Raw genomic sequence first — 71,315 nt, 5'->3', positions numbered from 1 at the left:
CGAAATGTTACCAGCCATTTTATTTCTATCTCGCCGTTGTTTAAGTTTCATGCGGGATCTGTAGGTGGGTTATACCGTGATTCTAAAACGTTATTTCTCATTCAGACACTCGCAACAATAAAGCCATAAATAATAATTTACAATATGGCGTATATATATGTATATAGACGAGCAGGCGTATATTTAATCCTATAAATAACGTATGACTTTCCATAAATCAAGTTAAGCGAACGATTATCGACTGCCAATTATCCTCAACGACTCTGAAGGCCATCATTACAAATGGGATGTAATAAAATGTATAAGTTATTCGAAATGGCTTTTTCTGCCATGGGATGCAAAATTCAATCCGTGTACGTGGAGAGAGAGAGAGAGAGAGAGAGAAAGTTTGTTCAGTCGCCGTGTCTACTCGATCTGCGAAGTGCACACTGCATTTCTGCTCCAGTCAGATAGCATTTCACAGTTTGGTTGTTGCGGACTGAAGACGATATATAAGGCTTCGCATTATGGCGGGGAAACAACGTTATATAAAATATCCCGCGAGCAATAAAGAAAACATAAAACTGTCATTCTATATGGACTCTCAAGAAGGGACTCTTTTTTTTTCTTTTTCACATAGACGAAACATTTTTCCTTTGGCAAGTAGTTATCTCATATAGGGAAGCGAGTCGTAAGTATAAATTGTTATTATCTGGCGAGCCTAGTAAAGAAGTGTATGTCAGTGGCGCGGCAAGATCGCAAGAGATCCGAGATTTGACGAAGTTGCAAGAAGCGAATGCAAGTGTATACACGTCTTCGCGGAGAGTGGAAAAAGAGCATCGCCTATACGATTTCAATTGCGAGTCGCGCGCGCATTAGCTCGTTAAACTGCGCGTCCGCTTGCGCAGAGGGAAAAGGAGATAATTCAATTTACGCTGGCGAACGCGCGACGACGACGGGGCGAGGGGGGAAAAAAGAAACGGAAAAAGCTCGCTCGCGCAACGAGCGCTCTCGCGCTCGTGGCATTCCTTCATACCTCGGCAAGCTGCACATGGCATTCCGCGGCGGCAAAAATGGCGGGAGCAAAGAGAGGCATCATACAAGACGTATAATATCGGTCGCACGCATCCCGCGCGGAACGAGAAAAAGAGAAGCGGCCGCGCAGCTCTCGCGAAGGAGTCGCATTGTGCAAGAATGAGCGGCAGGTCACGCGCGAGCGACGTCTTTTCCGACGATAAATCAAAAGGATCCCTCTCCCTTCCTTTTTCTTCCTGCACAGTCTGCTCCTTCGCTCTCCTTCTCTCGTCTGCATCGTCGCTTTTCCCGCGAGCGCACGGCCACGGCTCGCGTGACTCGGCTGGATTTCTATGTTCCACGCGGTCATGATTCAATATTTGCCCGCGAAAAGTGGATCATTACCGGCTCACTCCAGCCCTTCGCCCAATTGCTACCGTGGCGCTCTCCGTTAATTTTAAAACGGTAGTCAACGAGCTGCGCCTTGTTCTAGACTCTTCACAAAAGAACCGACCTCGAGCTCCTGTTTTTTCCCTCTCTGCTCGCTAGCTCTTTCTCCATAGTGCAGCAAGTATTTTCATAGCAAAAAAAAAAAAAAATTTCTTTTCGAGAATTCAAATAGAGGATTCCCTCATTTGTTCCCGTTTTCTATCTCATTTCGAGAGCTCCATCTTTTTTCTCCTTTCTCCTTCTCCCTCTTATCGCATACATCCATATAGTTTGTACAGAGTTACAAAAAGATGACACGACGAATGAAAAATTCCACGGTAGATAATACAACGAAGTACACACACTACCAGCCGGTACCCTGTGTGGCTAACCGTCGCTATGTATGTTATATTTTACCAGTTTTATTAAGATATACGAGTGCTTTCTTATCAACGACATTTTTAGGTATGGGGAAAATTCGAGAGGGTATCCTGTTGCCCAGATAACGAACCGTGCCGCCGCGCCGCCTGGACTTGTTTTACGAGAAGACAGCAAAATATCTCGTAAATGTGAAATGCAAGAAACTTGGTTCGCGCGCGTTTTACGTGTATTTTGCAATGAGTAATCGAGAAAAAAGAACGGCGCGTATTACGAGAACGCAACGTTGATTTTATCGAAACAATGTACAGCGGACAAGCATGTGAATTCGAAATTTTATTGGTGCTTCAGAAAGAGCGACAAGTGAGATTGAATTTCGCCGAATGGATAATCTCCAATCTGTCGTAATGGAAAAGTGCCGTATTGCAATAAAAAGTAAAAGGGACTCGTGCATTAGGACTCGCGCTTTTGTTCACTCTGAAAAACAAGAATTTCTAAAATCATTGATTTAATTGAACTATCAGCGAGCGCGAAGTCGACGTTTTACTGGCTCTTCAAAACCGATACGAGTTTCTGTTTCATTACTCAAATATCCGTGACTGGCCGAATGAAAAAAGTGGAGCGAATTCATCGGACGCGTCGGTCGTCGCTCCGTTCAATAAGCAACAATCAATTGAAAGCAAGCGCGAAATGGCATCGTCGCGAAGGCGATTAAAAACTGATCTCTTCGAGAAATGAAGGACGGCTTTGAGGAAGCCCGAAGCCGGCGACAAGCTGCAACGTACTCGGAACAATGACAAAGAACTCGTGCCGCAGTGGCAGCCAAGTTCAAGCTCCGTGTATACATACCTGCTGCCGTTCTTGGGCTACGCGAGGAAGAGCAGGAAAGAAAAGGCATCGGCGGGAGGGGAGGGGGGGGGGGGGTGAGGATGACTAGTCTATATACATGCCTACTTATATTTCCCGAATCCTCGGTCAGGATTAAATATTTGCCGAGAGCTCAGCCGCGGTCGTCTCTATCTCCTGGCAGCCTTTGAGAAGAGGCGGGAGGAAAAAGAGAGCGCCCCGATATTCGTTTGAACAGCCATTAGCGAGCATTTAGTCGCATGTACCTACTAATTGCTTTTGCTCTATCTGCGAGTGTGTGTGTGCTTGCGCGAGCGCATTCAAGCAGATGTAGTCCTGCTCTCGTGTGTGCAAGGATGCACCTGGCTGATGTCTCTCGCGCAGATAAATCCGGGCGCGCGTGGCGCTTGGCCGTCGCGCGCCTCGGCGCGTAGAAAGCGATACGCGCGATAGATAATCGTCGCTCTCTCTACGCGCGTATTCGCTTTGACGAGTTATTCATTCGAGCTCGATTGATTTACAGTTTAAGGGAATTTCGCGCCGAGCAGCGGCAGCATGCGATCGTAAATATGTCCGCGTACGATGCGACAGCGCGAGTCGGGGGAGAATTGACTTTTGTATATATGCTCGCGAGAGCCGAGCGTCTCAATCGATCCGTGCGCGACGCTAAATTTAAATTAATAAATTGCCCGCCGGTGAATTGCTTACGGGCTTCTATCCGGTGAGCGACGACGCGAGAACACGTTCGCAGAACTATAGGCGTGCGAGTCTTCGATGTGACTGATAAACTAGTCGCGGCAATCAATATCGAAAGACGCTTGAATTATTTGCCCGCGTTCAACGCGGTGAATCCCGAGCGTTGTTAATTATATTAAGCAGGTCAACTTGCTCGCCCCGCGCGTGCGCGCCAAATTGAAATAATTATACCGCGCAAGCACTGCCTCGCTATTATTCATCTCTCGTATCGCCCACGTGCGTTATAAACGCGCCGTTAAAATTTCAGAGCAGAGCACCGCTCCGAGCGTCGCACCACGAATATGCACCACGTGCGATTCTCGGCTTTCAAGAAGACCAGCGACACGAGACGCTCCTCAAATTCGACTTTTCCTTATTTTTTTTTACTTTTTCCCAAACGTATATAACGATCTAGCCGTCGTTCGGACGGATTAACTCGCTGTCTCGCACTTTTTTCGCTTCCGTTTGACGACAAATCTTGGGACTTGCGAGCTTAGGAGAGCGGACGTTGAAACAAAAGTCGTCGAGCAATTATTAACTCCCAACCGCGTTGAGCACACACGTCAAAGCCCGTCCGAAAACAGAGCGAGGGAGAGTACGGAGGCGCCGCCGCGAGCGAGTCGCTCTAATTTACGCGCCGGCCGGTAATTCGGCGGAATGCAGGAAAAGAAAAAAACGAAGAGAGAGAGAGAGAGAGAGAGAAAGAAAAGGCAAAAAAGACACGCCGGTAGCCAGCGACGACTCAATATTTCAAGCACGCTGAGAGAGATACGCAGGAGAGTGCGCGCGTGGACGGAGCCTCGATTATCAGATAATTATGCAAATTTTTTTTGTATATCGTCGCTGAGGAGATATTTGGCGCGTGCGCGCGCCTTTGTAAACCGGTCTTACGCGTATATATCCAGAATCGTTGAGACAAAATAAAAAGGCTCAACGTTGGTTTTATTCGACGCAAGTGTTTATGAACTTTCTTCGCTTGCTTTTGCGCGTATAAAAAAAGCGAACGATTTGTTTTCAATGTCGACGCGAAAATTGCACCTGCATTTTCCAAGAAAGAACAAAAGTTTGAATACACGGGTATTGCTTTTTCGCGTAGGCATACCTTATTTACTTCATCGCGAATCGGAGGATATGCAATACTCGTATGTATTGTACAATACGGTTGACAAAGTATTGAGTTATGCCCGAGTAATTATTAAAATAACGCTGTATGCGCTCTTGCGTGCTATTCGAGTATTATTCGTGGTTTTATTTGAATTTCCAAACGACAAGATAAACAATACGTTTAACGTCGTTTCACAATCAACGAAAGTAATGAGAAAATTTGTTTTTATTTTTTGCACATATTTTGCAAGTAACAACAAAGTGCTTATTAGGCAAACGCAAAGAATATTTGAAGACATTGCGAGGAAGGGTTACAGCTCCAGTTAATCACGATATAATTGTAAAAAGGCGGCGCGTATTTATTTATTTATGTTATTTTTTGCAGGCTCCAAATAGAGGAGCGCTTCGTTACGCATATAATGAGCAAGCGCGTTACTTTTAATGGTAGCATTAGTTAAGAAAACAAATAGCGCAGTTTAAAAAAGCTGAAGGTTTTTCAACAGTAGTCACATGTCCCTTACAGTATTTCTTCTATTTAAAAGTCATGAGAACGCCGCTGATCCTCCTAATCCTCATGGGAGCAGCTCAACAACGACTCCCAGTAGCTCACTCTCTTTCCGTGGCTTTTTCCAGCTTTTTCTATTTTGGAGACCTTCGGCCTCGACAAAAACTCGACAAAACGCTTCCATTGCTAAATCGCATTATTTATTTTCAGTCTATCCGTTGCATGCAACTGTATAACAATGTCACGGGAAAAAAAGAAAGAGATTGACTGGTTTTATTGGTCAAGCTCTATCGTTTTCCTATAAATCTGCTAGACTTATTACATCATGCAGTCTAGGCAATTATTGAATTTTTCAGAGGCTCTCTCGGGTCAAGCTTAATAATCGCCTTTTCCTACAAAACCCAGCGCCGACGCATGAATAAAAGAAACAATTAGAGAAAAAGCCTACCGAACGGGTATTTATAATCCTCGCGGTTACAATCGCCTTGCGCTCTTCTTTCCATCCGCAGCGCTAAGTGGATTACACGTGCCGCAGGCCAGACAGTGTCTCGCGTCGTACCAATTAGCGCTGATATATTCGATGCAGCGATCAATGAAAGAGTTGCGTGCTTTATCTACGACAATTTATACACTGGGCGGGTACAGTCGCGGCCGCAAAAGGCAGAGCGAGGGAGAGAAAAAATTGGGTCACGCGCGCGCACGAAACGCAGATAAGTCGACGGGGCTCGCAAATTTGGCGCGCGCTTTCGCTCTCATTACGGCGAAGCGGGAGCGGGAAGAGTCGCGCGCGAGAAGTTGGTGGGCCGTGACTGCATAAAGCTATCGCGGCTCCGGCCGGCTCGGGCCGGCTCGGGCCGGCGCGCGAGACGGTGGCGGCCGGGATTTACAGCGCCTTAAACGCTTGCGAGCGATAGCGGCGCTGCGGCGCGCGACAAAGCCGCCGGCGTAGCCTTGAGCGGCGATACGTAAATTCCCTGCTAGCCAGAGGCCGACCGACCGAGAGAGAAGGAAGGACGAGTCGGCCGCTCGTGAGAGTCTCCGCGGCTTCTCTTTCTCTCCGAGCCGACGCGACACGCGCGCGCACTCGCTGCGCAGGCCTTCTTTTTGCCTCCTCTCGAATAGCTCTTATCTGGCCGGGCGTTATGAGTTTGTTACGAGGCTGCCGCCCGTAATTATTAATGCCAGTGATTGGCTTAATTAAGAGGGATCGACCTCCGTCGCCGAGGATTTTCAGCGACGCCGTCGCGGTGCCGTTGCGTGGATCGATCATCCCCGCGGCCCTTCCCCTCGCCCGCAGCACGCGCGCCGTTGCGTAATAACGCGCAATCGTTACTCGCGCGGCCTTGTCGGCTTTCTCCGCCGGCGAGCGACGCGGCTAATCAGTCACTGCTAGGACTTTGCGGACGCGCTCGTCCGAATCCGAAAATAACGAGAAAAGGCGCTCGGCACTTTTGCCGATGCCGCTCCTGATTTTCCCCTCGGTTTTTGTTCGTGCGCGCGCATGCGATACGCGCCGGCTGCACGCTTGATTAAACGATGAATAATGCGCTGCTCGACGGGTCAATAAATACAACGCCACGCACGCTCTTCCCTCGAAAAAAAGAAGAAGAAAAAATACGAGACGCGCAGCGCTCCTGATGAGCGAATGAGTTTGAGCGATGAGCGGCGCGCAGCCATAAACTCGAGGCGGCAGAAACAAGGCCTGAAAGGCGAGACGATATATCCCCTTTTTTGGCTCTAATTTGCCCCGAGCGTCGCTTCTAATACGAGCGCGTCGAGATCTTCTTTGCGCGAAAAGGCAGTGCGCGCGCGACGCTTCCCATGTCCGCTTTTTTTCGCCTCGTCGCCTCGTCGCCTCGGCCGCTAAATTGAGATCGTGCCGCGCGCTTGTCCGTATACGGCGCGAGTGTGTGGAGAGCACTCTTGACCGAATTCTCTCTCTCTCCGTATTATGCGCAAAAGTGTCGATTTGTATATTGCCACTGGCGGCGCTATCGCCCAACGTATTTCTCCTCTATTGTGCGCCGGCCAAAGCGATTTGCCGCAGGAATCGGAGCAAACGCCAAAAGCGCTCGCCGCCCGTGTGCCTTATTTACGGCTTCCGCTCGCGCGTCTTATCTCAGCGCAATGCCAAAAATACGTAATTGTCCGCGCGCGGCGCGCTGCTATCGATCTGTTTCCCGCTCGCGCGAGTGTTTTATCGGCAATTTTTATTCGCGCCCTTGAGCGCTTCCATCGGTTTCCGGAAGCGCCGCTTGTCTCTGCGGATGCTGTGCGCGGCGCAGTCACCTCGTCCGATTACATTTTTCGTCTGGATTGAAATTAGCATTCGTTCCACGAACGCTGGCTTTGCATGTATGACTCAAGCATCGAATGTTCAACTTTAACGACGATTCATTTCCATTTCGGCATGCGGGGCGTTCAAAAAACATTTTAATCCCGCCAGTGGTGAAGTCGATAACGGATTAATCTTTTAATCCAAGTGGCGCGGAGCCGAAGAGTCTCGACAATTCCCACAAATCTCGACTATTTCCAAGAAAATTTGATTAATTACGAGAGAGAGAGAGAGTGGAGAACACAGGTCGGCAATTGTTGAGTCGGCGCGATACGACGAGAGTCGAAAAAGGCACGGCTCATATCCGCTCCATGTTCGTACGAGTTGGGAATGAAAAATCGACGCGCAAGCATCCTAATCAATACACGTCGTGTCCTCATAATACGGTCTCGCGGGCTCATATGTGCCTCTGCATCCGAATTCGCGTTATATCTTTTATTCATGAATTTTTGCGGTATTCGGCCATTAAGTATATACGAGAACGGATAGCTCCATCCCGATAATCGTCTCTAGTTTTTTCCTGGGCGCTACATGCCGCACGATGGGCTATTTGTAATCGCGATTATATACAGGCTCTGCCGTGAGTATGTGGAACAAAGAGTTCCGCTACTGTTACGCAGCACGACACTCGAGGAAACTTGCCAGTGGGCTTTGCCGTCATCGACGGAGTGACGCGGCTTTCGGTGATTTATTCAGCCAAATTGCAATCATTTTTCTCTCGTTGGCGGCTCTTATTGATAGAGACGAGGGGAGCTTAAGTAAGCATCATCTTCCGCGAAAGAGCATTAATATGCGATGGAGAAAGGCTTTCAGTGATAATTCCTAGCTGCACGCTTCTTCTTGGATTTGAAGTGCGATAGGAGTGATGGATAATGGCGATCCTTCGTGGCCGACAGCGCCAGCAACAACAAATAACGAGCGATTTTTGCACGGCAAACGAGCTTAGTTCGCTGCCAGCAGTCGCGCCAAAGAAACTTTCCAAACAACGGCCCGCAAAAATCAGCGACGCGGCACGCTTCAAACTCGCTGCGGCGGCGATTCTTTCTCTCGACGGACACGATGCGGGTTCGCAAGAAATTAGGGTCACACCGCCGAGCTTTTTCCTCCGCGTACTCGACAGCTGGTGTATCTATCTCGCATCGATTGCGCAAGCATCGCGGCCGCGCACAATGTAGGAATAAAGAGAGGCCGTGCAACCGGAGTGGCGCGACGTTCGGTTTACTTTGGAGATGCGCGGCGAGCGACTCGTCCTTTCGTTGCGACACGGCTCTTTCTTTTTCTGCGCCGCAGACAACAAACATTGTCTTATGAGCGAGACATCGCCGTGCCTTTTCCGTGACGAGTTATGCACAATATAAAGAAGAAAAAAAAAAAAGAGAGAGAGAGTACACTGGATTTCTGGGAGCGCGCGGAGAGAGAAAGGATGGATGGGCTTTTAAATGCCGCGGCTGTCGTCGCACGCGGCAAAACTTAGATCTTATCGGCCGACGAGCGCTGCGTAGGAACACATCTCGTACAACTGATTTTACACGCCGGATGACATGCTCGCCGTCGATTGCGTTTGCACGCGGCCGCAGATGTATTTATAGAACGATTCATGGGAGACGTCGTAGAGAGAAACCAAGTTGAATGATCAGCGAAAATTGTGCAAGCAAATATAATTATTATTGTGAGTGCGCTTGTGACAATGTAGCTTGATAACGAGCGCAATTTACTGTCGCTTCTATTACTTTATTTACGTAACGAACTCCCCCAAGCTAACTTGGACTGATTGTCGACGAGATTCACACGGAGGACAGTTTTCGGCGACCTTCGTCAACTGCTTGTTCCTTGCGCCTCGTTTCCTCTCTTAAAGAGCCATTGTCTTTTTTCTTATACAAACTATTGCCTAATTGCCACACGTTAGTTTTTGCCCCCGAGCACAGTGCGCGACAGTCATGCATTAGCAAATACCTGTACAGAAAGGTATTGCTTAATGGACAAACACTCGAACAAGTAAATGTGTAGCTAGCATTGCCTAATTCTTAGTTTTGCTCCTACGTTTTAACGTCAGACACGGCAACTGAAGTTGGCCAATCAAATTTAGCATCGGAGGTGCGCATCGTTGCCAACTGTACACTGTGTCAACACCGAGATACTCGTCCAGAAAACTTTGCCTTCCAATATTGATATGGAAGCTAGTTGCTGTAGATTGAATTATCATTCAGAGAGAGAGAGAGAGAGAGAGAGAGAGAGAGCGATAATATAAATGATTAAACTTATTTGTATAAGCATAATTTGATAAACAACGGGTAACGTGTACAAAGCAATACTCTCTTGATCGATACCGAACGTCGTGCTTTATGCTCTATTATTACAAATGTTTGCGTTTCCAGTTAATTACTGCACTGCTTTCCATTCATCAAGCCCAATTTGAGCTTAGCCAAAACTTTTCTTCTCGTCCCTGATTAAGTGGACGCGACGGTAATTGATTGAGTTATTCGACGTAATTGCTCGATCGGCATCATGCAATACGAAGACAAGTTTAAAAGCAAGTGTAGCAGATCGTCGTGCGTTATAATTATTCTAGCCACCCCTTGCAGTAAAAAGTTGTATACGAGCGATTTCATAAACGACCAAACGCATTTCGACAAAATTGAAATGTATTAAAAAGATTAAAAAACCCGAAAGTGAGAGGAGAAAAAGAGAAACAAACAGAATGATTAACGGTTCATTAAAGCCTATCGACAAGGCGAATGGACGGTCACGGACAAAAAAAGCGCGAGAGAGAAAGAAGCAAATTCCGCGAAAGCTCATAAATAATGTCGGCGACGAATTCGCTCGATATTCTCTTCTCAAGAATCAAGGCATTGCTGCTGTTGGGGGACTCATCGCAGCTCATCAGTCCTCGGCGGCGCGTCATCACTCACGAAGAAGCCGAACAATGCCGAAGGCGCATCATCGGTTTCCCAAGTAAATTAAGAGATGGCCACGGTCCGCGGAGGGAAGGGGCACCGAGCATATATTTGCGAGAGAGAGAGACAATTGATAGAGGCAGATTGACGAGGACCGTTAATGCCTATTGAGCAAAAGAGAGAGAAGATTGGCGCCCGACGCGCCGTGACGGTTCGCCCTTAATTGCTGCGCAGAGACGACTATCTTGGCGAGCGGCAATGACCGCTCTGGCTATTATTTTGTGCATTTCTAATCTTCACAGCCGCGCGCGCGCGCACAGAGTTTTATCGTGAAATGAACTTTTAGGCTTGTTGCTGGACTTTTTCCTTTTTTCGCAGCGGGAAAAAAGCGTCGATAGAGCTTGCCGTTTTTCATGCGAGAGGGCTCTAGCTTTACTCAGATCTAGGTCAAACAAAAGCTTTAATCGAGTATCCGAAGTGCATTGAGATGACTCATTATTTTTTTTTTTTTTTTGCCGCCGAGCTAATTGCAAGTTATTCTAAAAGAGCTGAAAAACAAATAATAATGTTGCTGCGCTTGCGTGACTGGCGCTCATATTAAACTTGATTATGATAAAAACTTAGCGCTAAAATGGAAACTCGTGAAGTAAATAGATGACCAATATTGCATTAAACGGTACTCTGCCGCGATCGATACTTTCATTGATTTAAAGTGCGCGTCTATGCGAGCTAAAAAGAGAGAGAAATAATAGCGAGTAGTAAATGCATTTTATGAACGAGCGATCTCTCTATATGACGATTGTCTCGGTTTTACAACTTCGTTATGTCGAAGTGGTACGCTTTCAGCTGCAAACAAAGCTACAGTCGCGAACATAAACACCAATATCAAACTACGTCTTGGAATTGCAAATTTATTCGCGATAAGACCTTTTGACGCACGAACGATTGTCCGTGAGAGAGAATAACTGAAAATACTCGAGTGTGTCAGGTGGCTCATAAAAATATACCCTATTTGAAAGCGGTATCTTTGGTTTTTTTCCTTTCTTTCACTAGGCGAACTACTTGCACATTTAAACGGTGTGGATGTCTAAAGTTAGCTTGCGACCGCGACTCGATTCTAAAAAAAGAAGTTACTGATTATTCATTGTGCGGCAGAGACAAAGAACGAAAGAAAGGGTGTGTAAGAGAGAGAGAGAGGAAGTGCATTTTTTATCATCATTTATTTGCGGAAAATGAAGTCGCACTGTTCAACATTGTCTGCATTATCATCGAGTGCAAGATGAATCATATTTCCATTGTTGCCAGCTGCCGTGCGGATACTTGATATCGATTAGTTTTTATTTGCGCGTAACATAATGCATTGTTTATAATGGTGACTGGCTACCGACGACGACACCATTATCTCGTTGATGAAATTAATGAGTTCGCTCGCTCGTAGACTCTGCAATAATATCCAATGCACATATAATTAGCTCATAGTGCATCGCTGTTACAATTACTCGTCTACTACCACTCTAATAGATATGTATAGGCGTGTATACGAGCAATTACGTCGCATCGCAGCGAGCCGTGTTAGCTTAAGCCATCGGAAAATTAATCGAAAGTTCAATCTTGCTTCCGAAATAATAATGACAAAGACACAAGTCAGTGTGGACGCGGCCGCGATCGCTTGGTACGCACGCAAAGCTCTCTGCTTCATTTTTTATTTTTACTCTCGAATGGCAGGTCCATCCGATGTTGATAAAGTCGCCATAAAGCGGCGAATAGTGGCATTTCTGCACTATAATCGTGGACGCGAGTACCGAGAATGCTGCTTTATCAGTCGTCACAATGCTGCGATTTGAAAGCTCTCCATTTATCGGCGCATTATTGTACCGTTTTAACGTTTACTTGCGCACTGTATTTTTCTCTGAACTCCCTATGCCCATTATTATTCGAACAAATGGCTTTCCGATCAGTAACTATACCATCCACCATCAACTCTTTGGCATCATTACCGATTGGCTACCAGTATTGAATGTTTCATAATTCAGACTCTCAGTGTACCAATCACTAATCGATAGACATTGCGTAAGTCCGTTAAAAGCTGTTGAATAATTGCCATCATCGGCAGACTTACATATCAGTTTCCTTTTTCTTCGTCTCTCTTTTTTTCCTATCGAAAAATTTAAGAGCGTATTATTATTCTCTTCCGTTCACTGCACGACTGCACTGTGATCGTTTAGTAATGGCGTGCATTAAATTAATTATATATAGAATGAACGTACGTTTTTCTCTCCCGAACGTTACGTTGCGACAACACAATACTTTGGTTTACTCGTGTTAAAGGACTATTATTCGTTGATCGAAAACAGCCAAGTAAAAGTAAAAGAAAAATAAAGTTTCGCAAACCATCGTCCGCGCAAGATGATTATTTTATGATGGCTCCTATGGCGAAAATGCCTGCAAGACCAAGTGGATCTAGGCCGCGAGTAAGAATATAGTTTTCTCTGGCGGAAATTCCGCACCAGTGCGGCAATCAAAAAATAAGCGAGAGGCAATCTTTGGAAAGAGCAACTGCCTCGTGAAAATGGTTGTGTCGGTGCTTCTAGCATTGAAAACATGAAAACATTCCAGGCTGCTCCGCTGCCGCTCGGAATTGATTCGCGGCGGTAGCCTCTGCGGCGAAACAAAAGCCTTCATCGACGAGCAGAGGAAAGATCGGCGTTGGCTCGTAAATCCCAAAGAGCGTGCGGCGGTAATCTGCGCGCAGCCTATTCTCGTTGCGCGCGTTGCATCGCCCCCGAAAAGCAATTAAAGTGGCGAAATTCAATCAGCCGCTCCTCTCGGCGATCGTTTCCCGTTGCCTTCCTGTCGCTAGCTGCCTAATTGCTGATAAATAAATAGGCCGAGCTTTAATTGTTGGCTCGCTCTCTCGGCGGCCAATGTAACGAGAGTGGGTGCAGTTTTCTTTCTCCTGCGGCGCGCGCGGAATATAACGAGCTCCGCGCGCAAGTATATATCCGCACGGGCTCGTCCTCGTGAATTGCGTATTATATATTGTGTTGCGAGAAGAAAGACGGGCGTTGCACGATTAACGCTTGCCAGCTAAATAGTCAGTGCCACTATATAACCGGACGCCCCCCCCCCACCCCTCCCACTCTCTCTCTCTCTCTCCGCGGGGTCAGTGTATCCTTGCTATGCTTGGGAGCCTCTTGAAGAGTGCGAGCCAATGTAGATAGGCAGTTTCCGATAAGCGCAATCCGACGAGCTACCTATCGATTGACTGATTGATTGATTGATTTTATTATTAATGCCAGTGTTAGACCACTTTTGTTGCTCGGACGCCGCCACACAGAGCCGCGCGTCGATTGATAACGCGCGAACGCGATTCGCCTCGAGACTATATAACTGTACCGCTATTTTCGGTTATTGCGCTTTACGCGTGCCACGCCTCGCGCGAGCGCTCCGCTTTACACGCTTTAATCCGACAGCTGATGAAACAGCGCGCCGTACGATCAATCCTAATGAATTGATAAATAGCCTACGCGATCTCTATACGCGCAGTACTCTAAGCCGCAAAGATTAACTGTTCTCTCTTGCCTCCAGCGAACGCACCGATGTTTTTTTTTCGGTTTCGTTCGATAATTTTCTTTATCAATACTTGCTGCTCATTATTTCTGCGAGTGCTTGTCGTTCAATCCACTTTTCACGGAAAAATTCTGCATCTGAAAATTCTTTTCGTTGGAGATGACTTTATTGATTTTTTACAATTAAACATTGAGCCTCATAAATTACGCGAGGGCAGTGCGCGTATTGTGCTCCAACAAGCGCAGTTTCACAATGCAACCGCAAAAAAAGAAAAGAGAAAAGAACAATCGAAGGGATTCCACAGTGCGAAGATTAATTTATTATTCGCGTGCGGTATGCGAGATGTATAGCTGTAGATAATTACGGCCTCGAAACATTGTAATTCGTAGCGTCAAAACTTGTTACGGCAGCGCATATCAAACACCTCCGCGAAGCTACAAATAAGCAAGTGCACGCGAGTCTCGCTTCTTTGTTTGTTACAGCGGCAAAATTCAACACCTATCAGATCCCCTTTAACAAGTTTCAATCTCGCACTTTTAAAGCGTGCATCGAGTCCCTCGGTTGCGCGCGAACTAAAAATCAAGGCGTCGGTTTGACTTTATTTATTTTCGTTGTTGACGAAGCGAGAGCAGTGCGACGTAGCGTGCCTATCGACGCGCCATCGGCGTCTGTCCCTGATAGCTTATTTTTCGTTCTGCTCCTTTCTTCCCGCTGATTCGTCCTCGGCGCTGCGGCGGCTCCGGGACAACAACAGCTCCGTCTCGATCGGGCCCGATCTAGATTATTATATTACGACGCGCCGGCGGTGGCGAGAGCGATGAGACTGCGAGAAACAAACGCGCGTATCCCATTAACGCTCGCGCTCGATGACTGTACGAAAGTGCTGCCGATGGTGCGCTCGTTAGAAAGCGTTGATTTAATCGAATAGATTTGGCGCCGCGTATATGTGTGTGCGTCGGTCTCTCTCTCTCTCTCTTCGCAGCCTCGCGCTCCGTCCCTCTGCACGTGTGTGCCGGGCACCGATAATAACGTGAAATAAGAGAACTCCGCCGATTCCATTCCGCGAGCTCTGTTTATCGAACAAACTATTTGCCGCGAGCGAACGTGCGCGGCTAGATTCGAGAATGCTCAGCGCGCGGCCGGCCGGGGGATTACGCGGACCGACGGGAATTCGCTCTTTTTTTTCAGCTGTTTGCTCGGCCATTATCTCCGCTGCGACGGTTTGTTTTACATCCGTCCGCCTTGAGTCTGCGTCGCTCTCCATTTTTTTTTCTCTCTTCCATCGATTTCGCATTAATGCCGAATGACAATGCGTTCCCGTGGCTAATTTCAGTAGGCTTTATCGTGTCAGCCACTCAATTTACCGTACGATTCAAACGTCGAGGTCTCTGTCACTGGCGCTTTCGTCATTATAGAGCGCTCGGGAGCCGCGGTAAATTGATGACGCTCGTGCTACGCGGTCGCACTTTCACGGGCGATCGATCGCCACGGAAGCCGAATCAATAAGCCTATGGCTTTGATTCACGAGATCGCGCGGGTATGCGTGGCTCGTAGCTGGCGATGCCGCGCAGCCAGCCGGAAATTCCGTTAATCCGCGCTGGCGCGACAGGCCGCGTTTTTCTCGCGCCCGAAAGCCTCCGCGCCGCGGCGATTTCGACAGCGGATAGTATTAACGAGCTGCCGTGGCCAAGAAGATGTAGAGGCGACGATCGAGCCAAGCAAGTGGCTTCCACTGACCGCGCGCGAGCATTGCGTAACGTCGACTCGCGTACGCAAATGGCCGAGTTGTAGAGCCGAGTTGCGGAGCGGTGCGCGCTGATAAGCGAGTAGACGAATACTCCCCCTTCCCCCTTATTAAATTGCGCGCACGCTCAGCGCTTATCACGCCCTCGAACCGCCTGTCTTCGTGTGTCGAGTAGGAAATATCATGCGAGCTTGTTGAAGCTTTCTTTCTCCTCTGGAGTGCCCCGTTGCTCAAGTGCGCTTTTTGCCGAGCATTCATGCAATGATCCTTCCAAATAGAGCCCTTTTTGCCGAGGGAATCAGGTCGTGTGTATATACATACATATGTGCATAAGGTTATTGACTCCGAAGGAACATGTGCATGAATTTTTTATCTCGACAATGAAAGGAAATACGTGTAACGTGCAGGCGATATACAGGCATACTTTGTGCGCTATAAGTTTTATCAAATATGCACGAGGTGCAGAACAAAGAAAGCACAGGGCGTGCTGGCGCGACGTGTATCGCGTTCAAGCTCTATTTTTAAATAAAAATTACTTTTCTCGTCCGCAGCTTTTAGCTAGCAGAGCCGCTCGCGCCTGCCACTAACCATTGACCTCCCGAACATTCTTTTCAGAATGAACATCAACGAGGAAGAAGGAAAAAACATCCTCGAGTGCGCACTTAAAGTTTCGCCGACTCTCGAAATAAAGAGAATTTCAGCGAGGCGGGGGGGGGGGGCGCAGAGCGAGGGCAAAAACTGGGGCTAATTAAGAACAAAGTATAAAGTAACGATTCTTCGTCGGCCCAGAGAAAAAACAAATCCCGGCCCCGCGGTCGGAATAAGTTTGCCGTGCGCGCGGCGATCTCAATAGCGGATTCGTCAAATGCAACTGCGTCGGGGAGGGGAAAACTTTCTGCCCCTCGTCGGGATATTCGCGTCAATGTCGAGAAGATCGGCGAAAGTAGGAAATAAGGCTCGACTCGCGCGGGCGACCGGCTGCTCGCGAACTTGCAGCCCCGCCGCAGGAACAAACTTTATTCGACTGCGAGAGAGACCGAAACAATCCTCGGGTAAAGTTTGCGCCTTTCTATATATATATATATATATATATATATATATATATATATATATATATTCTTAGCGCACGAATCAGAGGGAGGTAGATTGCTCAAGGAAATAAGCCTTGGTCAGAGGGAATCTGGACTTTAAAACTGCTGATATAGGGGTGGTGGCTCCGAACCGTACGCGGGAATTTCTGCGAGCTGTGCGCGGCTTTCGATTAATTTGGCGAGTTCGACAAAGGCACACGAACGCTGCATGTAGCTGCCGAAGAAAAGCCAGCGAGTAAAGAAACTTTTCTCTCCCCTTGGATTTCCGACTACGAGGGAATAATTGACTCTGGCTGTGCTCCTGCTACTCCTACTCCCTCTCCTTCCCTCACTTTTCAACAATTAATTTTTCTTCCAGACTACTTTTTTCCATTGCCTGCGTGACTGCTCCAACTCTACGTACCACGTAAGTATCCATCTTCTTTTTACCTTTTTAATGGCATTTGTCTATCCCTCGTCGATCGAGTTTGCTAGAGCAATCAAATCAGTGCCGCTAATCGATTGCTGGCTTTAGTAACGTACTCTAGATTTTCTATTTATTCGTTCTAACCTGCTGTGAAATACTTTGTAACGACGAAACGCAATCGAACAAAGTAAAAAAAAAACTCTATCCTCTGTTTGTAAAGAGACTTTAATTTTAAATACACCCATACAACGTGGTTCAACATCGAAGCAACTATCTTTTCTCCAAATTCTCTTTTTTAAGCGAAAGCAAACATTCCTAATTACGCACTTCTCGTTCAGATTTCCCCAACTAATTTGGTGTTTAAAAAAAAAATTTCCTTCTCTGCTCGGGAGTTTCAATTAAAAAACCTTCATTTAAAGACTTCTTTTCACTCAATCCCGAATGACCAGATGTATTTAAATCGAAAATTTTGCTCCACTTTCAGAATGCAAACAAAATGCATTATGCATATGAAATATACTGACAGAAGTTTGTATAAATTACATATATTTTTTAATTTTGGGACACGTACATAATTTTGATTTCAACATCGAGCAGACAACTCCTTTATTTTGTTTTATTTTATTTTTTCGTAGCGAAAGTTTAAGCTTAAATTGTTGCGTCACTGTCATTGCAGAGACAGAAAACAAATACGCGCGTAACATAACGTGCGTGCTCGGTATGTAATATAGCACACAGATAATATATAAAGCGGACTGACAAGGATAATGGAAAGAGAAAGGAAGTCAAAAAGTTCAGTAAAGAGTCGTCTTTTTTAATATAACAAATTGCTTTTATTCATTCAGTGACTCGCTGACACATTGGACAGCCAAGAAAATTGTAGTTTGAATTTATAATAATTAATATATTACAACACAGATCATTCACAGTCGCACGCTTTGATCGGCAGTGTGTTTATTTACAAAAGATTTTGAATAATCGAACGTAATTTGCATTCGTCGCTTGCAATTTATCGAACGAAATATAAAATGAAAATGCGGTATTAATTACCATCGAGTTGGCGCAGCTCTTTGTTTTACCTAACTATGTATAATATATATATATATAGAATTAACGTAAAAAGTCGCCGAATCCTCGAAATCGGGAGGAACGCACGTCTAGTTTGTCAATTAGAATTCGTATTTACAATAGTCAATATACTGATTTCTTGCTTTAAATATAATATAATACAGTATACATTATTTACAGAGAACGGAATGATGACTTACGGGTCTAGTAAGCGTGAAGTAACGAGCGCCTCTAGAGATAAAGGACTCTGGTCGATCGTGGTCGACCGGATGGTGTTTGTATAGCATGTGTGGAACTGTGTGTGCTTGTGCGCGCGTGAGAGATACACGGACACGCTGGGCGCTACACGATAGTCTTAGGAACGAGAGATCTCGCGCTTGATTCGCCGCTTTAATGATTATTCGATCTTGATTTGGCGCGACATTAAAAGTGAGAGAATAAAAAAAAAGACAGAATTATAGGATTACGCTGGCGCGAGGCTGTGTTCGCTTACGGGAGCAAACAACAAGAAGAAAAAAATGGGGCGACGAGCAAGCGACGAGAGGACGAAACAAAAATAGCGTTACACGGCCCTTGTGCCTGCAGGCTCCGGAGAGTAACACACAGTCTTGTTTCTACAATGATATGCGAGAACCCGAGGAATGCATTCGAGCAGCGCGTCACGTTTAATAGTATCAACGAGAGAGCGATGATGACTCGACAAAACGACGTGAAAGTTCGTAACGAGAGGATCCACCTCTCTCTCTCTCTCTTCCTCCTTCGCCTCGTACGTTTAAACGCTTATGGTTCTGATTTTCGAGGAGCCTGCTCTCGTGGAAATGGCACGGTTCTCGCCTTCGAGAATAAAAAGAAGACTTTTAGACAGAAACAAAAAAGTGTAGAACGGCGCAATCCTTCGCGAAGTAATAAATACATAATCGTCGATGCCTATATGAAACTTCACAACTTTCTTCGTTCAATCGCGTTTCGTTATCTATATATTTACAAAGTCCTTCTCTTAATTTCTTTCGCAACAACAGTCTTAAAAAAGAGTTCGTAGTTCCGAGGGCCCCGCGAACGACCTACCGCAAAACGTTTGCGACTTGCGTATCGCCGACACACTTTCTCTCTGCCTAGATCGCGTTTTAATCGTTAAGCTGGCAATTATAAATAAATAAGGAGTCGCGCACGCGGAAAAAAACAATCACTGGCGTTGCCTAAACGAAATAAGTACGCGGACCCATGGGCATTTGATGGGCATTGCCGTAGGGACTAGTCTGCACGATTTCCGGGATGGTGCTGTAGAGGTGACTGCTTCTGGACGTGACGCTGGGGGGCCGCTGGCTGGTAGCCGAGGCAAGCTCGGGATGCAGCGCGCTGTATCCGGCAGTCTGGTGGTGCTCCAGCTGCATGGCGAGCTGCTGATTGTGCAGCTGCAGTTGCTGCTGCTGCTGCTGTTGCTGCTGCTGCATGTGGTGGTGGTGGTGATGGTGGTGGTGATGGTGCTGCTCGTGGCCGCTGTCCTCGTCCTCGGTGCGGCTCGACGCCGAGCTCACGTAAGTGGACTGCGTCGGTGTCGGCGTCGGCGCGTGCAAGGGCGCGACGAGGACGCTGCTGGCGGCGGCGCTGCTGCAGCCGCTGCTGCTCTGCACTACCGTCGAGGGCGGGGCGGGAATGGTGGCCGGCGGCGCGACCGGCGGCTTGCTCGACCAGGCGTCGACGACGACCGACGGCGCCGCCGAGTACCTCGCCGGGATGGCGCTGCTGGCGTGGCCGGCGCTCTTACCCGGCCGCTTGCCGCTATCCGCCGAGTCGGGCATGTGGAAGCGCAGCTTCTCCCAGAAGCGCTTGTCGCCCCACACGATGACCGTGCAGGTCTGCAGCAGCAGCTGCAGCTCGGGATCCGGGGCTGGGATCTCGGTGGCCAGCAGAACGATGACTCGGCGCCTGCGCGAGGCCGGGCGGATGGTGTCGAGGGCGGCGCGCAGCGCCGCCCTGAACTCCGGCTGCTGCCACTCGTTGGCGAGGAACAGCGGCGACAGGGCGATGACGATGCGCCTGGCGGCCGAGGCCGCGGGCAGCAGCGAGTCCTGCGACCTGGTGGGTGGCAAGTCCCGCCAGTGTAGACACAAGGCCAGGCCCGACTGCTCGAGCTCCGGCGCGAGGTAGCGCGAGATGAACTCGTCGTCGCGCTCGTGGTAGACGAAGTAGCCGTCGTAGAGCCGGTCGCGCTCCTCCTCCGGCGGGCTGGAGGACATCTTGCCGAGGCGAAGCCCGTAGCGAGCGTGCGCCCACAGCCGCACGTCCTGGCGGAAGGCGAAGCCCAGCGCGATCACCAGGCAGACGGCGATGACGACGACGAGGGCGGCGGCGAGGAGCGGCACGAAGTTGCCGCCGATGATGGCCGGATTGTGGATGCCGATGCTGACGGCCTCGGTCGACGGGTCGCCGCAGCGCTCGATCGCCTGGGCGATGGTCTCCACGCCGCCGTGGCAGTACATGCGGTCGGCCGCGTCGGCCAGGTGCTCGGACAGCCAGGCGCGTAGCCGAGCGGCGTTGCTGCAGTCGCAGCTCCAGGAGTTGCCCTCGAGGGAGACGCTCGCCTCGCGACTGGCCACCGCTTCCCACGGCTTGAAGTCGACGATGCGGTTGTTGTCGAGCCGCAGCACCTCCAGGCTCTTCATTTTGCGGAACGTCGTGTTGGCCACCGCGGCGATCGCGTTGTGGTCGAGGTAGAGCTCGCGCAGCTGCTCCAGCTGGTCGAACTCGAAGCCCTTGAGCTCGCGCAGAGCGTTCTGCTCGAGATGCAGCACCCTGAGCGACTCGGCGCCGTTGAAGGTGCGGTTGTGCAGGCCCGAGATGCCGCTGTTGTTGAGGAACAGCACCTCGAGCTTGCGCTTGCCGATGAAGACGTGGCTGCCGAGGTCGCCGAGGTCGTTGCCGTCGAGATATATCTCCGTGGCGTCCATCGGGATGCGCTCGGGCACGAATCGATAGCCGGCGTTGGAGCAGTCGACGACGTTGCTCGACCAGCTGTGGTCGTGGTAGCACGAGCAGTTGTCCGGGCAGGTCATCTCGCAGTCGCAGGCGTCGAAGTCGCAGCAGTGACAGATGGCGAAGCAGTGGCTCTGGTAGCGGCACGCGAAGTCCTTGGACTTCAAGGAGAGCAGCGGACGCTTGGGCGCCGCCCTCGCGTGCACCATGTCGCAGGTCACGGCGTCGAGGTCCATCACTCGCGGATGCTGGCGCATGCGCGAGAGCTCGTTTATCCGCGGCAGCCACTCCATCGTGCAGTCGCACAGAATCGGGTTGTTGCCGATGTAGAACATCGGCAGATCGCGGTCGCTCGGCACCGGCTGCAGCTCGACGGCCGCCACGTCCAGGTGCTGCATGTCGTTCCCGTACAGCACGACCTTCTTCAGGGCGGTCTTACGCATAAAGGTACCTGGCGCGATCGTGCGAATGCGATTGTTGTTCAGGTAGAGCTTCTCCACGCTGTTGGGCACGGAGCTCTCGGAGATCTCCTCGATGCGATTGAAGCTCGCGTCCAGCTTCTTGATGCGCAGCTCCTCGCGGCCGTCGCCGGAGAAGTCGCTGCCTAGGTCGCTGATCTGATTGGAGTGCATGTCCAGCCACTCGAGGCTCTGCGGCAGGTCGCCGTAATTGAACCACAGCAGCTTGTTGTCCGAGATGTTGAGCATGAGCAGCGAGGGCAGGTTGCGGAACACCCCGTGAATCTCGGTCAGCTGGTTGCCGTCCAGCCTGATGGCGATGAGCAAGTTGTTCTTGAAGAAGGCGCCCTGCTCCACGTGCCTGATGGCGTTGCTGGCCAGGTTGAGGATCTGCAGCGCGGGCATGTTGGAGAAGGCCTTGCGCGAGATGTTCTCGAGCTTGTTGTCGACCAGCCGCAGCCCCGACAGCTTGTCGAGCCCGGCGAAGCTCTCGTGATTGACGTTGGCGATCTTGTTGTTGCCGAGGTCGAGGGTCTTGAGGTTGCGCAGGGCGCGCACCGCCGTCGGCACCTCGCTCAGCCCGTTGCCGCTCAGCCGCAGGTCCTGCAGCCCGGTCAGGTTGGCGAACGCGTCCGCGTGGACGTACTGCAGCCGGTTCTCGTCGAGGAAGAACTGGTCGAGCAGAGCGAGGCCGACGCTGTGCGCCGCCTCGAAGCGCGCGATCCGGTTGTGCGAGAGCGCGAGCGAGCGCAGGTTGCCGAGGGCGCCGAAGCACTCGTCGGCCAGCGTGTCGATCTGGTTGTGCTCGAGGTTGAGCAGCTGCAGCTGCGCGAGTCCGCGGAACACGTGCGCGTCGACCTTGGTCAGCGCGTTGAACGACAGGTCCAGGAGCACCAGCCGCGCGAGCTTGGCGAAGGTGTCGCGGTTCACCCAGCGGCTCGTCAGCTCGTTCCTGCTCAGGTCCAGCGACTGCAGCTGGTCCAGGCCGTCCAGCAGGCCGGGCGCCAGCACCGACAGCGAGTTGTTGCTGAGGACCAGCTCGCGCAGCTCGCGGGTCTTGGCGAAGAGCTCGGGCGGCAGGGCGACCAGCCGGTTGCTCGACACGTTCAGCGAGCGCAGGCTGGCCAGCCCGCCGAGCGCGTGGTCGCCCACCGCGGCGATCGCGTTGTCCTGCAGCCGCAGCACGCCCAGGCCGCGCAGGGCGCTCAGCCCGTGGTCGGGCAGGGCGCTGAGGTCGTTGCCGCTCAGGTCCAGGCTCTCGAGGCCCTGCGCGCACGCGGTCGCCAGGTCGACGAAGCCGAGCGACGCCACGTCTTGTAACCTGTTGCTCGTGAGGTTGAGCGTCGCCAGGCCGGGCGACGGGCAGAGGAACTCGCCCGGCAGGCTCCACACGTTGTTGTCGCCCAGGTCGAGCTCCCTCAGCTCTGACAGGCCGCGCAGCGCGTCGCGGTGCAGCTCCATGGCGATGGACGTCCAGTCGCCGTTGTGCGAGCGCAGCGACAGCCGGCGCAGCTCCGGCGCGGCGGCGAACGCGCCGGCCGGCAGATTGCGGATCTTGCAGTGCTCGATGCGCAGCCGCTCCAGGCGCGGCAGTCCGCCGAGGAAGCTGCCGCCGGTGACCGTGCCGCTGCTGGCGTTCAGCGAGTCCTGCAGCTGGCTCTCGTAGAAGAGCGCCTCGTTGCACTCGAGGCTCAGCGCGCTGACGCTGTCGGCCTGCAAGCTCGACAGGTTGCCGAGGATGCTGACCGCAGTCGACATCGTTCGTAGCCGGCACACGAGGGTCTGCGCGTCCTCGTCCTCGTGGCGCCATGTGCAGCCGCGTGGCGCCTCCAGACTGCTGATACTGCGCGCTTCGCTGTTCGCGTTGCAGCAGCAGAGGAGTACGAGCGCCGCGACCCGCAGCAGCCAGCTTCTTCGTCTTCTCTTTAGCTCCATTGTGGCGAGAGATTCCGCGGCGCACCGCGAGTGAAGGGCCCTTCTCTCACTCTCTCTCTCTCTCACTCTGTGCACGATCGTCACGATCTCATCGTCACTCCTGCACGTGTTTCTCTCTCTCTCTCTTCTCCTTATTCTCGGAGCTTCGGTCCTTTGTAGTTTACCAGCTCACTCGCTAACACTCGCTTGGAAGCATTGAATCGGCGACGGCACTCGCGCACTGTTCCTTGCGTGAAAAGCCGATCTGTCGCGAGATCGGTGCTTATTCGTATCGAGTCACTCGCGCGTGCACTTCTCTTTTTTTGCAAAAACAATTCACAGTCTTGGGAAGGGCTGTCGAACGAGCGAAATCGAGAAAAGTCAGCGTGCGTGCTTGCGTGATAGGCAGCGTCGGGCTAGCAAGCGCGAGGTCGAGCGCACGTCTGTTCGGGACGAGCGTCGGCGTGCAACTGACTGTAGAGTCGCGCAAGTGAACCGAAGCCAGCTCCGAATTCACACTGCTATACGGAGTGGCGGCAGCAGCGGCGGCGACGGCGGCGGCGGCGGCGGCGGCAACGGTGGCGGCATGGGTTCTCTCTTTTCCCCACTTTCTCCGAACGGCAGCCTCCCCTTCGCAGCTAGTCAACGCTCTCCGTGTGTTGTGTGCTGTGCGCGCGCGCTCCTTGAATGCTAGGCTCTCTCTCTCTCTCTTCTGTCTGTTAGTTGCGTCTTCGCCGTATATCCGTCTCTGGTATAGTCTCGACCACCGCAAATTATCATCCCGCCACTGACCGCGCGCGAGCCGAGCCAGCGAAAGCCAGTCTTTTTCCCACTATACGCCCACGAATACCTGCCTGGCTGGCTGCCTGCCTGGCTTGCTGAACGCCAGCTATGACGATACAATAAACGAAGGGCTAGGAGAAGAATATCTTTCTAGCCTGCTCTCGTGGTTCAAAGTAAACTTTGCGCGCGGAGCTCAACTTCCGCTTCATTTGAATGCGCGCACAGTGCGTCGAGAGAGAGAGAGAGAGAGAGAGAGAGAGAGAGAGAGAGAGAGAGAGAGAGAGAGAGAGAGCCGCTACTCTCTTGTGCATTGTGCGCACCTTCCTCTTTGCTTCTTTTTTCTTCTCTGCTCGCGGAGTTAAGTGGAGTCAGTCGTGTATTAATGAGGATCGACAGGCTCGCGGAGATCGATTTTTTTTCGCTCGTTCCCTTTTCAACGCTACTCGGCCGAGCGAAACAATGGCTTTGTGCCTGCTTTAAATCAAATTATCATCGAGAGTTTTCTTTTGTGCGTATCGCGCATATGCGCGTCGAAGTCGATTTAGCGCGAGGGCTTTCTCAAAAAGAAAGAAAAGAAAGAAAGCTGTTTCCCGGGAAAATCCGCGTGTGGTCCCAGCGATCGACGAATCGAGCGGGCGCATGTACTCGGCAGTTCTCTCTCTAGTCGGGCAAAGACAAACGAAGAAACGAGTTGGAGCCAAGTTTGAGCGCCTTCTAGGCGAAACAAGATAAAGAATGAAAATTTTCGCTGTCTATGTTAAACACTGCCGCGAGAGTAGGTTGAGTACGTACATAGACGCTTACAAGCGCATATAGAAGCAAAGTTAATTTAAGTTTGCTCGAGATTATTATAAGCTTGCGAGTTGGCTGGCTAGCATTCTTTCGGCGCGCAGAACGCCAAATTGCTTCTAATTTTAATGAAAAGATAACAAACTAAAAATTTTACCGGCCCGCGCCGCGCTTGCCACATCGGTCATTCCAGCGTGCCGGTTAATGAGATTATATTGTGTTCGTAGGGACGGCATAGCTGATCCAGTTTTTTTCAATGCGCGAAAGTGAAAGCGACCTCGCGCGAGAGCGTCGCGCGTGCCTATTAGTCCCTGATAAATCGATTTTTAAATCATCTCTGTTGATCCTCCTCCTCTTGTAAGAAATGTTTAAAGATGTCGGTCCATTGTAATGGTTGTGTCGTAATCAATCGTAGATTTATAATCGGACGTGGTCTCCGCTTCGCCCTTTCTTTTTTTGCTCGGCAAGATAACTCCATAATGGGCCAATAAAGAATTATTATTTACTGCACTGGTTACGCAAGTGCATTGTATTCTACCAATTGTAAAAATTGTTATTAACTTGTAACTTTTATCGTCGCGATACTTTCGCTTTCAGTTATTTCTTTTCCTCTCTTAGATATATAAAACCGCGCGCACAGGCATAAATCGATGGAAAACCAACTATAAGCGTTGTAAAAATTTAGTGTTAATTTATACTTGCAGTAGCGTGAACAGCGTCCATTGGGTAACCAATGCGGATATTTTTATATTTGCGATTATCTCGTTATAGAATGGCATGCTCCCGCCATTGCTGTTCAACAGCGGTAACAGTCAAGTGCCAGTGTAAATCGCTTTTGTTCTAAATATTTTAATGGAAAACGATGATTTCCTTTTTTTACGTCATTGTCGACGAAAGAGAGAAAAAGCGGTGTAACAATGCAGCATCGCCGTCGCTGTCTCTGAAATAGAAATGATATTTATGCAACATCCTAATGGCGTGACATTTATTCAGACAATAGATATTGAAACGACGCAACGGCTGATGGATGCATTTGTGACATTGGATGATACAAAACGAACGCGAGTAATTCTTTTTTCCGTCGCTTCATAATAAATCCATTGGCGGCGAAAGAATGCACAATGGGCATTAATAATCTTTTGCACGAAAAAAAGCAATTTGGCAACGCTGTACACGAGAACAATCGGGAAATAAAAAGAAAAAAAGAAAAAAACTAGTGCAATAATGCTAAACTCAGCGACCTCTATCATAACTGCTATAATCGAAAATCCGAACATCAGCGGTAGCAGCAGCAGTAGACTGTACGGAGAGGACGGAGAGTATCCTACATGGCGGTGGGCCGTTCGCCGAACTCATGTTTATTTACCGGCAAAAACAGGGGCGCTTGGTTTTATTTGGCGAAGAGAGAGAGAGAGAGAGAGAGAGTCATATCCCCGAAGCTTGAACAAAAGGCACTACAAGAGAACTTGTGAATTTTTAAAGACACATACGCGGGGCAGCCATACAACGTCTGCGTGTGCGCGCGCGTTGCGGGCTGTCATCGAGCGCGCGGGAAAAAAGGCGGGGCGTGCGCGCAAGACCGCCCTGCCCAGCGCGTACGCGGCACGCACAACGGAGCGAGAGAGAGAGAGAGAGAGAGAGAGAGAGAGAGAGAGAGAGAGAGAGAGCGAAACGGCGAGAAAAGGGCAAGTATAGCGTGACTCGCGCACGGCTACCCCGTGGTAGTCGCGGCAACGAGCGAGGCTCATTTGAGTGCGCGCGCGTGAGCAGCTGGACTTTCTCTGCCTAAGCTCGGCTGGTCGCTGCGCGAGGCGTGAGAGATCGGTTTTTAAGAGGCTGTCGTTAATTGAGCGCGCCGAGCGTGATTCATGCTTTACGAGCATCCGAGAGCGCGACCTTACCAAATTGCTCCCCTATCTAGCCTTCACTTTTCATTACCGTTTATTTAAATTAACCTGCATTTTCAGTGGTCGCGCCTTCGAGTAGTTTAATTCGCTTTGTTTTATCGATCGACAGTGGCTGCTGCTGTTGCTGCTGCCGCCGCCACCGCCGCCGAGAGATTCCGAGAAATTATTGCTCGTTGTTCTCCCCCCTTTTTTTCAAGGTAAACGTTTGTCGCATGCGAGAGAACGCATTTAAGAATAATTTCTTCATTATCAGCGTTCTCGGTAAACGCAGAAAGGAACCCGATTATGCCGTGAGCTTATTAGCATATTCAATCTTGATCTTAAAAAAGGAAAATTACTTAGAGAGTTAATTAATGCTTGGCGAGCCTTTGAAAAAGTGCTTTGGAGAGTGCATTGGCTGACCCACACGGCAACGCACGTTTTCCGATAAACAACGCGCTTTTCGCGTGCCAATTACGCGGTATACATCGGCGAGTTATGCCCGTGCCGACTTTGAGGCGGAAGAGCGCGAGGCGAGCCCAACTGTCGAGAGGTTGGTGCTCGCTCTTCTTCTGCTCACACGGTTAACGCTGAAAATTTGCCCATAATTTTGAGAGGCTCTCGCTTTATGCATGTATACAAAACGCTGCTGCAGCCGGAGCCGCGCGATCGCGGCGCAGTCACGAGAGATGTTATTTATTTATGCATGCCGCTCCGCCGCACTCTATTGCGGTTTTTCAAACTTTGATTTCTCGCGGTTCGCAGTCCTGCCGCTGCCAGAACGAATCCTCGGGCACCGTGGGAATGCCATACTACCTTTACCAGCGCGCCTCTGCTAATTAATCGCCGCCGATTTCCTCTTTTTCAACGATCGAAATACTTTTTAACGGCCTACTCAAATTTCGTACGGCAGTCCAGCAAAGCATTTTCAAGGCATGCAGCATTGATTAATTACGCGATCACTACGAGTAGTGGGTATCCGTTTCCATTGAAAAATTACATGGGTCTAGCTATTCTAATTCCTCCCACCGGAAAAATACTAGTAGTTAACGACGCATCTCGTTATCCTGTAACGTTCCATATGAGTAACATTCGCGTTTCATCGTATCGTTTGAAAGTACATTGAAAGCGGACCAAGCATAAAAAGAAACGACGAGAAGGCAAGCTCGTTATTCTAATTTTCAGCTGAACGACCGTTGCCCTTGTGACGCAGGCGCGCGTTTGGGCGCGATTATGCAACGCTAAACGGCGCATACGAAGAGCCAACAGTTTTTCACTTGTCAGCAACGTGTAATATTCTGGCCGCTCGAGCATCATCAGTATAAGAGCCGTTGCATCAAAGAGAGAGAGGGAATATATAATTTACGTGGTGAAAAATGAAAATCGAAATCTCGCCGCGAGATCTCTCTCTACAAACACGCCTGCTTATCGAGGACGATTCAGCGCCTTCAATAGACAGTGGTTGCACCGTGATGTTTACGGAGATCGTCAGCGTATAAAAATGAATGTAAAGAAGCGCAGATGGATGACTCTCTCGCATATTCAATTTTATTTATTTTAGGAATACCAAAGATGACTCTTCACTCGTCTATACGAGAATGATTTACAGTTGGAGAGAAAGAGAGAGAGAGAGAGAGAGAGAGAGAGAGAGGCAAAAAAGAAAAAACAATGGGGCATTAATCAATCGCGCCGAGGTTGGTTTTCGTCAGGTGTCTGATTGCCACGAGCGTGAGCTTGGTGATTTTTGAATATTCATTGCTCGGCGGAAAATGCAGAGAGGAGCATCCGTTGTCCGGTGAGTAACCGGGGGGAGAGAAACAACTGAAATAAAGGAGCCGTCGCCGATAAATCGGCACACCGCAAGAATAGAGTCCCTGTCAGCGAGGTCAATGTTACCGGGCTAACTGTATACTTCTCTCCGTTCTCGGCTGCTGTCTCTTCTTTTTCCGCTGCTGCTGCACGGCGTCGTTGTCTCTTGGCTCGCAATAGAGAGAGAGAGAGAGAGAGAGAGAGATGTTTTTGTTTCAAGCTTTATTTGCAGCGAAGGCTGTGTTCGCGCGCGCGTGTGTGTGTGCGGGTGATGGAAAGATATATTGGCGAGGCACAATTAGCTGGAAATGCGAATTGTTGACTCGACAACGACGACGAAAAGGACGACGACGTTAGAGCTATTCAAGTGAAATGCTTTAACGAGGTTTTAGCGTAATTACCTGTCTCACCTGCTCGCTCTTTCTCCCCTTCCTTTTTTTCGTGTGCTCCAGTCTCTATATTGTTATCGTATGTGTGCCGTATGTGCGTTACAGTTTTATCTTGATGTCGTGACCGCACATATCGTTTCTAGGCCAACCCTGTCAAGAGACTCTCTCTCTCTCTCTCTCGCTCCGTAGTTATTAAGATATTATAGCAACGGGTCTAATTCTGTCAGTTTATTAAAGTGCCAAGCAGTTTTACTTGTCGCTCGAAAAACCCAGCTTATCTCTCCCGTTGTTTTTTCTGCATCTCTAGAGAACAGTTTGCCGATAACGCAAAGTTGCCCGTTTCTAATAAACGACGTTCAAATCTTGGATATCATCTCGAGCGAGAAATTGATATAAAATACGGTCGTTAGCTAAATTGTCGTGCAGGAATTCGGAAAGTAGCCCCGTCGATAAATTAATTATTGTCATTAGCGAGGTAATCGAGTGCCATCAATATAAGCCGGCCGTGCCTACGCGCGAACATGGCGGAAGGTATACGAGCGACGTGAAATAAATTTCGGCCGTCATAGACAAGAATCTCATTGTCCCTTGACAAATAAAAAAAAAGTAGCGTCGGCTTAGACGCTCGCGGAAATGTATTTGGCGCGCGCCTGGCTCGCGTGGCCGCGAGAGCGTCCGCTGTGCGTTGTGTGATTGATTGAGTCGTAACAGGCAGGCTAAATGATCTGTAAAATCAACGGCATTAAAAGGGGGCAAGAAGAGAGAAAAAAAAAAGTGTAACCGCGCGCGCGATCTATTTTCGTTCATTTCTCTTTTGCCGCGCGGTGCTCATACGTATAAAATGAGAGGCCCCCGCGCTCTTCCTTTTGGTCCGTCGCGCCGTGTCCGCGCGTTATTTACAGCTCCGCGAGCGAGCCAAGGATGAGCGAATCCCTTTCTTGCGACGCGCTTCGCGCCGCGGCTCCGGAGAAAACGAATGCGAACAGTGCCGTCTAACAAGCTCCTCGGTCCTGTAGCCGCGCGCCACATGACCCCCTTGCTCTCCCGCGGAAAATCCCTTATCTCCGTCGCAAGCCTCTTTCGTCCGGCTCTCTCGCGCGCTGCACTATCTGTGTTTAGCGTCTTAGCTTTTGCGCTGCTGCTGGTTCTTGGCGTGTTTTCGACGACCAGCGCCAGGCACGAGGAAGAAGGAGAAAAAACGAAATAGCCGGCTTTCCTCGTAGACGTCGGCGCTGCTCAGGGCTGCGAGTTTCGAGGAAGGCGCTCGCGCAGTCGGAAAATCGTCTCTACGATAACGCTGCATTTCGCTCGGAATTTATCGACAGGAAGATACGCTTCGTACGCGAGCGAGCCGAGGCTATTCGCGTCTTCGGCTGGATCATGCTTCGGTTATCCGGTCAGATACATGCTGCGAGAGAGGAATTTTTGAATTCACCCTCTTATCCTTGAAAACATCTCTTATTTCAATAAGACGTAAAAGGCAGGAAGTATATTGGACCGATCATTGAACGGGCTAAAACTTTGACTCGTTAACTTCCGACTCGGCCGCTTTTTTCGCTTTTTTCTTGCCCTTTGCAATCGTAAAGTTAAGGTTGCTTGTTTTAAAAAGACGCAGACTAACGAGCCTCCGGGACGCTCTTTAAAAGATTCCTCAAAGTTTTACGCTTGTTCCGGCATCTTTGGCCAAGTATTTACATGTCATAAAAAAACCTTGAACAGTTAAGGGCTAACTGAAAAGCGCGGATAATTTACGAGCAATTTCAACGACGATGGTCTCTGTAGCGGTCCGGCAGACAAGTCAGTTATGTCCTGTCAAGTCCAAGGATTATGACCTGCCAAAATTGCGTCTTTGAGAAACACATCCTTGGCAGAGTGGAACTAAGACGTCGTTTAGTCGCGGAAAAAACAATGCATGGAAAAGCGAGAAAAGCGACTAACCTTAGGCGCTAATGGCATTCTTCTTCGCTCTACCCCCTGGTAGCAGTCGTCTTCTTCGTCTCTTTTTTCCACGAAAAACCAAGTCGGCCTGTGCATTGCACCACCCGTTAGTCATTGCCACGGCTGTCCAGCCGCCGCAGGAGCTGCTTTTCCCGCCCCACTCGTCCGATCCCCTAATTTTTTGCGGTCACCGCTGTGCCAGACGAGAAAAAAGAAGCCACGCTGCACGAGCGTCCCTCGTAGAGAAGCGCAGTTAAATATATTGACCATGGCGGACTATGAAAGAGCCGTTGAGCGCGTTGTCGTGTATAGCGGAAAGAGCACGCGGAAGTAAAGAGCCGCTGCGGAATTTCGCCGCGATTAAAAACTTGGCTCGCCTCTCCGTGGCGCACGCATTCTTCGACTGGGCTCCAGAAAAACCTTTACAAGCGAATGCTTTACTTTGCGGAAATTAAAATTAAAAATTTCGAGTTAACATCGCGTGCGAGCAACTTTTAGAAAGATCGCTTTTCTATTAGGTTTCCGCATTCTCGCCCGCGAATTCTTCGCATTTTCAATTTCAAGAACTTTTTAATTGAACTTGCGAACTGCTCGCACTTGGCACGGCGGCGATCTTTTTAAACGAGTTAATTATCTAATTTTCCTCTTGCTTACACTCGATGTTCTTTTCTTCTCTTCTCGTCGAGGAAGACGATTAATCTCGCGACTTTCAGGGCAACAAGCTTTTGTAATTAACTATCTGTATCTTTCTTTGGGTGAAGTTGAATTTTTTATAAGCCGAAGCGGGCTTTCCCATGTGAAAGAGAGAGAGAGAGAGAGAGAGAGAGAGAGAGAGAGAGAGAGCTGCGAGGTCTTCAATTAAAAGGCAATAACAATGAGAACGCGCGCACGCTCGTGGTATAAACATAGTAAATGCTGTACAATAAAAGGGGATGATGGAAAAGGAGTATAAAGTCTTTACGAGTCGTAAAGACTCTAGAAGTCAGAGCAGACTTTATAGGCTTCTATATAGCTGTCTCTCGCGGTTCTTCATGCTTGTGTGTATGTGTGTGTATGTGTGGAGAGTCTAACATGCATCTAATGTGTAGTTCAGCATTATTGTTTAAAAACCCATCGGTTTTCCTTAGTTCCGGGCCACCTCGCACACTGTTGCTGTTTGTGAAAAGTCAAAGACCCTTTATACGACGGTTCGAGGCTTTTTAACTTTCTAAAACGATTCGGCAGTTTGGACCCACACACGAGCATGCTGAACGTCCTTGTACCGCGACCAGGTGACAACGAGGTTTCTCTCTCTCTCTCTCTCTCTCTCTCTCTAGCAGCTACAGTACATAACGCCTTATGCTGTACCAGGAAAAGGAAGAAAAGAGAAACGCCCTGGCGACGACGCTGAAAAACTTTTGTTTTTGACACCCCGCCGCGAGCGAGACTAAACTCCCTGCGGACACAACGGGCAACGTGTCAAAATAGCTAGCTAGACCCTTCTCATACCTCGTACCTGCGGGGCTTCGATTTCTTCGCCCGCAAACGCGAGCCGATCCCGATTAGCACCATCTTTTTTTTTTTCATTTTTTTTTCGAGATGATGCTACTCACGGGGCCGAGGCGCGATAATGCAGTTAGGTGCGAAAGGATTTTTCAAAAAAATTTTACACCGACGAACGGCTACCGCTGCGGCCCTATGATCGGGTGTGATGCAGCGGAATGTTGCCCGACGAAATTAACCAGATAGAACTATCGCGCGCACGAGCGTGATCAGGCTGATTTATATTTGGCTTATGCTAATGAGCTGATGATTTTTTCGACGAGCCTCGATCGGAACTCCATTATTCTTTTAATGATTAGAGAATTAACTCGGCGTCTTTCCGACACTTGAATTGATTGAAATATTCTTTGTTCGTCGTTACGTAAGGAACTTTATGTGATTGAAAGGAGTAGATACCCATGTAATTTTACTATGCTCAAATATACTTCACAGGATATGAATAGTCTAGGTCAATGTTTAACAATAGTATCATACATTACCATGATTATTAAATGTCCCTTTTCTATTTATGACTGACATGTCATCGATGCGTTTTTCACGCTCAACGAGTAAATCGTGTTGTGACTCGGTCTGGGCTTTCTCTTACGCAACGACTTCAAAACACCCAAACAATACCCTGTGCTCGCTCATTCATGAAGATTTAACAAGATTATCTGAAAATGGCAAAAGTACGTTTTCAAAATCTGTTTGTATTGACCAGTTGGTATTTACATAGCATCATCGATTATACTTTTTACACATCCAACGATTTGTGTTCAAGTTTGTGTTGACGAGAGAAAAGTTGAAACCGACACCACCGATTTACTGTTTCAGCTTTCGATCCCTCCCCACATTTTTTCGAAACCTCACAATATAGAGAAGAAAAAAAAACCACAACTCTTGTGGAAAAAGATTGAAGGGAGGGAAGGCGCATCGAAAGCCCGTGGCTTTAGCCATTTTCACTCTGTCTCTCACGATCCAAAAGTAATTTTTCACCCGACAGCTCTCCTCTCCGACTAAACGCCCAGCTGACACCCGGTGTGTCCCTTTGGTTAGCCGCCGCTCTAAGCCACAAGTTGAAAAGGCAATGCACACCTCGTGCTCAATGACTCCGCCTAATCTGCGTGGAGCCCAACATTGCCTAATCACCTTTCGAAGAGGCTTCTTTGCATAATTCATTCGCTCGCGGGATTTCCGCCACTTTTCTCGAACGCATCCCTGCTATTTTTTTTTTTTTTTTTTTCGTTTTTACGGCGCTTCGTAAATTTGTCGAGCAATTTTAAAGCAATCAGTGCGCTGAGGCAGGGAAAACTCGCTCTCTGTGTATTTTACGAGCAGTCACTGAGACAACTGGGGAAAACATTTTTTGTCCGCGATGCTAATTAAGACCTAAACTATGCAGGGAGGAAAAATACATTTTTCGTTCTCGAAAGAAAGCGTAATTGTCGGATTTGTAAGAGTCAACGCTTGTGTAGCTATTGAATGTATATTTTTAAAAACGATGAGTGTGCGAGTTTGAGAGTTTATAAAAGTGCGCGCGTTGTGCACGCGAGGAATTCTGAATACAGCGCGCGCCGATGGCAAAGACTTTCCTTTTTCTTTTTTTATCGAATATATGGCGCATTATGCAATATCGACGCTTGTGATTTATGAACAAGTAATGTGACGAGTGCTTGGCGGCGCGCGGGATCTTTTCTTGTTAAAGATGGGTGTCACTTTTTTTCACGAAGAATGCCGCGCGACTGACTTTTGAGGAAGCCTAAACGTAATGACGACACGGGAACGGTCTCGTATATTTTGACTGTATAAATAAGTCCATAGTCATTCTATTAAAATTAATTTTCACTATGACTCACAGCAAAATTCTCTCGATATGGTCCATTGTACCCACATCTTGTTCATAAAAAAATATTATTCTTACATCCCTTTTGATAGTCGATCGAAACCCTCGTACTCATCTTCACACGTACGAGAATGTAATATAATAATATAGCTTGGACGAATGAATAAATTCATCATCACCGAAAGAACTGTTGAGTGCTATATCGTGAAATAAAATCCGCCATAAATAAGCCTCAATGCAAACAAATTAATGTTGAATAGGCGCACTAAAGGCACGGATAATTAACTTTTTTAAAGGTTAATTAGCGCCTCACGCTCCTCAAAGCAGTTGAACGAGAAACACAGTCCAAATGACGGGCAATGAAGTTGAGCACTGAAGAGGCAGTTTATAACGAGCGTAAAATAATCTGGCGAAACATTGATTCAGGCGAGCAAGAGAATCGTCGATAAATCGCGAAATATCAAAGGCAGTTGTCTTTGTTAAAGCGCGGCCGAGGGTTGGGCACGAGGGTAATTAATCGTCACTCTTTATAAATCCTTCGAGCAGCGACAGCTAATTTCCTCTGCCTCGCGAGTGAAAACAAAATGGACAATTGCAAACGTACCGAACGCGTAAATAACACTTTGTATTGCGCAGCGCCACACCAGATAAATCAGCGCGCGCGCGACACTGTCGGCTCGGCCGGAAAAAGCCCATTACCGATATTCATACCGAAGAATGAACGGCGAGTGACGCGCGGCGGCCCGTTCGATAAATCTGTCGGCGAGCTTCCGAGCGAGTCGCGCGCGGTCGGCCGACGCGCGGTTTGCCCGTGAATTCAGAAAATCCACAAGTTCCCCAGGCGCGGGGGCGCGAACAACGGGGATGCGCTCGTTTGCGGAAAAGCGCGCGCGTCGACAGGTATACGAGACGATTAGGCCGCAGGTTCTCGAGCAGACCTCTCGCGCCGCCTCGCAGCGAAAGAGATACTTTAACCGGCACGTTGTAAATTTTAACTCTCAGCACGCGCGTCGTTCTGCAGTAAGACGCTAGGACGCTAGCCTCATACGGACGTCACGCTCGACCGCGTTGCCGAAGAGTCGCGTGGCGCTCGAGCGCGTTGCCGAAAAACGCGCGAGGTTTCACCAGAGACGAGAAGATCGCCAAGCCGAATATCTTTCTTCTTCTTTGTCCGGAGGCACACGCCCTCGGGATCGTAAATTATTGGACGCCAGCTAGACAATCTTGGCCTGCGAATCGGCTGCGTCTAAGCGCGCTGACAGTTCACCAAATTTCTCGGGATTCTTCGCCAGATACACTCGTAAGCGATTTATTATGCATTCGGGAACCGGCTGCCTCGCATATATTCTCAATAGGGCAGGTGCCTATGATGGTCTTTTGCTATGCGCCACATAAATAACTGCAACGCACCTGGGGGGTGGGGAGATGGCCGAACAACAAGCAAGCATATTGGTTGTCCATTTTTCCCAAAATATTAAAACGCTCTCTGTCATTGTGCGCCTGATTGGCTTTTATTTTTCATCTTCGGTCTTCTTTTTCACATTACGTGGACTCGATCTCGCGCGATGGGAGCGGCCCACTTTCACACCCACGAGACGACGAACATTTGACTCGGTTTTATCCGAGCAGAGCGATCATCGCGCCTCCTATCGATCGACGGCCAGCTGACGATGATCGAGAATGAATTTTGAGGCGGCGTTTGTGTGATTTAGACTTTCTCAATCGAACATTTTTCGGAACGTACGCCCATCGCCTTGTTTTCTTTTCTCTTCCACGAGAAGTCCTGAACTTTCTTTCCAAGTATTTTTCATCGAGCGCTTATCGAGCCAGATAATTTAAATCAATTGCGATCTAGCAGCGACGATCAATCTTTGCTGTTAATTGTTGATAATCGATCGACTGCTTACTGGTATAGATGCTTTTCAATAAACTCGACATTCTTTCTGTGCGCCGAATGCCAGACGGCAATTTGTACCGCGCGAGGGAACTCTGACAAGTGGCAAACGATTAATGTTGTCAAAACGACTATATGCACAACATGCTGTGCGAGAGTGAGAGGCCCTATTCTCGGGGAAAACGCAGTGATTAATAACAGTCGGTGAATAGCGCTGCACCTTCTCGAGAAAAAAAGTTTCTTTGAATATATTATTGCAAACCGAGGGACGTGCGATCGATGACAGAATGCAAGCATTCTCTAAAGATCGTAAACGAGCATAATCTTATCGAGATCGTAAACAATAGATGTTTTTATTCGATCTTAAACCTCCGATGGTTTCTTATAAAACGAGAAAAAGTGATTCCACCACTGCAACATAAATAACGAAAAATTCGAGAGACTGCATTTCGGTTTCCTATTGTTGGCTTATAAATAGATTCCCCAAAAACTCAAATAGTTTCCCATTCAAGCTGATTCCTTCTATCTAAAGGAGAAAAAAAGAAACCCACAGTCTCGCGGCCACGGCTAGCACGCCAGTATAGTGTTCCCCACTGAGCCGAACGAGAGAAAAAATAACCCTGTATCTTGAAATAGTCCAATGTGTGTGCTCCTCTCTCCGCGTACGACCAATTCTAAACTACGATCAGTGCTTTTGGGAAATAGTCTACTCTCTCTCTCTCTCTCTCTCTTTGCTTTCAGTCGAGTACCTTGTAAACAACGGAATCAATAAATACATTTCGGTACATGTAATTATCATCGGCCGCCGCGCAATCGTAACCCACTTTATATTTATGGCGCCGGCATAAATTACCCATCGTTCAATTATTAATCACATTCGAATGGATACGCATCAATCAAATTGGCTGTGTAAACGAGTTCCAGGGCAGGCTACATCGTTACGCAACGCGTTCATTCCCGGAAGAACCGTATAAATCGAGGCAGCAAAAGAAGGAAGACAATCACCGATGGACCTGTGTGTTCTCTATTAAATATTGGTTTTCGTAATATGCGTCCTCCAAGCAGCTAATAAGCAGTTTGCGTTGTTTTAAAAGTTCCTCTTTAAAAAAAAAAGAAAAAGAAAGAAATATACGCATTAAACTCAGAGGAATTCTTCCCCTAATTAACATGGCGGTCCGCTAGACACGCACGCACGCAGCGCGCATACGGAAAAAAAAAAAATATATATATAAAGAAAAAAACACCAAGATTCATCGATCGGTAGAAAAATGTGTACCCTCTGGTAAAGATAGATAGAGAGTACTAAAAACTAGTCGTCGTCGTCGTATTCGTCTGGAGAAAAAGTGAGATCGTTGCTCGCGATTAAAACACACGCTGCAGACCCGAAAATTTCGACGAAAATATTAACGCCGAGGGCTTATCGTGGGCCGATCGCACACGCTGCCGCGGCTCGTCGTTCGACTTTCACTATCAGCGATTGTCCGGCGTGTAGTACCTCGACGCGATATCATTAATCACGGGCGGTGCTGTGCGTGCACGAAACGGCGCATTATGCAAGTCATCGCGGCGTGAAGTGAGCCCGGTTAAACGTCCGATTGAGGCATATCTCTCTCACTCTAGCCTTCGCGCGAGCGAGGGCAAAAGCGCACGCGTCACCTGGGTGACAGCTCCTCTGGCGTTCCGTTCGTTATTATGCGAGGGAGGCGTGATCTGTGCCCGGCCGCGCTCGCGTCTTCTCGCGCGCCGTGTCGTGCCGCCTTGGCAACGCTTATTTTGACAGTTTTACGCGAGCAAATATTTTATTCCGGTCCCCGCGCCACCCGGAATGTTCAACTAAGAAAACGCCCCGCGGAACGAGACGGACGGACTTTAATGGTTTCGAAACGTCGATGAACCGCGCGTCAAGGTGTCGGCCGATCTCCTTTTTTTCTTCCTCACGCGTGTCCGTGAAAAACAAACAAGCAATCGTCGCGGCACTCGTGCTTTGTGTTTTACGACTGCGCCTGGAACGAATATTTCCAGAGGAATAAATTGTCGGATTGAAGTTCGCCTGTTATTTTTTCATTCTACTTCGCTCGCGGACGCATCCCCCTCACGATTGCTATCAAAATAATGGCACGTTGCAATAATAAAACGTTATCTCAATCGTGCGGCAAGCAAACATTTTGGCTTTACGCGCGACCAGTGGCCCTGAGCAAAGGTAACTGGCTGAGTCGAGAGCGATACATAAAATTCAATCATCGCCTCTCGCAGCGTGAGAGAGCCTGTTAATTCGAATAGCGCGAGCGATTCCTCCTCTCCTCTCTTCATCATCTGTCTGGGTCCGCGATCGAGCTTGCCTCGGCGATTGCACGATGATTTACGGGCTACAAACTATCCGTCTATCGGGACAGAGGAGCCTGTTAGTTTTCGTTCCTCGAGCAGCTAACGATGATTTCGCAATTGCGTACCCGTGTGCGTAAGTGTGAAACGAGAATGGGATGTTCGGTTGACGAGCGTGTCCGCAGTACTTGTCACTTGTTTCTTTTCGTACGGTGGAACGATAATATCGTAGAGGTATATAAACAGCCTTTCGTTTGTGCGTTGAGCCGTGCGACGATAGGCCCGCGTACTTATAGACAATATTTTATCCGGAGTTTCACATGTGAATTTAAAGAGCAATTTATTAATTAATTAAGCGCACTCGGTCAAATTCATATAATTTGTATAACAGCTGGAAAAATCATCCGGAAGTATGTTCCTGACGATGTGACAAAAAGCCATTTCCAAATCAAACGGCGCGACATTTTTCAAACGTACGAGGACACGAAGATAGGAAAAAGAGTCGCGACTATCGTCGAATCACGTCAACGAAACGTTGCATTGACCAGCGGCCGCTGAGGCATTAACAATGTATCTCCGATATCCGTACGTATCGATTATCCGTCGAGAGTACTGATTTAATTACAACATTTATGCGGTTTCATAACGGGAGGCGTTTCAACGCGAAATCCGGCTAAGTGAGCGAGCGGCGAGTGCTGAAATACGAGCGCGTTAATTTCCGGCGGGCGGCCAGCGGTGCGCGCCGCTAATGCAGATGCGCGCGCGTCGCTTCGTTTTTCGGCATTTTCGCGCGTTGGCAGATCGAAAGCTAAATGGTTATGGCTCGAGGGGCGGGGGGGGGGGGGGTCGCATTAACGCAGCCTAATAGGTGCCCCGACGGGCCACTTTTGAGCCCCCTCTGTACATACGAGCGCTCGCACAGCCTATACACGCGTGTGGTAACATTTGTGGCCCAAATAGCGTGCCATATGCGAACAGGAGCGACGCGAGCCACAACATTACCATTTGTCTTCTTCGCTCGCCGGATACTTTCGACAATTCGACGCGTTGTACAGCCGGAGTAGAGTGCGTTATAGAGCCCTCGGCTTTGCCGTCGTTGCTTCCGCCCATTTAACCTTCGTTTATATGAATTTTAATTTATTGCTTGCGTTGCACGGGGCGGGGGGTGTTTGGCCTAAACGTAGGCCTACGCTTACAATCCCGGCCTCGGTATAACGTACGCTGTATATGGTTGCTAGCGCTCGCGATGCCTATAAAAAATAATTAAATTTGCTTATTTATAGCCGAGTGCTTACGCGGTGTTCACGGTACTAGCCACTTTGTTCTTCTTTGTGCGTTACTTCTGCCTTTTTTTTCGCCGTACGAAGGGATGCACTCGAGTGTAAATTTGCCGATTTTATTGATCCGCGCGGACAATTAATTCGAGAGTAAATACAGTGTATTAGATGGGAAAAATGTGCAAAAAGAGTGCACTCGGTGGTTATTATACGTTGTTCAATTTATTAGGGGTTGAAATTACTCGCACGTGGAATATTCCATTATAGCATATTGAGTATGGAGAAAAGGTAATATAAATTGACGATAATAAATGGTAAATCGCACGAACATGTTTCTGACTACAGCAGAAACTTTATTGACGAAATATTTCTGAATTATTTTGTTGAAAGAACAATATTTCAGGCTGGAGGAAATACTGTAAAATCAGGCATTTGCATTGCATTTTCTCGGAAATAGAATTTTCAATTGTTGAAGAAGAAGGAGGAAGAAGACGAGAGCGAGCGTGTTTAAAAATTAAAATGCAGTTGAAAATCGTAGCCAGCAACACCCTCGCGCGCTCGCGCGCGCTGCTCACACCTCGTCGAGCTGGTGCATCTGCATATTATGCTCGGGGCGTAGACTCTTGTTCGAGATCGAACAAAAAGATGTGGGCAGGTAGATAAGTAGACTCTCTGTCTTGCGAGCTCTTTCTCTCCCGTGAAGGGCCCTCTTTAACACTCGGAGAAGCGGAAAAGCCAAATCTCTTCCTCGCATTGAAAACGCCTCTCTCTCTCTCTCTCTTGCTCTCGCACGCGTGAATTCCGTGGCGCGCGACTGAACCCCGCTGCACCCCACGGCGGTCGCAGCCGCCGCCGCTCAATCATAATCATCCAGCGCGTCGGCTGTGACACTCGACTCGCATATCAAGCCGATCTTCCACTCGACGAGCCATCTTGGAGCCTCCTCGCACCTTCGCCTGGCGTAAATGTTGTGACACAACACACGAGCCTCGCACCTTTTGTGCGCCTCGTAACGAGGCGCTGGTCCTAAAGCGCGCGTGCCCCCACGGGCGCTATGCGTGCGCCGCGTTCGCTTCCGGCCGCAGCGGATAACAATGCTGCAGTCGGTGGTCTCGCTGTCTGCGCTCGTGAATCTTCCATTAAGGAGGCGCAGCCCGTTGACTGCAAATATTTTCATGGCGCGCGGAGCGACCGCTGTGCGAACGACCTATTTGCTTTGGCCAGGTGATCGACTGCGTGTGGCTGCCTGCACTTTCACCCGCCCTCAGCGCCTTTATGGCGCGGTTTTCACTTAAATGCTATTTCACTGCCGTTTAAACGCACCATTATTGCCCCAGCTACGGGATCTTCTTCCTTCGGCCTTCTTTAAGGCGTTTTCTACGGAAAAGCTGTCTTTCACACTGACCGAACTATTGTGGCATTGCTTTTGTATTTTATGATAAATATTGTGTTGAGGAAACAATCAAGTGTCGCTGAAGAATAACAAGCAAGCCGTTTCAAAGTTCATTCGTTCTTGGTTTTTCTTTCAAATTTACGAACGCAAATAATAGGTGAGCAAAATAAACATTTGCCCGTTAAATTTCGTTGAGTGGTTCGCATGCCAGCGGAGTGCCGCATTACGCTAATCCTACTCTCATTCTTTCCGAATGAATTTCAAAAGGGCCATAAAGGAGCGTACGATTCCCTTTATTAAAAATTGGCGAAAAACAAATAATCGCAATGACTCGAGGGAGGCAAAAAGAGCGTACGGTGAAAAAAGGCTCTCCCACGAGGCAAGCTCTTATGGGAACGCGTTACACGCACCAGTTTATCATTTTCGTTTGATCTAGCAGCGACACTCGAATATGCATACTCGTAACCAACTGAACAAACGTAATAGACACCTCGTAATATTTCTCACGCGGAGTGTGAAGCCTCCTCGCGTGTAAAAGCCCCATCGCTTGGCGCGCGCAGACCTTCGTGAAAAACAAAAGTCCATAGCTAATGCCATTGAAGAGCGGCGCATAGCGCAGTAGGGCCGATCGTCGGCTGAGAAGTCTGTCGCCCGTGACGCGCGAGTAGGAAAGAGAAAAAAACCAGCATCGCAGCAGCATTATTTCCAAGCTCGTTACGCATTGCCGTTCCTTTATCTGCGCTCGCAGTTCAGTTCGTCGGGGGCTGCTGGCGGCAATTACGCGCGCCTCTGCCCTTTGTCTTGCCACTTTCGCACACGCGTACTACTCTTTCTGGCGGGTGCACTGCACGCCGACTTTCCACTTTTAATCCTGTAATCCTAGCGCCGCAACGACAGCCGGCTATCTCTCCCTCTCTCTCTCTCTCTCTCTCTCTCTCTCTCTCTCTCTCTCCTTTGTAGCGTCGCAATTTGAATATTTTAGGGTTAGCGCAGGGGCAAGGTTGTACAAGGGGGGTCTGGTCTGCCTGCATCGCGCGCGGACAGATGTTGAGTCGCTATACTATATACCGTGTCCGTCTCCGTAGGTAAGTGCACGGGCTCGCTGTAGCTTTTATTTGACCGCGAGCGTGACCGAGTTCACGATCCTCGGCTATAAATAAATTATATTTGTTATCTTCCCCGTGAAAGAGTCCACCGCTGCTCTGCGTGTGGCAGTCGCGCCGAAATTTATATGGAAATGATGTTGTGCGTATGATTGGGTTCGTACGCACGGGCCAGATTGGACAAATATCGATGGTCTATTGTTGGCCGCACGCACATGTTGTCACAGGCTTTTAATGCTGTTTTCTGATTTCGGTGATTTGTAGAAATTAATCGAATGAATTATAAGCCCAGGCCGCACACGTACAGTAATCGCTGCGACATTTCAGCCGTACAGGCAAGTGCGCTACTCGCGGTGATAAATAACCTACTGGCTATAGAAATCACGCGCGACCCATATTTAACCGGTTAAACCTCTGCAGCACCTGTCGCGCGGGCGAGCACTGCTTTTTCAGGTCCGCTGCCACCGCCGCCGCCGCCGCGCCAACTTTTGTTTGTGCTATTTATTTTGTTTGCTCGTCCGCGCGCGGCTCTGCCAGTTTTCGTTGGCATTGTTGTTTGATAAGTGTCCCCCGCTCGCATTGATAATTCTCATCTCGTGACACCGCGCGCCAAACTTTGCTGTAGCATTATTCGTCCATCGCATTCACATCGATTTCTTTTTCATTTCGGAGTCGCTGTAATCGATTGGCATCTCGTCTATTTAAGGGCCCCGCAGTTAGCCAACCACTCGGTCATATACAATACCACGAAAAAATTTCACAAGACAGTGCGCATTGCAGTTGATACACTCGAAGTCTGTGCTAACCAACACCCGCAACCACAGAAAACGAGTAAAAGTGAACATGAGAAAAAAAAATTATGCCAGTCTGACGTGAGAAAAACATTAAACGTCTCACACACACACTCCTTTGAAACGTATATAATTTGAGCCGGTGCACAGTAATACAGCTAAAGAGAAGAAAGAAGCGACCGCAAGCGAGTCGTCGTCGAACGCACGTGCGCGAGCACGCGTTAGGGAAAATAATGTGCAATCAACCACAGCGCATATACGTGTACCGCGTACATACAGACTGGCTCGCCGATCGTTTAACGCTGCGCTCGCACTCTCTCGTCCAACGAGGTGTGAAGGGCTTATCTGAAATTTCAAACCTCCTCGGCTCGGCCGAGAGGAAGCCAATGACACGACTATAAGGTATAAGTGAAGCGCGTCATCGCGAGCAGCGCGCGCGCGCGCGCGCAAGCCACGCACTTCCATCCGCATTAGAGGGTCGTCTCCCTTTATAGCGCCCGAGCCTGGACACGGAGATCCCGCTGAATTCGCGCTAAAGCCCCGTCACGAATTGACTTTCCTTTCCGTGTCAATAGCCCGAGAGCTTTGCCGGCTTACGAGCGCGGCCGACAGAGGCAATGAGATTTTCAGTTGAAACGCAAATACACCAGGGCGCACGCACCGCAACTCGCGGCATTCCTTTCAATTTGGGAATGGCGTCCGTGGCTCGTGCCGTCGACAGGAAGGCAGAGGCGCGCCCTGTTATCGGAGAGCAGCTGCCAGACGCGAGGATCAGCCCGCTGAGCTCGTGAGATGGGTCATTCTCGAGAGATACGCTCGCGTTTTATTTTTTGACGCACGCGAATACGCGAATGCCCGAGACGAGAGACCATAGCGAGAGCTGAATTGCCGCTGCTCGGACCTCTTTTGTGTGTAGTCTAATGCGGCTTCAATTCAGATCATTTGAATTACAGATACATCTGATATGCCACGCTCGCTTAAATCTTGCAAAGGAACGTCCGTATAAATGCATCGGGATTTTCATTTGGATATTCTTTCGTGTACGATGCACGTCTTGTGTAAGTGCTAGCCACACTGAAGCAAATGTATACGAAATTGAAAGTCTTTGGAGTAGAAACGATGAAAGCTTTCATCCAACAGTGACGCTTAATATATAACACCAAGGTAGATTGTTGAAATGATCGAGCAAATTTTCACGTTAATAACGCACTTGAAAAAATAGAAGAGTGACTTTCCTCCTACACAACAGAGGCATTGCGTCACACTATATTTAAATAGGGACAATGAAATTCAAGTCATGGAGTTTTTAAAGAAAACCGAAAAGAAAGAGTAAAATCAAGGAATAAACGGTGAAACGTCGTAGCATTCAAAGTGCAACGAACATATCCAGTTGTTTGTGGTTCCAGAGACGTGCGCGAGCAAAGTACACAAAAGAGATCGAAAGAGGACGCCATACGGGTGTATAATCGTAAAGAAAGGGTTGAGAAACAAAAGAGTGTTGCACGCGCGCAGCGCGAGGCGGCACCGAACAAAGTCCGATTCTCCAAGGAGTATGTCGCATCCAGAAGCAGTGTCTTCGTCATCACAGGTGTTCAACATTATATAACAAACGCAGCGCATGCTATACATCACAATAGGCTCGAGAGAGTGTGAGCAATTAGTCACGGACCCTTCCTCGCGCACCCTATTGACAAAATTCAATTGCCCCCCTTGCGTTGCGTGAACGCGTGCGTGAAACTACTATATGGCGCTCGAACGAAGCCTCCCACGATGGGAGAGTTAAAGGGATTTTTTTTTTCACGTTGAAAAGTTAAAAATCTCCTCTCGTTGCTTGGATGATTCATCGCGTGCGCGCGAGTGTCGGAATATCGGCTGCGAGGAATACATATAGTTGTATATACGGGCTGTGCTCATGAAAGTCAAAAGAGCGAGAGGCCTTTTTTCCGGTTCCTTGGAATTATTGAGGGGATGATTTCTAGGCCGTGTGTACACGGTTTAAGGGGTGTCAAGGGTCCATTGTCTGTTCGCGTCAAGTTGATTGTAGCACTTGTCTTGATATGTACCGCGATAAGGAGTGCAGCGCTTTCACGAATGTTTATGTGGCTTCCGCACCACCTCTTGAGTGTTCCTTCTGTACTCTACATATATATATTGTCTGCTGTAAGAAAAATATTTAATTTTTTGGATTAGACTTGACGAATAAGATTAACGGTTTCATTTTCTAAATTGAACTTGGTCGTTTCTCACGCAGCAAACATTTATTTGGTCTTTCAAAATATTCCCACTTATAGAATACTTTTTTTGAGTGACTTGTTTATTCAAATTTATGTAATACCCTTTTATAGTCACGACAATCTTCAAATTTTTATTTCCACTCTGTTTTATTAAAATTTAAAAGCGTAAAAGTTTCTATTCAGAATTATGAATTCTTTTTTACGATTACTCAAATGCTTAGCTTCCTCATAGAGAAATTGAATGTCAGTTGGAAATTCACAAGTCTGAATCCAACGTAATGTATAAATCTCTAGGAAAGCAGTATTCTACGAAGAATATTAACATTACAAAGTGCTTTCGAATTTCAAGAAAAAGCTTAACGACAAGTAGGGGAAAATTTATGAAAAATCAGTCCGAATGAACTGTATGTTTTTTAAAGCTCGTCCGACACATTGGCTATTGTGAAAGTAGCAAAAAACTAACCATCGTTAATTTATCAAACGTCAAATTTCGCATGCTCCATTCTCAATCTAGATAATAGCAGGGTAAATTATAGCTCTCCCTCAAAAAACCGCAAAATTACGGAGAAACGAAGAGCAAGCAAAGCGAAAGAGACAAAAAAAAAAAAAAAAACCCGGCATCGTCTATTCCGTGTCCTTTTGGTTCTTCATTGTGATGGGGCACAAGCGGAACACGAAAAGCGTGCGCGATTTGTAGCCTATTTGAAGAGCAGATGTCTCATCCATCGGTTAGATTACACGAAAACACACAGTTGTCTAACGCGACACACAATGGGATGTTCGTTAAAAAAAGAAATGAAGAAAGGATCCTACGGCCGGGTCTCGCCCTATAAACGATTGATTATATAAAAAAACCGAGAGGACGGACGAGCGAGCGGAGGAAAACATAGGAAACGACAAATCACTCTCGCACGCGCGCAGCGTGGGCCGATAAATTTGCGGATAAAAAAAACATGGCTATTGGAAAAGCGACCAGTCACGCATCCGAAGCTCGACGATATTGTTTAACGATTATCTTTTTTTTTCTTTAACCAAGTGAAGCGCTCGGATACGTTTTGTGTGTATTATATTATCGTCTTTCAGTGCGCACGGAGCTTCCCGTCGCAGGTGGCCTGACGGACGAGAGGAAGCACTTACGTGGCGGCGGTGTGCTGATACTCATTGATTCTCCTTCTTTCTTGATTTTTTGTGGCTTTCACTTAGGTCAGTTTTTTTCTGTTTTTTTTTTCAGAGACCGATCGATTCTTTTTTGCCAGTTTGGGTCACTTACCACGCAAACTCCGATCGACTGTTCCGCGCGTCAACGCCGCCCGTAAGCGAATAATTATTCGACCAACGTAATTTCTTTCTCTCCTCACCGACAAATCACAACGTAACGGGAGAGCGCGCATTTCCCATCTGTTCCTCCCTAATGACTGTCGATTCATAGAAAACTTTGACGCTCGATCAAGCTTGTCAATCGCACTCCTCCCCGTTCGCGCGCACGGCAGGAAACTCAAATGGCCGTGCAGCCAAGACACTTCCTCGTGCGTGTAGGAATATAAATAGCGGAGCAGCGCGCACGCATCAGTCATTTGGCGGTCGACGCGCATAACGGGGAAAACGTAGAAATTTGAAAGCGGGAGGGAGAGAGAGAGAGAAAGAGAGCGAGAGGAAATGGCGAAGAAGCCGCAGAAGACACGCGACATGATGTGTGGGCGACTCGCAGAGAAGGTCCTCGACAGCGGAGGCAACGCGCGCTCGGGAGTGTCGGGCGAGAAGAGGGGGGGGGGGGGGGGCTGCAAGCCGCAAGCTGTCGCGCGGAGTGCGCGTACACGCAGGAGCCCGTGATCGCGCCGCAACGTTTTGACAGACTCTAAAAAATGAAAGAAGGGTAGGGGCGCGGTCGATCGCCGCGAGCGCTCGCGCTCGAGAGATCACTCGAATGAGCGACGAAGCGCGAGGTTGTTTTTGTGGGTCCCCCGTAGGTATTGTGCCGAATCGGTCCCAAGGCGCATCTACGACCAGCCAATAGAATGTGTCTCCGCGAGCGCTTCTTCTTTTGCAGGACGCGAGCTGTGTATAACCAGCCGCCGGAGCGAGAGAGAGAGAGAGAGTGAGCCTCCCCCTGGCCTAGCCACAATGGCTTGTTGGCATTGTTTACGTAATCCTATTATTCCGCATTGTGCCGACCTCAAGAAAGGAGCTGCAGCGGCAGCAGCAGGCGACCCGATGGTTCTCAATCGCGGAAGCCGCCCTTCTGTGCGCCGGCTAATGCGGCCTGTATAGCGGTGAAAGCGCCAGTTGAGAACTGCCAGCAGGTATGTTGGGAAAATAGTGCGCCACAAAAACAGATCGCGCGCGACTACTGGAAGACGACACGACGACGACGACGACGACGACGACGAGGAGGAGAGAGGACATATATAATCGTGAAATGAAAGAGCCGTGCGGGTCGCCAGCGGGCTATTGTTGCCGATTCCCTCTGTGTGTGCGCGCGCGTGTGTGCGTGCGCGTGTGTCGCAAGAGCAAAGAAGAACGGACGGGAAAAAGAGACGCTCCTTGCGCGGCCACCGTAGCGTGCCAGCGCCCTCCTAGCTGGAAAATTCGAGATCGGCCGAAAATCTAGAGCAGCCGTCAATTGGACTTGTTGGAATCGGGATATACGAATATCCGATGAGGGAAGCGAAACGCTTTGTCGACAGTAGTATGCGTTTTCTCTGTGATTCCGCCAGAAACTCCAACTTTTCAATGGGCTAAGGATTATTATTTTCTTCAAATCTATCCTACTTCTTTGCTCTGCGGTGCGAGTTAATAAGGCTTTTGCTGTTGCTCTGTTCAAGCTCCGCGGGTATCGAGAAGTTATTACAATTATAATGATATTAGATACGAAGTATACGAGCCGCGGAATGTTATTGGCTTTTTTTGCGGAATAAACATTCAAACGGTAATTGTATACATCGAATGAAATCGAACCACAAGTATACCTATGTTGGATCAAATTCCATTTTCAGACCTATTAGCCCTGAAAACCGTTGCAGCCCATTGAAATCCAATATTTCCATAAATCCAGCTCTTATTTTCGTCGCGCGTCTCAATAAACTTTCGGTATCCACTGGAACCTGTAAAATTTATCCCACGCAAGCCACATTTGAGAAAGAACTCGACGTTAAATTAGCGTCGTGTCGAGCACCGTCGCGTAATATTATTATCCTTTAGGAAATACATCTCTATGTACGTACAAGAGCGCAACATGTTGGCCAAGATACAATGCAGCTCCGCCCGCGGAGGTTTCGCCGACGAGAAGTCGCTCGAGGCTGCTTGTTCTCTTCCCCCCCCCCCCCCCCCCCACGTCGTACTCCCTCTCTCTCTTTCTCTCACTCGGCGGTGCAGCTTGCCCTGGCCGTGTTGTACTCACTCGCGGCGCGTACGATAGGATTATAGATTATATAGATGCGTCTCGCATGGCCTCGGGCCTATGTAGCTGGTAGACCGCGGCCGGAGACGAAAATTCAGCAGCAGGGGCCGCGCGACATGGCGTCGCAGAACGAGAGAGCGGATGCATATCTGCGAGCATGATCGCTCGTGCGTGGCTTCCTCTTTTGGATTTTCGGCCGGGCCTGCGTTTCCGTCCTCCTTTGCCGTACGCCAGCTGTCGACCGACTTATATGTGCTGCTAGAAAACTCGCCTCCTCCGTTTTTTTTTTTATTCGTCCTCGCGTCTCTTTCTTCCTTCGCGTTGTCTCTCGACGGTCCGCGTGTATGTTTACGGCCGGCGACGTGTTTTACTTTATTTTCTCTCGCTCTGCGCGCAGGAATGCTCAGGTGGCTGCGGTCTTCTCCCACTGCCCGCGCGACGCGATACGGCTACGTACGAAAAATCGAATTTCTAATTTCGGCTTCCTCTTCTCTCCGTTCGTTGTGTGTGTGCGTGTGTGTGTGCGTGCGTGTGTGTCTCGTCCTTGCTCCATTCTTTCTTCTCCTTATCCTCCTACTTTCTTCTTTTCTCTCTCCCTTCGTCCATTCTTCCACCAAAGTGGATTAGTATTCAGGCACATTTTTCTATTTCTTCCTTGCGGCTTAAGGAGTATCTAATTTTTTTTTCTTCTTTCCCTTCTTCCTCGCTCTTTTCGAGCTACTTTGCTTCGCTATTTGTGTGCCGAAAGCTGCAACGTTTGACTGGCAGTTCGCATTGTAACGAAAGCTTCTTATTGGGAAAGAGAGAGAAAGAGAAAAGTATAGAAACTGTATTTTTGTACGTCTCTTATGCTGCTGCAATTTTGACCAATTCCTTTCGCAATGCACAAGTAAGAGCCACTTTTCGAAGTCTTTTGTTATGGGAATTGGTGGTTCTGATTGTGTACTATTCTTGACCATCTCTCTATGTAATATTTACGTTCACGCGTACGTTGTGCCATTGTCAACGTTATTTTGTGAAATCGCCATTTATGCAAATTTGTGTTTCGCTGGCTCTTTGGGCTACATTAGTAATAACTGAATACTGAACTAATATAAAATTTAATTACAAAACTCGTGAAACATTCAAATTTACATTGTCGTGAAGCAAATGAACATCGTGAGCTTCCGTTATTATTGTTACGTACTTGGTACGCTTTCTTTCGCTATTCGAAAGTGTAACAATTATGATGAATCGACGTTAATTCCGTTTTCATTTTCGTACCGTAGGTATGAAAATATATAGTACGCACCAATTTTCAATCGCAAAATTAATCTTGCTACTTATGACAAGATAGAAAACTCAGTAAGAAGTGCCAAACAAGATAATAAACAAGCGCAGCCATTCAATCAGATTAATAATTCGCAGTGTTTCGTTCCGTGAGAATTAGGATCATCTTAGCGCAGTCTGTGTTTCGGGTAGGGTAATCCAACTTCATTATTAACTTGGAGGACGCGAAAGAGCCAAGTCTTGCACTAAATTACAAAGTATGCAGGCCATTCGACCCTCCAACTTATTCGATTGCGGGCAAACTAATACCGCGCAGTGGCGCTAATTAATTTGATTAAAACGCCATCCGCGCAAAGGTAAACTTGGCGTCGCGAATAATTCCGCGGTGATTGATGCGATGTGAAACTTTGTTTTTTGTTTCGACGAGTCGCGGCGAGTTTGAAACCGAAGAAAGCTAATTGTAAAAGTTGATCCTCGAAGGGAAATGGCCAATCGCAGTTTCCTTTCTTTTCCAAAGTCATCCTCCATCGCGCGCTCTTGACTCGTTAGAGCACGGGGGGTCGCTCGGTTACTCTCCCTCGCGGTCTGCGGGCCAAAGTCCTGGAAAATGCATGAGCAAGCCAGAGGAGTTCGCTAGCTCCCGCGGGCATGATGCTCAATTAATAATGTACAAATACTCGCACAGTGTGGAGCAGAGCAGCCCGTCGACGGTGCTCAAGTGCGCGCAAGCTCACGAATTAGTATGTGACTTGAGGCCATTCCCCTTCTCTCCCTACCTACTCATTGTATCGAAATTGTAAAAGCAGCGTTAATTTTGCAGGTCTCGGCAATCAACGTCTCTCTCTCTCTCTCTCTCTCTCTCCTCTTTATTCTTCTTCCGCGAGCGCAAAATTCTTGCTGACGCGTTAATCATTCAAGAACCGCGGGAGGAAGAAAGCCAAAGGTTCGTAGATCGGTTCTGTAACGAAGATAAGTGGGATTTTTATTGGCTGGGGACAGCGGATAAATTCTAATAAAAGCCAACCGGACCGCGAGCTCGCAAGCGGAGTGGCAGATGTCGAAATGCCGGTATTTACCTTCGTTTCGCTCGGCCGCAGCCACTATACGCCCAGTGTAAATGTTTTTACAGGACGCGAGCGCGATTCGATCGGGCTATTTACCGAAATCAATTGATCGGACCTGAGTGTGATTCACTGCGGCTTCTTCCCTTTCTTTGTCCGCTACGGTTTTTTTCATTGTGCTTTCACTTTCATATCGTCGCTCTTTATTTCGACTTCGAGTACGCGAGCCGCGGCTTGTTTTAATAGCCAATCGCTCGAGGCGCGCGCGCGCGCGCGCGCGCAGACGCTTCTTCTTTTATCGCGTATTTCGTGTATTTCATTCGTACGACGGGTTCACGCGTCGTTCACTTTTTTCCTCTAATTGAGTAGGCGAACGAAGCGAACGCTCTTGGCAATTTAAATCGCGCTTGCTTCCCAATGAAGCTGGCATTGTTGCCGAGAGACCCGATAAACGACCATTCAGAAACTCGGCGAACGTTCGACACTTTGCTCGTACGCAAGATCCTCAGACTTTTCACGCGATTGAGCGATTGGCGTTCATCGTTTATTCGAACGAGATGGTCCATATCGCGCGCGAGTCCATTATTAAAATATTCATCGACCAATCAAGCTCCCATCGCAGTAGTATCCATTTGTTATTTGGCCGCGTACACAGCAGTGGTCCAGCAGGACTCGCGACCGCGCGCGCATCGTTTATTAATGGAATCATTCCTTTCCATAAGGTCGAGTGCGCGCGCGTATATCCCCCCCCCCCCCCCTCCCTTGGCGTAAATATTAAGCGGAATGAAAAGCCACTTGATAATAGAACGACGCGAGAACAAAGCCACACTGACACGACGTATAAATAGCACGGGCAGGCAGGCAGGCAGGCAGGCAGGCAGGCAGGCAGGCAGGCAGGCAGACAGACAAACACCTAATAAAAGTCAGTGCGCACGGTAGTTCATTAACCCTCGCGATCCACATGGCGAATGACGATGGCGCTCTATAGCTTACATACGTAATGCTTGTGGAACGCGTGCGCGCAAAGTCCGATTCATTATGCAGCAGTATAGAGACGCACGCACGTACGGAGAGCTAACCGATCCAATACTGAAATTAGTACCCGCATTACGCCCTACACTCCCGTACTCCCGCAGAGAGCATACGCCGCGTGCACCAGACAAAGTGCCTCGGCTCTTATCTCGTCGCCCCCATATAAATAAGCAAACGCCCGTGCACCGTGGGTGTGATTCGTGCGAGGATTATTCGCGCAACCCCCCTGGTTCGCCGTTCGATACCCCGGATCCCCCTGCGTCGCGCGAAAGCCCCGCCAAGGGCTGGGCTCGCTCTCTTTTTGCCCGGCAGCGACGCGACGCCGTGGAATGCGAAGAAAGAGAAGCCAAGCACGAGGGGGCCATTATATTAAAAAGTGAGAGAGCGAGGGCGCGAGTTACGAGTGGGCCGCACTAACGGAGAACATGCTGTCGAAATTTGCCGAGGTTTATTATTGGGGACGTGAGCTTTTCTCTACACGACACGGGCTGTGTGTATTATTTGTTGCGCTCTTTGCCTCCTGCACGTATTGTGCTCGCTAGTAAGTAATGAGCTTGAAAGGGTGCTACTGAATTTCTGATCGCACTGCACGTGTTTACGCAAGATAAAGCTTTAATTCCGTCCTTATGCTGTGGTTAAATTTTTCCAGTGAATCATTCAGTAACGCTTTTTAGCAATGAGCAAACATCGCTGCGCATTGGCTTTTTCTCAGCGAATGATTTATATGCCGATCCGACGGTCTAATAAATTTAGCTGCAATTTATACAAATAAATCACGTTCCCGAAAAAGCATGTCGTGTGCGAGTCTCGTACCAATTTGTGTGGAAACTTCAATATTAAAACTGAAAGAAACTAGAAATTCAACAACTTTGAAAAAAGTTTTGGGAAGGACCACACCCGAAAGCCGACAAGCTCGGTTAATAAAAAAACTAAAGAAATATCGTCGAAAAAAATTTCTTTTCTTTTCTATCGGTAATACCCCGGCAAAAAGAACAGTACGTATTGCCCCTCGATCGGCATTTAAAACTCGCCTAATGCCAAAAGTCAAAGCAATACTTAAACTGAGCCCCTGCTATAACAAAGTGTAACCGGAGTGAGAGAAAGTACAGGGGGATACATTGCACTGACTCCGGGTTTACATACTTTCTTAATGGTTCGATTTCGGGGAGCTTACAATTTGGCGGCCCCTTTAACTGCGCGAGAGATAGTCGACCCTTGATGACGCGCGAGTAGCCGCGCAGCTTCTGAGATTACAAAATAGGCGCGCGCGGATTCGCACTCACACCCCTGTTTACACGCGGATATCCCGACGTAGAGTCACGAAATTGGACGCTGAGTAATGGAGGGGAGGAAAAAAAGAAGTGGACTTATCGCGGGGCGCGAGGCTAAACAGTGTGTTCGAGGGGTGCCAAATGATTTATCGCGCGCGATGAGCTCTCTCCTCCTTTGGAAACCGATACGCGTGTGCGCACTCGATGCGTCAGACGCCAAACGCGGGGAGAGATTAAATTTTTCCGAGAATGCGGAAAGTCGAAGGCAGTATTTGACCTTTTTTTTTTCGTACAAAATCCGATTGTATTAACGTCCTAATAAGAGCACCGATCTCTTTCTTTCTCCACCCCAAAAGGGCAGTAAACAATGCTTAATGCGCTCAAAATGTCACTGACACTCATTGGACTGTATAGATAGAAGCCATTCTTTTTTATACTGTCAATATAAAATCGTAATAAGATACGAATTGGGACTTTCTTTTTCTTCCGTCGGATGTTGGAGAAATGTTTACGTATATTTGATGATCGAGCGAAAGGAAAACTATTCGATCGATGAATATCATTAAAATCAACGGGTCCTTGCTGCAACGTTAACAAACCATTTTCGATTTAAAGCGAAAGAGGCAGCTCACGTGAAATTGGAAACGCAAGAAGCAATTTTCCAAGAAACTCATCAACTAAATGCTTCTTTAAAGGAGCCAATATTTCAATCAAAGTGCGCAGCAGCAGCACCGTTTGTATATACCACAAAGGAGACATAGGCGCAGTCGTTATATACCAAGCGGGTCAATTCAATTTACTGAATGTTCGACAATAAAAATGCCATTTCGATAATTGACGCTTCTGCCGAATTACAATAAAAAGAGAGGAAGGGAGAGAAAAATAGAAAAAGAAACAAGGTGAAGCGAGGAAATTTACAAAATGGGGCGATGAGTACTTTGCGCAGTTAAGGTCCATCAGCGCTGAAAAATTTCAGAAAAGAAAAAAGTTGGCCTACCGATTGATTGGGTCTGGCAGTAGCTCTCTTTTTACTCTTTTAATTAGGCGGAAAGATATATTTAGTTTTATAATTCGCGGAGTAAGGAGCGCGTCTCTTTCGTTGCCGCTTCAAAATGAAAATTTAAAAGTTTCCGTGGTCGGGTCATCGCCGCTGCCCTCAAAGTTGAGCGTCGATAATAAAATTCCGATGTTTTTAGCAAGTCGTCGGATGGCTGAAAAGCTCGATATCTTTGAATGCATTGCAAAGAGCGTGATGGCGCGCACAGCTGTATCAAAGGCCACTCTTGTAGCCAATTCTTTTCGGCTCGCGTATATATACGTACGTATATATAAAGCCACTCTTTCCACCCCTGTATAACTCACGGCCGACGGCTCCTTCCAATATATATTTTAAAAATTTCAAATTCAATTCTACTGCAATCCGCCAGCCAATATCTTCTGTCGAATTGTCACACCTATACAATCGTGAAATAACGCCCGCTATATATTCTCTCTCGCTGTCTCCCGAATTTTGTCTTTGTCAATTAATGCCCATGGGAAAAACAAAGTTGTAGAATATACGTAAACGCGTAATTGCAAACTCCGATAAGATGTTTGTCGCAAAGAGAAAAAAGTGTGACAATTAGATTTATCATCTCATTTTCATCGCAGCTCCCTCGTGCCGTGATTATACGTAATCGACCAGTGAGTGACGAGTCAATGAAGGCGCTGTCATCGTGTGACTAACTGCATTTACTCTCGTTATAAACATTGCATGTGCTGACTGCAATAAAGAAATTGTTTACAATACCGCTGTGTATTTATCGAGGAACGCCTGTCAAATAAAATGTTATTCTACAGAGGTGAAAAAAAAACGAAAAACCAGCATAACTTCTTGATTGTTGGGCATTTATTTGACAGTCGGTAAGAAATCCGCGGGCAAAACTTTTCTCGAAAAAATAAAAACCAAGCCACAAAGCATGCGTGCGGATACAGCGAAAAAAAAAAAAAAAAAAAAAACGAGGGGCAAACACCAGAGCGTAGCCGCGTACGTTGATGAACGAAGTGCAATATCGTCGGAGTTGCGCACTCTCGCTTGGCAAAAACAAATCTGGCCTGGCGATGTAGCTCGAATCGATTTATGAGTAATCGGTTTGGTTCGCGCTCGTAAAGCATCTTCCTCTCTGTGGGTCGTTGCATTGCTCGCGTGGAAAGAAAGTAATACGTACTGCTCTCTCTCTCTCTCACTCTTCGACACAGCAATTCTCGCTGCGTGCACACGCACCGCAGGTTACACGAGCGCGGGAGTTATGGCAGCGATCGATCATCCAAGCTCGCGCGGGCTCTTCTCCTTCTGGCTGGCGCGCGACCTGCTAAGAGAATTGCGGCGCGCGCTCGTGGCTGTACTCTCGCCGGCGTTTTCTTATCCTGAGCGTAATCAGCCTAACGGTAAGCCGTGCTACTCTCTGGGAATGCTGCTGAGGCTGCTGGCTTGTGGCTAAAGGTCGCGAGCGCGACCGACCGACACCGACGGCTTTCATATGTGTGTCTAGACCTCGAATTGTTGTTGCGGGAATTCTCGCGCGCAGCCATATAATGTAACTGGCCAACGTCGCCTCTATCCACTCGTCGACGTCGTCGTCGCGAGCGTTGTACTCTTTGCCCATTCTTTCGTTTCTTTTCCCGCAACCGGGAAGACGACTGCTTCTGCATCGAGGCCGCACGTATGCGGGTGGACGTAGCAGGCACACATCGTTATCATTGTTAAATAGACTTGGAGCTGATTGGCATTGTGTTTATTAAAAAAACCTTACAGTTGTTTATATACTTGGACCGTCAAACATTTCTCTCGAACACGCACGACTGTAGGCAAGATTGTCTTCTGCTGAGAGTATGTAATGAGAGTTGATTAATCGACCAATCCAATTCGAGTGGAATATTTTCGATTTCAATCATATGCTGATCGATTGTCTATATGGCTTCGGAATGCCCTTTCACGCGTTCGCTCTCCCCTATCGCAGTTCACTTTCATAATCTAAAATTGCTTCACGCAAATATTCATTCCAATGTTTTTCTTAATCATTTACTCACACGTCGCAAAGGCACTAGTAGACGCATTTTGTTTTATTTTCATAACTGATTACTAATAATATCATGATATCATAGCCTGTCCAACAGTTACTCAAACTGAAAATTACTTTTCAATAATCTCACATTTCTATTGGCAAAACTGTTGAATATTATTGCATCGTTGTTTAGAATAAATAGATACTAAATATCGAGTGTGGTATCTTAAATTTATGCGTAAGTACAACTTGTATAAAAGTATAACAAACAGCAGTCATCATTGTCATTGCACATATAAAATATAACTATAAAAAATATATGTTACGTCATAATTAAGATTATTTATATCAGTTGTATAAAAATCATTTTGTCAAAAATTTAACATTATCTAACGTAATGATATATTTTGAACGATATCACTTTTTCACGAATATCAAAAAATATAGCCAATATTATCACATGAATAAATGGTGGCATTATAGACTAAATGGTGATCTAATCCCAGAGTAGACTGACGGCACACATATAAAAAACCTAGAACTAAATGCAGGTTATCGGTAAAAAACTATATCTGATCTCATCGCAACGAACGCGATAAAGTTATCGTGGTTTTAGCAGACTTGTCGTTGTTTTCTTTTTTTTTTTTCGTTGGTCAATCCGTAAACATTTTTGTACGCCAAAAAAGAGAGCAAAAAGGGAAAAACGGTAACGTGCTGCGCGCGATCTCGTAATTTTCCCACGTCGTCTATCTCTCTTTTCTCGTTCTCTCCCAAGAATCTTCTGCATCCCGTGAAAGTAAAATCCCGCTCTTCTCTCGTAAAAAGCGGGAGCGTTGAGAATCTGCGTGCTGCTGCTGTGGCGCCAGACCTATACCAAGAAAAAATTGTTTGGGCAATGCAACGTGATATTTCCGCTGCTATGATGCATTGTACTTTATTTTCACGATTTTCCATCGTACGCAATGTAAAATTCTTGTAGTTTTCGATAATAAATAAATGCTGCCCCCTTTCCGATTTTTCTTTTTACTGTCAAGTTGTAACCGAACGTGACCGTGAAGAAAAGCGAAATCCAAAATATAGAGGAACGTACAAATATTTTTCCTCGATTATTATATTAATTAAAGCGCAAGCACCTCCGGATGCTATTCGAGTATTCTAGATTTAGGAGAAGATTGACGAACCTACATTTCGAAGGTTAATTTTTGAAACTACGGAAGTGTCCGTGTGCGCGCGACGACTGGCGGCTGACATCGACAAACAATTTACGTTTGGAAAGTTGACTGCGCGTAAAAATCTCTCCGTGTGGTGCATTCTGTTTACGAGAACGACGTCTGTTCGATCTTTCGGGAAAACTACAAGAGGCGGAAATATCAGACACAACAGATTTTAGAAAGTGCATGCTAGCCATACCGTCAGAGCATTTGGGTGTCCTCGTCAACACGTGGTTTTAGCGGTAGTGTTCAAACGGTTTCAGCAAGACTTTGTGCCTCTTTGAGGTCCATCGGTTCAGCAGGAGGTGCTGTCAGCTGTTCAGTTGCTACGGACATGAGCGGCACTTCGACCGCTGGCAGCTTGTTATCGGCCATGTCATCATGCTGGTCGCGAGCTTTAGCTGGGACGAGATGCTTATTGACCAACGGTAGCCAGACCATGCAGACGATGAGGGTGAGTCCAGTGATACCGAAAGTCCAATAGGTACCGAGGCGAGTGTAGATGAGGCTTACGAATACGGGGCCCATGACGCGCGAGGCGCAACCTGCACCGGTCATCAGGCCCATCCATACACCTTGTGGACGTGGGCCCAGCACTTTGCTGAAGATCGTTTGGATAAGGGTGACACCGACCGGATAACCGATAGTCGTGAATCCGTAGCCGATCACGAATTGTAATACTGTCATCCTTGGCGTATAGTAGCACCATTCGTGCTTGCTCGGGCAGCCCAACTTGTCCTTGCCCGTTAGCGGATCCACTGTCTCGTTAAAGTATGCTGTGCGCAAAGATGTATCAGTTTGATAAGCGTGCATATAAAAAAAGAGCAAATTACTAATGCACTTTGAATACACTGCAAAAGATCCACTTGTGTGATGTTACGAGATCGATTTGTTAACTTTTGTGCAACTGTATCTTTCATCGGGCATTCAAATGAAAGGTTCAAAGAAATTATATTAGCATAGTGACGTAATCGAATCTAAACGAAAGGATACGGAAATGACGCAATCGGAAGGCGATCAAAATCAAATCAAATCGAGCGTGGAAGTAGAATAAAAATTGTTTCTATAATGAAATTCTTTTACCTCGAAACGAAGAAAACGATCGAGCAAGGATTTAATTATAATCGAGATGTTGCAGTCAATGGCGTATTCTTTCCGGTTGAGAGCGCTTGCGCGAAAGAAAATCCAAAGAAATAAATATAAAGAAGAGGAAGAAATTCCAGCATAGAAAATGCTGAATATTTATCGCGAAGGCAGCAGCGATGGAAACTTGATGCTTTGTGCGTCCCTTTAAACGGAGAAATTTATTTCGGGAGAAAAAGTTTAATACCCATCTTAAATTACCATAAACGACGCTTCTCACGGGCAAACGTATAAATCCGACGAAACTGATCGGATTGGTTTAATTGACGCCACGCTATTCCCCTCATTCGAAATTTGGGATTCCAGGTACGAGAAGGCGCATCGGATCGCGAGCACATGCCAAGGGAAAGAGTTGACCTTGCAGAGCGAGCTTCTGACACGGCGCGCTCCGGCGATCTTATCGATGTCAAGTCCAGTTCCGAGAGGCCCATTGGCTATCCATATTCATGGATAACTCGGCTATCGTACGCTTTTGAATATTAATCGCGAGCAATAGAAACACGCGACGCGAGCGTCATAATCGCGGCTAAAATCAAGCTACCGAAACCCATAGACCGGACTGCTCGCTGCTTTTTTTATGCGCTTTTAATTCGTTGGAAAAGTTCTTGCTATCGATAAATCTACATGATGTAAGAGGCGAGAGAGCATCTATAAATTAAACGTTGACCAGCACCCATTGATAATCCATCGTCGCCAATTAAATTATGATTGACGAAACCATCTTATCGTTCGATATCGGATTATTTATTGTTAGAAAAGACTGCTGATGAAGTTCGGAAGCCGCCTATTAACACGATTGATGAATTTATGAAGAATGAATGAGACAACATAACTATAGAGTTTACACTACGCATGGGCGCTAAAACTTGGCAGTAATTAAGAACGTTATGATGACGTCACTTTCTTGTTCAAGTGCTTGCGGTAAATTTCACATACGGGCATTCATCATAAACGATTCGGAAAATATTTATCGTGCATTCTTGTGCGCATTTTCAGCTGAACAGAGGCGCGCAATCGGAAAGTAACGTTAACGCAGCGATTTGTTGTAGTAGGCATTGAAAATAGACTGAAATTCAGAGAAAATCAACGAGTGCGTAGCAGTGCACGGCAGCAATTCCCCGTTACCGAATCAAAGACAGAGTAGCCTTGCAAATAAGTGCATCAGAGAGAGAGAGAGAGAGAGGGGGGGGGAGACGAGGGGGACGCGCGCGTACGTGCAAGCGTAGCGTACGTTCGTTAAAAATGAATTAACGCGAGGTGCGGTGAGCGCACGGTCGCACGAAATTGCAAATATAATCGGGCGATTTGCTCGCGACTTACGTCCAAGATCGGCGATGATCGGTGGCTCGGGACCCCAAGGAATGCAAATGACACGGCCTACCACCATGAAGAAGAAGCCACCCCAGAGCATAACGCGTCGCTCGTCAAACCTGCGAAACAGCAGACACAGCGGGCACAATGTAGATCCGGAGACGCTGCGCGATACGCTATGTGTATCGACGGGTTACGCGGGTAATCACCTCTGGCAGAGCGGCTTTATCAGGACGAACGTGGCACAAGCGACCACAGCGCCGACACTCATTAGGAGGCCCATGTAGAACACCGACTCCTCGTTGTCCCAGGCGAATTGATCCATCGTCAGCACGGTACCCAGTCTGCGCACAGAATTTCGACGCTGCCACACAAGCGCTGCTCCGGCAAAGCGAGAGGCAGAAAGACGCGAGCGCGCCACGTCTTTTTTCGCCTTGAGCGGGCGACTCGTTAGCGCGCGAGCGCGCGTCCTCGTCGCCGCGGGGAGAGCGATGACAATAAAATATCAGCCCGTTTTAATTACACCGAATGAAGCTATAACCGCGGGATTTGCATGAATTCTCGTTCTCCTCGGAATGAAATGTTGGCGCGCCGCTTCGTAAAAAGTGAAATTTTGCGCGCGGGAGGCGCCGACAAGCGTTTGTTTTTTCGGCGCGCACGCGGCGACGCGGCGAGCGGGAAAGAGAAGGTACGCACGGCGAAAACTTGTTTGTCGATCGCAGCGTACGCGCGGGAAGAGCAGACCGCGGCCGATGGAAATTTGCAAATAAAGTGTACGATAATTCATACTTTCCCAGGGGCGCGCGCACTCGCGCGCATGCGTACGGCGGAATAATTAATTTTAAAATTACATTATCCGCTCGCGAATAAATTTATACTAAATCACGGCGATCCGTGTAATTATATCGTTATCGAGCCATTATACACGGTAATAAGTACACAAGCATGAATAATTCGCGGAAAGAAAAAGACGAGGATGAAGCGATCTGTGTTGTAAAGCACAAAGAAAAGGGAACATGGTTCCGTCTATTTACGTTTCTAGTAGCACGAAGTTGAAAACTAAGATAAAGAAGGCCCATATCAAGGTCCAGGCAGCTAAGTAATCCGGTTTCATGGATTTCCAAGTCTCCTTCTCTGAAAGCATACAACAAGTAGGTGGGCCGAGGATTCGCACACTCGTAAAATATGAGCGGGGCGCGCTTTGTTTACAGCGCAACGCGTGCCGCAGGCAATGCTGAATTAATGATTGCCAGTAGCTCATTATACCGGATGCTTTTCCTTGCTCCCGCATGGCCTCCCTTGCGGCGATCTTGCGCTCCTTAAAGCTGCCGGGCAGAAAAAGAGCGAAATTCAGCATTCCCATAAGTACGTTGATCCAACCGGCCGCTGTGTACATATTCATAGGCAGACCCATTATGCTTGTGCCGCGGTCTCCTAAAGGAGTCACCGCCATTTGCAACGCCGGGCCTACAACGAAACCGAGCACCTGAAAAGTCGTTTCGTAACCTTTAGTCGACCAAGGAGAAACATTAAGCAAGGAAAGTGGCAGGTACCCGGTTAGGTACTTCGGTTAGGGTCAGACCGCTGCGCCAAGAGAGAATGCTCGAACGTATTTTTTTTTTCTATCTTGTGGGCTTCCGTAGACGACCAGTCTATTACCGAGGCTGCGCCGAATTAGCCAGCTCTGCTCGCGTTTCACTGGCGACATTATGCTTACTTGACGAAGAGCGCGCTTATTAAGCACGCCACTTCCAATTAATGAACCGAAAGAAATAGACAACCGGTACAATTTTTCCTTTGAAAATCTACATTTTGATGGAGAGCTCAGCAGCGAGCAGTTATAGCTAGAACTTGGCGATGTAAAAAATTTAATTTCGGACAAAAGCCGCGAGCTCTTATGCTCTGAAAAATTATTTAATTTCATCTGCTAGCCACGAAAACAATAATTGCGCGCGAAGCTCAAATGTCCGCGGTAGCTCTCACGGTGTACGAGAGAAAGAGAGAGAGCACGCGCAATTTAAATATTTGAATATTATCTGGTGAAATCGTGCAGCGCGCTGCTCTGTGGGCGCAAGAGAGGCAAAATAAAAGAAGAAGCGCGCAACAGCCAGAAAACAGAAAAGACAGGGTAAGATAAAGACTCGGGGAGGAATGTCTCGCAGTGACAGAAAGTACGAATTACCTGTGCAAGGGAGACGAGGGAGACAGCCTGAGTCCTCTCGGAGAGTCTGGTAGCAGCAGACAGATAAGAGCGCGCCACCGCGATGTTCGCTGCGAAAAGTAACACATACACTCGCAAACAAAACACACGAGGGAATATAAGTAGAGTCGCGCGCGAGGCAGAAGCGAGAGTCGTTCTCAGATCGCGGAAAAAGAGAAACAGCGTTACAGCATCGAGGCAGGTCGAGGAGAGCGATAGGGGGCGATATAAAGCTCGCCCCGGCACCCGAGGGGCTCACCGGCGCGCGCACGCACACAATCTCTCCGCGCTTAACGCTTTTTGTTGTTCTTCCTTCGCTCGGCTGCACCGAGATTGCGCGGGCAAAGCTTCCGAGGCCCCTTTGCAATTTTTAAATGTGTCGGGAATTAGGAGCGCGACCGACGCAGAGCTCATTCGGTACCGGCTCTCGGCCGACCTGAATAACTCATAATCACGCTCCGAGATTGTGTGCTCGAGATTTCTTCGTCTATTTCGTCGCTTCTTTTTGCGTCTCGCTTCCCTTTTTTTTTCTTTTTTCTCTTTTTTTTTTCGCTCTCTCGCGCGGCTCTCACGTGCATTAACTCTAAGTAACTTTGCATTGAATTCTTGATGGCCTCGTGATTTTAAGCTTTCAACTCGTTAAATATTGGCCAGCATGAAGAGCTTGACGATTTAGCGAGTGTAGAATATATCCTCAATTTCGCGGTTACTCTTATAGCTGGTCTTTCAAGAACGACTCTGCTGACTACTCGTATTTTTTTTATTTTGCACTGTCAGCGCTAATTTAGTTGTAGAAATATCATTTCTCTTTTGTTGCGCGGGGAGGGACTGTATCATGTGCCTATTTTTGCGAATTCATATACTTGAGACTTTTATTCCAAATTAAGCAATGATTTTATTAGTAGGAAACATTAAAAATCAATAAAACGATCTGACAAATAAAATGGCCATAGGGACCAACCTCTTAACTAAGATTGGAAAATTCATTTGTACATTAACTATTGTACTAGACAGAATGAACGACTTGTTTTGTGCGTAAAACGGCACCCCAATGTATCAACAAACGTTTAATTAAAGTCTCATTAGTAAAAAGTAAAAACTCACCCGAGCTGACGCCGACGAGGAACCTTGAGGCAGTCATGAAAAACTTCTGATCGCCAGGCATAATTTGAAGGACACTGTAGAGGCTTGACGCAAAAGTGAATAATGCGAGGGTGACAAGCATGGGGAATCTGATGGAGTCACGCCGATTACCCCACCAACCAACCAACGGCGAGAAGATCATCTGAGCAAGAGGATTCGCTGCTACGACGTAGCCCATATACGACATGCTCACCAATGGATCCAACTGTTGGCAAGCCAAATATTTCTGGAGAAACGCGACTTAATATTTCAAGTTCGATCCTCGTAAATTCACCGACTATCCGCTTATAGTCTCTTTCGGCTTTGTTTACGATCGCTCCCTCTTCTTTTTCTTCTTCTTCTTCTTCTTTTTCTTCTTTTTTTTATTTTATTTTATTCATTTCTTTTTTTTGGCGGACGCGCGTTCGCCGCGCGAACAAATCGGGGGATGTTGCGCGCGCGGTAGATTCCAGACCTTCTTCCTCTGTCTTTTTTGCCTTTGAGCGACTGGGGAATCTCGTCACTCGCTTAGGAATCGCTTCTTCTTCATTTTCTTCTCCTCTGCGACAAAGCGCGAGTATTCCCCAGTTGGGAATTTCGGGCGATTTTTCGGATCGCTACGTATTCCAAATGGCTGGCGCGGCTCGAGAATTTTAATTCAATACATTAGAGGCGCAAAAAGACGCGGCTCGATCGCTGAATTTATTGCGAGGCTGCTTCGCTTTTTCCCCAATTGGCCGATCGCATAAGGCATTATACCACGCTCGAATTGATCTTTTGAAAAGGCCAGCGTAAGATGAGAAAAACAAAACGCACGTAACGGCTTTAATCACTTTACCCATAAAAGCAGGTTGAAAAACGCTTCGGCAAAAACCAGCGGTACGTCTAAGTAGTGTGTATGGAGAGGGCGCCCATTATACGGTGAGCGAAAAGGTTTGCGTTTCTTTAAATGAGAGCGGTAATCGTGGCGCAATTATAAGTTGCTGCTGTCGTAAATCAGCGATGCCCGAAACTTCATCTTACAAATCGCGAACGAGGTTTTACGTTGGTGTTCCTCGTAAAAGAGTGGGGGGGGCGGCAGGGGAGGAGCAAACAAAAGTAAAACCCTACGAGCTTCAAGATCGGACTGGCTGGCGAAATTTAGTTCGAGAAGTACGTGCGAGTGAGCGGGAGATTACCTTGTGTAAATATGGCCAGACACCAGACAGCACGATACTGAAGCCCAAAGACATGAGGAACATCGTGAAATAGATGACAAAGAGGCTCTTGTGACGCTCTTTGCGTTCTTCCACCGTCTCTAACTCGTCGTCTACCAAGCTGCAGCCTGCCCTGTATCAATAAATAATAACATCTCGTTATATCTAACAATATATTATGTGAATTTTTATGCGACTTTACTAGAAGAGACGTGAATCAGAAAATTCACTGTCACTAAGCATGACGTTTACTAGTTATAGATATCTGGTAAGAAGTAGAAAATAATTAACCATTCGAATTGTAAAGAATTCGTTTATCATTCACTAACGAAAAACCGCCAGAGTCAAGCTATACTCGAATAATCATCGGTTATTTCATGCTGGCAAGGGCCAAGCAAGCACGTGCGTCAACATCATGCAACGTACATTTGCATGCACGCAGCCAGTACGTTGCCAAGAATCAACATCGGGCAATAGTGTATGGACATAGGCGCACGGGATTAAAGTTCTTTGATAAAGAGATAAAAAAGTACTTTCGCGAACTCCATAATAATAACGTAACTGCTTTGAAAGACAGAAAAACATTGACGATTGCAGTTTGAAGTACGAACGAAGGAAATGAGGCCTTTAAACGGCCATCAAAGTGTGCGCTTGGCTTTTTTTCATCCTCTGGCGAAAACCCGACGACGGAGAGTCAAGCAAAACATACACACACACACACACACAGTGTAACATGTCAATGCGACTTCTCTCTCCCTCGGCAATTTGCCGAAGTCAAACAAGTCAGGCATTTACTTAAATTAAAATAATTACGTCGATTCACGATATCCGTTTAGAGTTTCACAACATTTTTTTACCAAGCGAGCCTATTGTCATTATGTCACGGACGACGTCGTAATTTCTTGAGGCATCGTTGCGCTGCTTACTTATCTTACACGCAATGCCGATGAATTTCAGAGACTACGATAAAAGCAAAAGAAGGAAGGAAGGCAAACCCAGGGCTGTATACGAAGCTGGTCATAAAGCGATTCAGTATCCGCGTGTGCAACTTTGAATCAGCGTGTACAAACTGCTCTTGCCTCGGTAGAACACTGCAATGTCGCCAACGCGTAAAAGGAACTCGTAAAAAACTCCCCCCCCCCCCCCCCCTTCGCGGCCGATCCGCGCGCGCACTCGTATGTGTAATCATCACAAGGATAAAAGAAGTCGAGATTTGCCTGTATGACACTTTATCCTGTTCATTTTGTGCGTTGCATTAAAAGCACGAAACAAGCTTCAATTGTTTTTGGTTATCGATGGGACGCGCGAGCGACAAAATAGCATCAAGTAACCGTTTATTGTAACAGCACCATGATAAATACGTCGAGGTTGTTGTACGAATAAGTTGTTTGAAGCACGAGTTGACGAATCATTCTTACGTATCGCACGCGCGTTGCAATCAAGTGCTTTGTTTAGCGAAAAAATCAACAGCTGTTAGTCATCGATGCACAATGAAATTTGGTCAAGTTTAATTAGAAATTCTCGACAGCCTATGATTAAGATTTGAAACGTTGTTATTACCGATTTGATTATATTGATAGTTGATCAAAGAGCTGTTGCAACTATTTTAATTAGTAATAAAAGGATAAGATCTGGCTGTCGATAGCAAATCTGCAATTTCACACTTCAATGTTCCGATGTAAATCATTCTCGCTGGCGTTTGCCTTCCATTCGGTTCCCATGAAATTTGAAATTGATCAAAACCGAGAGAGAATAGATAGATAGATAGATAGATAGAGAGGTGATGTCACGAACCATTTCCAGAAGCACCCGGACAGTCTTTGCCAGCCGAGGGACGCGTGTCGTAGAAAGGCCATCGGCCGGTTGGACGAGAGTCGCTGCCACCAGGACATCCTCGTGGGACTCAGTAAATGTCAAAGCGAAAAAAATGTGAGAGCTTGTCGCTGACAGATAAGGCGCCGGCTGCTGTTGCAGCTCCACGACAATTCTAGTGCATCTCTTCGTCATAAAAGTCGATCATCGCGCGCCAGTCTCATCTCAAAGCTTCCTTTATTGTCGGCTGTACCGTTGGAGACTGAAATGAATGCAATTCTGATCTACTTTCGGTTTATTCTGATTGCTGCATTTTCTATAGCAAATGAATGGAATTAGTATTTATATTATTGTAATAATAATTTTAGTACTATCGAACCACGCGTTAACATTTTATTGTGAGTTGGATAAAAACAATGCAAACTTACTATACAATTTACTATTTACAAAAAATACATTTTCATTAATGTTTTAACATGAAGCTCTCCAACTCAGCTACATTTTTAGGTATTGGACTGATCTATTCATTGCGTTTATGAGAAGCGTAATTGTCGATTATGTAATTAAGATGCATGAAAATTTCATCGAGGAATGATTACGCGATATACTACTTCTCTTGACTTTCTAGTTAGACCAATTCATAGTAAACTACTGTCGATATTTCGTAAGCAACTGGCTTACTCGAAGATCTCTATTTTATCATCTGCTGCAACGGCTATTGAATTTGTCACAATTTATGCATTTTTTCAATAACAAGCAATCTATAATCGATATCTCTGTTTCTCATTCACCTTCGTTAATATTTTTAAATGTTAATGTTTCAAAATATTTAAAAAAATAATATTACACTTACTGAAATTCTATGAAAAGAACAATGGCAATATTGATGGAACTATCTAGTTTAATGAATGCTTTGTTTTATTGAGTACGACTGTGATTAAGAATTGATTTTCAAAATTTTAAATAAATAATAAAAATGACAAATTATTAACAACGTTAGTCGAGATGATTGTTAAGCACTGGATGACATATTAGATTAGATTAGGATATCAATCGGATTATTAATTGTTTCACAAACCGACTAATCGTTTGAAGAGCACTTGATGAAGAAATAACAATTTTGTTGTAAAATGTTTATTATCTTATTCTGATACGAAGCCATTTAGTAGTTAGGAATTTCAGCGTCTATGCATTTTACTATTTACGAAGAATACATAGATTCAAATGGCACGGATCAAAATTGTAAATTTTTACTAAAGTTTTACAAAGAAATTCTCAGACTCAGTTATATTTTTAAGCATTGGACAGGTGTACTTATTTAGTTTATGAAAAGCGTGATCGGGAATAAACGTGAAATTGCTATTCGTTTGATAATTTATTTAAGTATTAAGCTTTTTTCTTGCTACGCAGGCATACCCATTTTAAATCTAGTAATAACAAAAATAAGTATAATTTTTATGATTATATTTTTTACAATGCGATATATAGCGATCCATTACTAAAAGTACGGACTACTCGCAGTGTTCCCGGATGCCTAGCACTCATAAATCAACGAAATGAATTTTTGAAACAAATAGTTTGATATTGTCGAACTGCACTTACGTCACCAGCAACTTTAAAAGCAACGAAGAAAACTGAAAAGTGTTCTTTGTCTTTAGCTGATTTGCGCACACGCAACACTTTCTTGACACCCGCATTCTTTGAAATAAATTATTCTTATTCCGCGATCGGGCCAAACAATCGTGTGTCTGCCGTTGAATTTAAATAATACATGGCAATCGAGCACTCACCTCTAGACGCGAGCGCGTTGAAAATGTATCCTGCAGCGCAAACTAGGTTTGGAATGGAACTGCGGTATATTTAAATCAGCGAAGCCTACTCTTCGCGCACGAAGAGACCGAGTGAGAGTGAACGACAAGAGAGATAACGCCAGGCAGATTAACGTATATTACTTGCTTATCGTATAACAGACGTACAAAAGCAGATTTCTTCGAATCTCGGCTCCAAATATGATCGATCAAAAACTAGAGTGTGTATTACTTATAGTTTTGGATTCATCAATGTTTAAACTATTCGATTGAATAAGTTTTCTTATTAATAAACACTTAAATTTGGCCTCGTAACCGTTTGTTTGCATGGACCGAAACATTTTGAAATTGACGAGACAGGTCCCTTTGATTCGTATTTGATAAAAAATCACGTCTAATTATTGATGAACAACGCATCGACAGTCTACATTATTTCGCAAACCGATATTTTATTTAAAGAACTAGTTTTCACGTAAGAAGTTGTTTCCAGGGTTTTTTACTCGGCGAGTAATATACGTTGATCTGTGCTTCACTTTTATCTGCCTCATTCGGGCTCTACTCGCCGCGAGAAAGTCTCCGGTTAAATTAGGCCTCTCGCTCACCGAGAATATTGGCAAATACAAAAGGTGTGAGCGATTAGTTATCTGCAAGCAGTCCTGGTTATTCACTCTCTCTCTCTCTCTCTCTCTCTCTCTCACTTTCTCAGCTGTAGATAGCAATTACATATCACGTGCGCGAAGAAAGAAAAAATAACACGTGCGGAGCTCCACAGGTGTTCGTCGCGCTACTGACCTGTATAACGCACACGCAACATTCATATAAGCGCGCAACGCCAAGAGTATCGGAAATAAAATTTCGGACGAGAGTTTGGTAGCAGCGGTAGCTGTAGTGCTTGCGTGTCGTCTGCTGCTTCTGACAGGGCGTCATTGCGTGCGCTATATCTGCGCTACGCGCGCCCGCTGCATATTACAGAGTGTACACGCTGCAACAACAAACTCAAGGACGAACAGATTGGCATTGGAAATCTAAATCTCCAAGCTAATCGCGATAGCGGGCACCGAGATGGATAACCCGCCGCGCAGAAGGATCGCGGAAAAGAAAGTTTTAACTCACCTTTCTCCTACAGATGTTTACTCGGATGATGATCTCTTTGTTCGCGTGTAGCAGCGGAAGATCGGCCATCGCACGCTACTGCTGCTGCCGCTACGTTCTCTCGCGAATCATCGCGTCAGCACTGTGCGTACAGCTGTCCGTTGGCATATGGAATTACGCACCGATGATAGTGTCGCTCTTCGCGCTTATTTTTTTGCTCGAAGTAGACAAGGAGAAAAGAGAAAAAGTGAGCGTTCCTTGCGTACGCAGGCACGCACACACGCACGCATAACCGCGCGCACGCGCTTTCGCTCACTGACACATATACGCGAGCGCAGCGTCCGTCCCTCCGTGAATTGCTCGCGCGCTCCTTTATTTTTCAATGGAAAGGTGGTGGTGGTGGTGGTACTGCGTTAAGCCTCCGTGACACATTGTCGGCGGACCCGTCTTTTCGATCGTTCCAAACGAAGTTGCCAAGTCATTACGAGTTTTCGTGACCAAGGATCGGTCGCAGAGGTAGAAAAGTCAATCGGAATGGTACCGCCGGCACCTGTATCGGAATGCAAAGGTAGGAAATGTCAACGTGTCGATGACTTTGTGAAAGCAGCTTTATGACAAGTCATACACGATGCACTCGAGCGCCACTGCGACGTGCACTTTTCTGTTTGACCGATCGAAAAATCCAAATGTATGCGATACTGCTGGGAGAGTGGGAGCTAGGGGAACGGGTGATCGTGTAGGAGGTTCGAAGAAAGCCGACGAGGTGCCGCTACTGTTCACTTTTCGCGCGCTCGCGTTTCGACATTTGCAAACAAACAAGTTGAAGGCTTTGCGTCGTCGCGCGATAAACACAGATCTCGAACGTTTATTTTTTTCAGAGATCATTGCCAGTCTCGATGATGTTTGTTATCTACAACGATGGCAATGTATAACGATGACTTTTAGTCTATGTATCTCATGAGCGCTTCTTTTACAGAATGTTCGTCAGAAAAATCATAAAAATGAAACCGTATTCAAATTGGAAGTATCGTTGAATGGTCAATGGGTAATCGATCATCTCTCGACGGCAATATTTTAAACAAATAGCCACTTGTCTCTCCAACGTTACAATTTATTTCAATCGCTAGGAAAGATGAGCGTCCACCCAAGAAAAGACCAGTGGAGACAATAACCATAATTTCGAAAATCTCCACAATGCGAGAATGGTTTTCATTGTTCTCGGCGGTGCAAGCTAGGAAAAAAAGAAACCCCCGATAGTAGTGCAATTCCTTCAGCTTTTGTGATGCAGTTTTCACGCAGCGCGTCCGTAAAATGCACATCTCGACCGCGGTTGCAATGGGAGGTTCTCCGATCGTCTGTCTATAAGCTCGTTTGAAAGGGCATTGTTGAATAGAAGTGTCGATAGCTTCCTCCTCGTTATTATTCAGCGTTTCGCATGGGTGTAGTACGTCCTCAGTGATTGACTCACGTTATTTACCGTGTGGTGCTGCGACAAATTGGCATGCATTATCGTCATTGTTTTCCCACGCGGTCGGTTGTGGCGCGCGTCTTCCACCTTCTCCTCCTCCTCCTGCTCCTCTTGCTTATACGGGAACGAGTTTCGCGCGCGAGTTTACGAAAACACGCATATGTACACACACCACACGCTCATCGCCGAAGTACGTATATACAAGTCTCGGCAAATTGTTTGAAATTGCCTATCGTTACTCTCTCTCTCTCTCTCTCTCTCTCCTTCGTCGTGAACTTTTGTAATTCCTTTTTCTCGACGAATCGAAGTTTACTAAAGTTGGTTGCCGAAGAAAAACCAAAACGGATTCCCTCCTCTTTCTCGGTTACATCGCTGGATTGCTATCTACTTGGCGAAAACGATAAGATCGCAGTCGAGCTCCGCAACGACGCGGTGACAAGCTGCTCGATTAATGAGCTAATTT

General features: G+C 47.3%; 2 protein-coding genes across 11 annotated transcripts; both read right to left on the bottom strand.

Moving 5' to 3' along the window:
- Positions 1–18,303: 18,303 nt before the first annotated feature.
- On the bottom strand, positions 18,304–23,883 carry LOC131673637 (toll-like receptor 6). Its single transcript, XM_058951774.1, has one exon. It carries the CDS (start codon positions 23,462–23,464, stop codon positions 19,295–19,297), a length of 4,170 nt encoding a protein of 1,389 aa, XP_058807757.1. The 5' UTR covers positions 23,465–23,883; the 3' UTR covers positions 18,304–19,294.
- Positions 23,884–56,186: 32,303 nt separating this feature from the next.
- LOC131673648 (major facilitator superfamily domain-containing protein 8) lies at positions 56,187–69,706 on the bottom strand. 10 transcript variants are annotated; one of them, XM_058951806.1, is made up of 12 exons: positions 69,406–69,706; positions 68,895–69,287; positions 68,275–68,333; positions 66,467–66,746; positions 64,655–64,805; positions 63,459–63,702; positions 62,337–62,425; positions 61,189–61,640; positions 60,364–60,498; positions 60,164–60,273; positions 57,900–58,476; positions 56,187–57,357 (listed from the first exon to the last, which is right to left on the bottom strand). In XM_058951806.1, exons 4-11 carry the CDS (start codon positions 66,562–66,564, stop codon positions 57,950–57,952), a joined length of 1,806 nt encoding a protein of 601 aa, XP_058807789.1. In that variant the 5' UTR covers positions 66,565–66,746; positions 68,275–68,333; positions 68,895–69,287; positions 69,406–69,706; the 3' UTR covers positions 56,187–57,357; positions 57,900–57,949. The 10 variants fall into 10 exon arrangements, with proteins under 10 accessions (XP_058807789.1, XP_058807782.1, XP_058807783.1 ...); XM_058951810.1 differs by having other exon boundaries at positions 56,188–57,357; positions 61,189–61,288; positions 61,421–61,640; positions 68,087–69,287; positions 69,406–69,705; XM_058951799.1 differs by having other exon boundaries at positions 68,087–69,287.
- Positions 69,707–71,315: the final 1,609 nt, after the last annotated feature.

This window comes from Phymastichus coffea, unplaced genomic scaffold, assembly GCF_024137745.1.
Source record: "Phymastichus coffea isolate CEN01 unplaced genomic scaffold, Cenicafe_Pcof_1.1 PCOF00188, whole genome shotgun sequence".
In the NCBI taxonomy this organism is placed as follows: domain Eukaryota; kingdom Metazoa; phylum Arthropoda; class Insecta; order Hymenoptera; family Eulophidae; genus Phymastichus; species Phymastichus coffea.
This window is presented reverse-complemented; position numbering and strand designations above follow the sequence as displayed.

Bases quoted from the DNA above. Each gene is read 5' to 3' on its own strand.
- LOC131673637 (XM_058951774.1), bottom strand. From the start codon at position 23,464: ATGGAGCTAAAGAGAAGACGAAGAAGCTGGCTGCTGCGGGTCGCGGCG.
- LOC131673648 (XM_058951799.1), bottom strand. From the start codon at position 66,564: ATGTCCTGGTGGCAGCGACTCTCGTCCAACCGGCCGATGGCCTTTCTA. The intron at 64,806-66,466 runs GTTCGTGACATC...TTATTGATACAG, and splicing joins TCCGGGTGCTTCTGGAAATG to GGCAGGCTGCAGCTTGGTAG. The intron at 62,426-63,458 runs GTGAGTTTTTAC...TACTTTTCGCAG, and splicing joins CCTCGTCGGCGTCAGCTCGG to CGAACATCGCGGTGGCGCGC.